The sequence below is a fragment of the Drosophila subpulchrella genome, unplaced genomic scaffold, assembly GCF_014743375.2.
Source record: "Drosophila subpulchrella strain 33 F10 #4 breed RU33 unplaced genomic scaffold, RU_Dsub_v1.1 Primary Assembly Seq15, whole genome shotgun sequence".
In the NCBI taxonomy this organism is placed as follows: Eukaryota; Metazoa; Arthropoda; class Insecta; order Diptera; family Drosophilidae; genus Drosophila; species Drosophila subpulchrella.
Window position 1 is genome coordinate 74216 of NW_023665489.1, and position 72089 is coordinate 146304.

The window sequence follows — 72089 nt, forward strand, 5'->3', positions numbered from 1 at the left end:
GCGCCTGGTCGTCTACCTCCAGCGTCACATTGACTGTGGCACCGTCTGCAGCTGACCAGGGCTTGGTCGCCAGGACTACCGCCTTTTGAAACTCCCTGAGGCTCATTTCCTCGAAGTTTTTCTCCCTGAGCTCCATCATGAACTCGTCCGGTCCCACGGAGGTGTCCACATCCTGGACCGTAACACGCGGCTTCGCAGCGGTGTTCCTCGACACCTTCAGGCCCACCTCGGCGAACTTTGCGGAGGCAACGACCTTCGACATCTCCGCCTGCGACGGCGTGCGAATAATCGCGCCGCCCCGCTTCAGCTCACGCACCTCATGCACTCGTACGCCCAGAGCGGGCGCTACCTCCTTGCGGATCTTCTCCGCGATCTGCCTGCCTGACAGGGCCGGGTCGTCGCACGCAATGACAGCCGACCATGTCTCCCGAATCTTCCGCGGTGCGGGTACGGGAGCAAGGGGGGCAACAGGGGCAGCAGGTGAGGCCACGTGATGCGCACCTCTAGCAGCAGTGGCTGCGTATGAGGCGGCCGAGGCGACCGGTGTCTGCCTCCTCAGTCGGTCCTCCAGCACTCCAATGCGGACCAGCAGGGCTCCGACGACCTCCTCGTAGCGGTTTGCCAATAGTTGCGTCTTGATGCTCACGGTAGGGCTTGCTACGTGGGACATCCTCATGATATCCGCACGGATGTCGCCCATCTCGGCAGCAACGGCTCCATTTCCCCTCCATTCCCTGTCCGCGAAGGATTTCTCTGGGCTGGCTGGCACGACGAAGGTCCCTCCATCAGCAGCGGCTGCGACTGCGGCAGCGTCGGCGTGGGCAGCGGCGGGGGCAGCGGCAAAGGCGTCGGCAGGGGCAGCGGCGGTAAGGTCAGCGGCGGTTGCATCCAGCGCCAACATTTTATACCTCGAGGCTTCCCTCAGCGGCGCTTTGTTGCGCTTGCCTCTGGGGCGCCCTCTGCCCGAGCTGCTTCCACGGCTGCTCGCACTTTCGCTCCCGGACTCCACACCCACTCCACACTCCATTTTGGGTGGCGCCATCTGCCGGTTATCGGCCCTACTTCTTAAGTTCTTCGGTAGCCGAGACTTACCCTTTGCTATCAGCTGGTCCAAAAAAGCTCGGTCAGCTGATCAGCTGACTTAAGCTCAGCGGAGACACGAACCGCACAGCTGTGGCCGACTAAATGTGCCTAAATTAGGCAAACGCCTCTCTCGAGAGAGCGCCTCTCTCGCGACGCACGTGTCTTAATAAAAAATTTCCAAAAATAAAAACACCACGCCCGATTTTCGCAATATTTCGTACGGAAAACACGCGCACTGTGTTCGCTAGCACGAAACACGAATTTTCGTACTATTTTGCACAATGTACCTGTGGTTTTTCTGCCTAAATGCACTATACTCGCGGAGCATACGGAAAAACACGTCAGTTCTCGCGAGCAATCAAACACCGACTGTGTGTAGATAGGGACAGTAGGAATCTCGTTAACCCATTCATGCGCGGCACTAATTAGACTTTTTTTTTTTTTTTTATACTTTTTTATTTACAACTGCCCGGGGGCAATAAATTAAATTTTTTGATAAAATTGAGTGTGAGTTAACAAAAGTTTGTGTGGTGAGGTGTACTTAGAGTGTACAAAATAGGTGGGGGTTTTTTTTTAATTTTATTAAATAAGCTTAAATATATAAAAGAATAAAAGTGGTAGAAGAAGAGAAGAGGTAGAAAAGCTCCGATCCCGCGGAGCTGCCGCAAAGCTATACTTCGCGGGACGGATGGCGGTCAGGTTGCCGCTCGTCCTTATGACTCGATGCGTCGACTCCGTTCTCGACGCCTAAGATCCTTCAGGATGCCAGCGGCCATGTTGGCTATCGCGTCCCACTTGCTTTGATCTTCCAGCATGCAGCTGATCACGTTGTCCGCTGTCAGGTTACAAACGGTTGTCGTTTCAGCTTCGGCTCGGTTCCTAGCGTATAGGGGGCAGATGAATAGCGTCAGGGCTTAGTCGCCAGGACCACCGCCTTCTGGAATTCTTTGAGGGTCATCTCCTCAAAATTCTTCTCCTTGAGCTCAATCATGAATTCGTCCGGTCCCACGGAGGTGTCCACATTCTGGACCGTCACTCGGGGCTTCGCGGCAGTATTCCTGGACACCTTGAGGCCCACCTCGGCGAACTTTGCGGAGACAACGACCTTCGTCATCTCCGCCTGCGAAGGCGTGCGAATGATCGCGCCGCCCCGCTTCAGCTCACGCACCTCGTGCACTCTTACGCCCAGAGCAGGCGCTACCTCCTTGCGGATCTTTTCAGCGATCTGCTTGCCTGACAAGGCCGGGTCGTCGCACGCGACGACTGCCGACCAGGTCTCCCGGATCTTCCGTGGTGCGGCTACGTTGGCAAGGGGGGAAACAGGGGCAGCAGGTGAGACGACGTGGTGTGCGCCTCTAGCAGCGGTGGCTGCATATGAGGCGGCCGAGGCGACCGGTGTCTGCCTCTTCAAACGGTCCTCCAGCACTCCAATGCGGACCAGCAGGGCTCCGATGACCTTCCCATACCGATTTGCCACGGACTGTACCTTGAGGCTCACGGTAGGGCTTGTGATGTGGGACATCCTCACGATCTCCGAGCGGATGTCGCCCATCTCGGCAGCGACGGCACCGTTCCCTGTCCACTCCCTGTCCGAGAAGGATTTTTCCGAGCTGGCTGGTGCGACGAAGGTCCTTCCATCAGCAGGGGCAGCGACGGGAGCTGCGGCAGGGTCAGCGGCGTGGGCAGCGGCGGAGGCAGCGGCAGGGGCAGCGGCAGGGGCAGCGGTAGTGGCAGCGGCAGGGGCAGCGACGGGAGCAGCGGCAGGGTCAGCGGCGGTTGCGTCGGCCCCTGCAATTTTCGCCAGAGGCCCAGGCTCCGCATGAGCTGCGTCCAGCGCCACAATCTTACACCTCGAGGCGTCCCTCAGCGGCGCTTTATTGCGCTTGCCTCTGGGGCGCCCTCTGCCCGAGCTGCTTCCACGACTGCTCGCACTTCCACTTCCAGACTCCACGCCCTTCATTTTTGGTGGCGCCATCTGCCGGTTATCGGCCCTACTAGGTAAGCTCTTCGCTAGTCGAGACTTAACCTTTTCTATCAGCTGGTTCCAAAAGCTCGGTCAGCTGATCAGATGATTTAAGCTCAGCGGAGACACGAACCGCGCAGCTGTGGCCGACAAAATGTGCCTAAACTAGGCAAACGCCTCTCTCGCGACGCACGAGCTTGAATGGAAAATTTCCAAAACGAAAACACGAATCTCGCCCGATTTTTGCAATGTTTTCACCAGAAAACACGCACACTCTGTTCTCTAGCACGAAACAAGAATTTTCGTACTATTTTGCACTCTGTATATGGGGTATTGCTGCCTAAATGCACTATACTCGGGGAGCGAGACTATACACAGGCTTGGGCGGCTTGTGGGCGTTAGAGTGGACGTGGCATATTCGCGTAACAAACTTGCGCTGCGTACAAGGCTACGGAATCTAAATCTGAGATCCCAATTCTCTATCCGTGATAGTTTCCGAGATATCCACGTTCATATTTACGATTTTTTGAAGTTTGTGGGCGGTTTGTGCGCTTTAAAGTGGGCGTGGCAAACTTTTTTTTTAATCAATCGATAGGTATTGATGAGAGCAATACATTTCAGTTAAAATTTTTATTCTAGCATCAAAACTGTAGGAGCCACAGTTCTGGGCGGTTTGTGGGCGTTAGAGTGGGCGTGGCACCCTACTGAAACAAACTTGCACTGCGTAAGAAGCTCAGGAATCTGAACGCCAAATCTCAATAGCCTAGCTTTCATAGTTTCCGAGATCTCAGCGTTCATCCGGACAGACAGACGGACAGACGGACAGACGGACATGGCTAGATCGACTCGGCTAGTGATCCTGATCAAGAATATATATACTTTATGGGGTCGGAAACGCTTCCTTCTGCCTGTTACATACTTTCCGACGAATCTAGTATACCCTTTTACTCTACGAGTAACGGGTATAACGACAGTTTGTTCAAATTTGATAAATGATATCTTAGGAAAATCTTTTAAATCATCATCGGCGACACTGTCTCTTTGTCTTCACCAATAATACACTTGCGCAATCGTATAAGGTTTTGTCTGGAACAGTTCAGCGGAATCTTCGATGCTTTGCTTAAACAGTGGCTAGTCATCCGTAACATCAGAGGTAGATCCTTCAGTTAATAATAACGATTTGGTGCGTGGCGTCCGTCAATTTTGTTGTTGGAATTAGTATCTTGATAACTAGACACCATCAACTTTGTTGTACTCTAAAGTCGATTTCTCTTCGAGACTATCAGTTTCTTGCTCTCTATTCAATTCATCTTTGAGAGTTTAAAATTGTCTAACCTGCCGAGCAGCTAGCGTTTTTATTTCTCTTTGATTGTTTTGAATTCCCAAATGCGCTTGTTTTATATCTGACTGGATTCCAATTTGTCCTTTTTGAATTTTCGATATATCTGCTCTCAATGTCGACAACAAAGCTGCAACTTCTGCCATAGGATTGTTTTTGCTGCCTGTGGATTTTTCTATCTCGTGTCCCTTGAATCAGGAGCTGGAAACATTATTATGTTCAGGTCGTCTGCTGACTCTTCGTCCGACATATTAGTACTTCCAAGATTATACTTGTTCATAAGCCATACCTAACGAGCTGGTCAAAGTCTGAACTCTTGTACAGGTGACACATTGGAGGTTAATTTTTGCTCTGGCGGCTAGCTGCTCCTCGACTCACACCCGTCCTTAGTCATATGCTGTACGGATACCAGACAACATTTTCTCAGAAAACAATTCGTGTATGGCTGAGTGACGCTCACTCCTTTGCAAAGTCGTTGCACAACACTGGATCCCTTGCTTGTCTATTCGCGAAAATTCACATATGTATGTACATACCCTGCAGTTCCACAATTGAGTATAAGGGCCCAATCATCACGAAGACGACTGCGACGTCGGCAGCTCAGCCAGCGACGCCGGCAGAGCTGAGCAAAGAGTCGGCAAGAAGAACGCTCAAAAAGTACTTTTGGGCTCTCCCTCTCTCGCCATGTCTCCGCTGGATAAATGCAGGTGAAGGCAAAGAGGCCCAGCAATTAAAATAGCTTGACTTTTGTGCACCCTTGGCTTTTAAATAATGTGACATTTTTTCGTAAATGTTAATACAACCATTTAAAATAATTGGTGTGGGTCTTAAAATACTTGTATTTCTTAAAAAAATGTATATGTTTATTAAGATTATTTACTAATATGTGAAGTGTCAAGAATATATTTTTATATAACGATTTGCATAGTCGGATATGTCTATAAATACCCTGCTTTTATGTGCAACGGAAGGTGCATAGACCAAACGGGACATGCCAAAAAAAACAGAACAACAACGGATTAGCGGAACCTTGATGATGTTGCTTATTGTTTTTGTGGAAGGCACGCGCCTTTTTTCGTCTTTATCTCTTGCGTTCACTTATGTGAAGGAGTTAGAATTACCCGCAATTAACGTAGTTAAATAAAATAAACCAGTGGTTTAAAAGTAATTCTTATACGATTACCAGGTAAGTCTGTCGCAGACCAATATTTTTTTAAGCAGTGAGAGTAAAAACAAGGTGTATATTAAAAACAAGGAAATACGCTATAGTCGAGTAACTCAACTATCAGATACCCGTTACTCAGCTAAAGGGACCAAAGGGAAATGGAGACATGCAAGCAGCAAAGCGAGATTGAAATGCGCCACCTACCGGCGGTAGACAGATTAAAGCGTTATGGGCGTTAGAGTGGGCGTGGCAAATTTTTTTTTTAGATGAATTGATAGGTATTGACGAGACAAATACATTTCAGTTAAAATTTTGTATCTAGCATGAAAATTTTGGGCGCCACAGGTTTGGGAGATTTGTGGGCGTGAAAGTGGGCGTGGCATAATCGCGTAACAATCTTGCGCTGCGTACAAGGCTCCGTAATATAAATCTGAGATCCCAATTCTTTATCTTTGATAGTTTCCGAGATATCCACGTTCATATTTACGATTTTTTGAAGTTTGTGGGCGGTTTGTGGGCGTTAGAGTGGGCGTTAGAGTGGGCGTGGCACTCAGCTGAAAAAAACTTGCGCTGCGCAGAAATCTCAGGAATCTGCATGCCTAATCCCAGTATTGTAGCTCTTAAAGTTTTCCAGATCTCAGCGTTCATACGGACAGATGGACAGACGGACATGACTAGATCGACACGGCTAGTAATCCTGATCAAGAATATATATACTTTATGGGGTCGAAAACACTTCCTTCTGCCTGTTACATTTTTTCCAACGAATAAAGTATACCCTTTTACTCTACGAGTAACGGGTATAATAAGGGAAATACAAGACTCCCAAAATAACTTGACTTGAAAAACAAGAAAGGAAGTTAGCTTCGGCAAGCCGAAGCTTATATACCCTTGCAGCTATAAATTTCAAATTTAAAAATACAAAAAATGATATTCCCAATAGTATATAATATAATAATAATATGTTAAAAAACACCGAAGCTATAATTTGTTTCATATTATTCTCCTACCAATTTTCCGATCGTTCCTATGGCAGCTTTATGATATAGTCGTCCGATTTTGATAAAATAAAATTCGAAACTCAGAACCAATAAAAAATGTTATTTCCAAGCGTTGGAAGTTATATGTTGAAAAACACCGAAGCTATAATTTGTTTTATATTATTTTTCCACCAATTTTCCGATCGTTCCTATGGCAGCTATATGATATAGTCGTCCGATCTCGATGAAATTTAATTCAAAATTCAAAACTAATTAAAAAATTGTATTTCCAAGCTCAGGAGGTTATATGCTAAAAAACACCAAAGATATAATTTTTTTTCCGATTATTCCTATGGGAGCTATAAGATATAGTTGTCCGATCCGGCTGGTTCCGACTTATATACTACCTGCAAAAGATATAAGACTTTTGGGAAAGTTTCAGCCCGATAGCTTTAAAACTGAAGGACTAGTTTACGTAGAAACGGACGGACAGACGGACATGGCTAGATCGACTCGTCTAGTCATGGTGATCAAGAATATATATAGTGACGTGTCTGCACTGCGATTTCTCAACGGCCAGCAGTTTAAATAATCACAATAATCACAATAATCACAAATAAACAGAATCGCCAATTTCGGCTTTGATTAAAAACGATACAGAAGCTCGAGATCCCGCAATGCAAACAAACAAAGAAAATTGATTAAGTCCGAATGTCAACAATGACGTAATTCCATAAACGTAAAAATCCAATAAGATCGCAAAATCTAATAAGACCGAATTATGTAAACATAAACAAAGAAGTGGCGATCGCATCATCCACTTGCGTTTGCGTCACCTAATGCACTAACAGTAAATTCTAAGACGCAAACCGAGGTTTCATTCTAACCAATTCTGTAACATACAATTAGTCTTTTTCCAACGTTCTAATAAAGAATAACCAACCAATATAAAAAATCTCCTGATTTTTTATTCGGGCGAAGAACGACTCATGTAAATATATACTTTATGGGGTCGGAAACGTCTCCTTCACTGCGTTGCAAACTTCTGACTGAAATTAATATACCCTCTGCAAGGGTATAACAACAAATGGTGCATATAAATAAGCAAATGAATGAACCTGTGAAAGAATTTAAAAATTTTATTGAGTGCAAAATTCCTAGGGACAATAAAATAAGAGATGTTTGTTTTTAAAACTTATGTTTGTTGTTAAAGTTCGTTAAAAATTAATATTAACATTAACACAACTTGTTAATTTGTATACTTAAACAAACATGGCTATTTAAATAAAGGTCTCAATTTTAAGTCCTTGGAAAAGTGATAGAGATTTCCCTACTGCAAAATATAATTTTTTTAAATAAACAATACATAATATATATATGTCGCTTGGTATATATTTATTTATAATTTAAAATTAAATAAATAAAAAATCAAGTGACCGGAAATATAAATTTCAGAATTTCTTCTGTTGTTTTTTTAAATATTTCTTGTTTTTTAAGGTAAATCCTAAGAAAAAGAAAGCATAAATAGTTCCATTTTAGGCATATTTTCCGAGGAACTTGTTCCAGAACCAAAAAAGCTGAAGGTCTACCCAAATTTCGCCGCGCCGTACTAAGTTAGTTTTTATTCGGGCCGATAGTAACTATTATTTGTTAATTAATTTAATTTGTTAATTCTTAAAAGACTTCTGGGACTTTTACTTTAAATGCCAAAAATAACATTTTCTTTAATTTTAATTAAGTCTTACAAATAACGATTACGGTCACTCGTTTTTATACCCTTGCAGAGGGTATAATGATTTCAGTCAGAAGTTTGCAACGCAGTGAAGGAGACGTTTCCGACCCCATAAAGTATATATATTCTTGATCAGCATCACTAGGCGAGTCGATCTGGCCATGTCCGTCCGTCATAGGAATAATCAGGAAAAAAATGTTTAAGAATTATATCTTTGGTGTTTTTTAACATATAACCTCCCAAGCTTGAAAATAACCTTTTTTAATTAGTTTTGAATTTCGAATTAAGTTTTATCAAAATCGGACGACTATATCATATAGCTGCCATTGGAACGATCGAAAAATTGGTGGGAAAATAATATGAAACAAATTATAGCTTCGGTGTTTTTTAAAATTTAACCTCCTACGCTTGGAAATAACATTTTTTAATTAGTTCTGAATTTCAAATTTAATTTTATTAAAATCGGACGACTATATCATATGGCTGCCATAGGAACGATCGGAAAATTGAAGGGAAAATAATGTGAAACAAATTATAGCTTCGGTGTTTTTTGACATATTATCTTATATTATTGGAAATATCATTTTTTGTCTTTTTAAATTTAATAATTATAACTGCAAGGGTTTACAAACTTCGGCTTGCCGAAGTTAACTTCCTTTCTTGTTTGTATTATTTTTTGTAATTGATTTTTTATGCTTAGTTTTACAGAAATTGTCTTCTATTTCAACTATCAAAGCTCATAGCTTGGCTAAAATAACACGGATTTCAAAATGCCACAGCTAATAATGTTGTGGAACCTCTAAGTCAACATTTAATATTTTTATACACTTGCAGAGGGTATTATGATTGCAACGCAGTGAAGCAGGCGTTTCCGACCCCATAAAGTATGTATATTCTTGATCAGCTTCACTAGACGAGTCGATCTAGGCATGTCCGTCTGGCCGTCTGTCTTAAAGCTATCGGGCTGAAACTTTTCCAAAAGTCTTATATCTTTTGCAGGTAGTATATAAGTCGGAACCAGCCTGATTGGACAACTATATCTTATAGCTCGCATAGGAATAATCGAAAAAAAAATTTTAAAATTATATCTTTGGTGTTTTTTAACATATATTATTGGAAATAACAGTGAAGGAGACGTTTCCGACCCCATAAAGTATATATATTCTTGATCAGCATCAGTAGACCAGTCGACCAGACTAGCCATGTCCGTCTGTCCGTCCGTTTCTACGCAAACTAGTCTCTCAGTTTTAAAGCTATCGGGCTGAAACTTTCCCAAAAGTCTTATTTCTTTTGCAAGTAGTATATAAGTTGGAACCAGCCGGATGAGCAGATTCCTGAGCTTCTTACGCAGCGCAAGTTTGTTTCAGCAGAGTGCCACGCCCACTCTAACACCCACAAGCCGCCCAAAACTGTGACTCCTACAGTTTTGATGCTAGAATACAAATTTTAACTGAAATGTATCGATTGACCCGAAAAAAAGTTTGCCACGCCCACTTTAACGCCCATAAACCGCCCACAAACTTCAAAAATTCGTAAATATGAACGTGGATATCTCGGATATCTCTCTATCAAAGATAGAGAATTGGGCTCTCAGATTTAGATTCCGTAGCCTTGTATGCAGCGCAAGTTTGTAACGCGAATGTGCCACGCCCACTCTAACGCCCACAAACCGCCCAAGCCTGTAGCACCCACAATTTTCATGCTAGATGAAAAATTTTAACTGAAGTCTCGTCAATACCTATCGATTGATTCAAAAAAGAATTTGCCACGCCCACTCTAACGCCCATAACACTTAGATCTGTCTACCGCCGGTAGGTGGCGCATTTCAATCTCGCTTTGCTGCGTGCAAATTAAATTCGTCGTTAGTAGATAATTTAAAAAAATTTATTTTTTTATTTTTAAAACTCGGGTGTTAAACCTTTATTCTTAAAACTCAATTAATACAAGACACTTTTTATAAACTGTGAACCGATTGCGGTCTCCGATAAAATAGGACTGGCTCTTAATTCTAAAAAATTCTACAATGAACCTCGGCCAGAAGCTTTCCTTTTCTTAAGCTTCCAGAACTTTCATTTTTGTTTAAAATAAAACCTTATGCTGAAACTGTCGCATCTCGTTGTGAAATGAAATTATGCTGACCGATGCAATTTGATTGAAAATCGGAACGCAATATGTTCTGAACTTAGAACGCAATACTGTGGGCTTCGAACGGAAAAGTTTGGGTTTCGAACGGAAGCTTGTGTTTACTTTACAATTGGTTTATTTATCTTAGCAGGACGGTCAAGCGCGGCCCTCGAAGTAGATGGCAAATGTAAAATCTTAAGCAAAGGCAAAGGCAATGTCGCTGAAGGCAAGGGTAACATAGCTGAGATTGAATTCCAAAATTTGTTTATAAATTCCACAAGTGGAAACGTTTCACGGGTTGGATAACTTGCATATCTCCATTTCCCTTTGGTCCCTTTAGCTGAGTAACGGGTATTTGATAGTCGAGGTACTCGACTTCCTTGTTATACCCGTTACTCGTAGAGTAAAAGGGTATACTAGATTCGTCGAAAAGTATGTAACAGGCAGAAGGAAGCGTTTCCGACCCCATAAAGTATATATATTCTTGATCAGGATCACTAGCCGAGTCGATCTAGCCATGTCCGTCTGTCCGTCTGTCTGTCCGGATGAACGCTGAGATCTCGGCTCCTACAGTTTTGATGCTAGAATGAAAATTTAAACTGAAATGTATTGTTCTCATCAATACCTATCGATTAACCCAAAACAATAAATTTCCTTTTTTGGAGGCTCCGAGGGCTCCACCAGAGCGATTGCGTCTAGTACTAGAAAAAAAATTAGTTTTAAAAATTGAACGAGACAAGAATAACAAGAAAGGAAGTTAACTTCGGCAAGCCGAAGTTTGTATACCCTTGCAGTTATAATTATTAAATTTAAAAATACAAAAAATGATATTCCCAATAGTATAAGAAAATATGTCAAAAAGCACCCAAGCTAGAATTTGTTTCATATTATTTTCCCACCAATTTTCCGATCGTTCCTATGGCAGCCATATGATATAGTCGTCCGATTTTTTTAAAATTAAATTCGAAACTTAGAACTAATTGAAAAATGTAATTTCCAAGCGTAGGAGGTTATATGATAAAAAACACCGAAGCTATTATTATTATTATTATTTATTGTTTTAGGCTTCCTAACGCTTCAAGTTCTAAAACTTATAAATTACAGCGCTAGTCACAACTGGTAAACATATTTAAATTTGGACAAAATTGGTTCTTAAATCTCATGACATACATTGTTACATTTATTGTTGAACATTTAGATAAATAGAAATGAAGTTAAATCGATATTAAAAAACTAAGGAAAAGGTTTTGGGGATAAGTCGCTATGTTAAAATAGGACAATATACCTTATAGTAGACTAGAACTGCTATTTTTTAGGTGTTTTCTTTATGTAGTTGGGAAGCTCGTTCCACGTTCTAATCGCATTTATAAAAACTTGTCTATTTGAAAGCAAAAACCTGTGTCGGATGCAGATAATATTCTTTGTTCTTATAGATCTGGAGAATTGTAATTTTTCAAATAAGTACGATGGCTCCCTGGTGTATATAACTCTGCCAGGCTTATATCAAATATCTTGTAAGCAAATTGAGTTACATGGTCAGATCTATGCAAATTAAATATAAAACGCGCAATACTATTGTATGCTATTTTCAGCTTATGTTGACTTGCTATATCACAATTTGCATAGATCTCTAGACCATAAAAGAGTGTGGGTATTATACAAGACTTGGCAATTAGAAGACGCACACTAACAGGTAAGGAGCATTTAACTAGTGACAAGGATCTTATTAGTCCGTATGTTCAAGGTTCTATTAAATGTGATACCCAAGTTATTGGCGGTTTTCACGTACTCAATTGGTGTTTTGTTAATCATCAAGGGGAACAGTTCAATATTGCATAATTTCTTCTTAAAAATGATTAAGCACTTTGATTTCAATGGATTGATGGCTAGACCGTTGTTTTTTGCCCATTCATTTACTCTTCCAAGCTCCATTCTACAAATATCTAAACAGTCACTAATTCTGTTTAAGGGACGACTAACATACATCTGAACATCATCAGCATATAAATGGACATTACATTTCGACAGCACAGAAGGAAGATCATTTATATAAAGTGTGAATAATAGTGGTCCAAGAACCGAACCCCGGGGTACACCACGCTTCAGATAGGCAAACGAAGAACAAATATTTGACGATGCAACATATTGACGACGATGTTTAAGATACGAACACAAATGTTTGACGGCAGTATTCGAGAAGAAATACAAATTTTTGAGTTTTGAGCACAGGATATGATGATTTACTGTGTCGAACGCTTTGCTGTAGTCCAGCAATAGTAAGAAGGTGACATACGAGTTGTCGGTCTGTCTTCGGTTATTTTTAAGATGGCTGAAGTGCAGCTACGATTTTTTCTAAATCCAGATTGATGGTCATTTAAGAGGCTATTGACAGATATAAAATTATTTATTTGTGATGCGACAATATTTTCAAACACCTTCGAGAGGTACGGAAGAATAGATATCGGCCGGTATTCTTTGTTTGATTTTGGTATTGGGATAATTTTTGCTGTTTTCCAGCATTCAGGGAACTTAGGCGTGGTAAGAGCCGTGTTAAATGTGTGCGTAAGGTAAGGGATAAGTTTAGGAAGTAGAATTTTTATAAATTTAGGATGAATATCGTCAGGTCCAATTGCGTTAGACTTAATTTTAAGAATATTATCTAAAACATCATATTGGTCAACACACATAAATCTAAACCTAGTATCACAGTCGTTTTCTGGTACTGAATTCAAGTACGTGTTGGTTGTGACCTCAGGAACTTGGCATTCTGCTAATTTAAGGTTGAGTTCATCTATGTCAACATCTAGTTCCTGTGATGTCTTTTGTATACCTATCCCTAGAGCTTTAATCTGTTTCCATGTTTGACTCGAAGAGGTTGAGTTTTTAAATTTTTGGCTAAAAAAGTTTGATTTTGCAGAGTCGATTAGTTTGGTAACCGTTTTTTTCAGAGACACAAACATGCTGTGGTGTTGCGGTGTTTTGTATCTTTTCCACTTCTGGTATGCTTCATTTCGTTTTTTAATGCCAATTTTATATTATTGGTAAACCATGGTTTTTCGGACGGTCGAATTGTTTTACTTTTAACTGGAACAAAACTATCGTAAAAGTGGCTAATATTATGTTGTAGAAGATTAAGTTGACGATCGACTGTTGGAAGAATGTAAATATTGTTCCATACACACAGGTCAAATGCTTCGTTCAACAGTATGTAATTAATATTATTAAAATCACGATAAAATATTGTATGGTCCGTGTAGTTTAGGTCAAAGTTATAGGTCAGGTATATAAGGTCATGTTTTGAAGAGGACGGAACGATAAGCTGATCATACAAACATATTTAATTAACATCACTCACAAAAAACAAATCTAATAATGCACTCATAGAAATTTTACTGTAAAATCGCCCTAAAACGGGGGTCAATGGCGACTGGGTAACAAAATAAGGGCAACAATTTCTAAAAATAGGCATGTATTGGTCTTACATTTAGGGCGATTTTTCTTAGATCTAGGGTTAATTTTCTTAAGTCTAGGGCGATTTTTCTGTTTTCAAAGGTAAATACCCTTAACATATGAAAAAATATTTTAAGCATCAACGGCGGTATTTCTTGAAATTATGGTGAAGCGCCCTAAAAACAAGAGCAAGTGCCCTAAATATTAAAACTAACTTTTATAAAAAAATTGTGTTTGGACATGTTTGCTGGTTCTCGGCAAACATTATCTGCGGTACTTTTTCCAGGATTTTTTTTAGGATTATTTGACTTAGTGTCCTTTTTTCACTATAATTTGAGAGGGTGAGAAAAGGGCAAGGTTATTATTTGGCCGCTCCACGCATGTTGGTAAACTGCTAATTAGAGTCATATGAACTGAAAAGTAGTCATTAAACAGAATCAGGGAAATAACATTAATATAAAACAACTTACTTATTGAGAAAAATTCTCGTGGTCGCAGCGAGAATCGAACTCACGACCGCTGGGTTCGCAGTCCAGAGCACTACCGCTGCACCGAAGACGCATCGCGCTAGGCGACGCGCAAAAAGGGTGCATATCTCAATTTATTCTAAGAGTAAATTCTCAATTTAATTATAAGAAATATTCTCACTAACGACAACAAATTATGTTTTATTTTACCCAATTAGACTAAATACATTAAAAAACTATTATTTTAATGTAATATACATTTTTTTATTTGTTATTTTGTCGTGTTCTAAATTTTTTTTGCCTCTGCACACAAAATTGCTTAAGAATTTAATTCTTAAAACTTGCACAAAAAAGAAAAATAAATGTTGACTCTTTGTAGGCTCGAACTCACGCCATTTAGATGAGTTTGAAAGTTTAGCGCATTAGACCGCTAGGCTAACGAATTTCAAATTTCAAGGGCGATTTTCTAGTTTCAAGGGCGATTTTGGATGATTTTTTGTTCAACGAAATAAGGCGATTTGCCCTAAATATGAGAAAATATTAAAAGCATATGCTCGGAAAAATTCGGCCTAAATAATAGAAATTTTAGAAAAATTAACCCTAAAACACATTTTCTATGGCGATTTTTCCTATATTTAGGGCGATTTTTCTAAATGTTAGGGCGATTTTTCTAGTATTTAGAAAAATAATTTTATGAGTGTGTGTTACGTGTTCTGCTGAAGTGGGTTGGAAATGAAAGATTCACTGGTTTCAGACCTAGCGATTCCATGTTGCTGGTAAGGTGAGATTCCCTCAGAATATCACTATTAAGATCGCCTGCAAGGATTACATCAGTGAAGTTTACTGTAATGTCTGTCAGAATATTGATTAAATCATCATAGTTTGTGTTGCAATGCGGACGATAAATGCAGCCAATCAACAGATTTTTCTCAATAATCGGGTTTTGTATTTCAAGAAAAATATATTCTATTGCACTGTTTATTGTGTGTTGGCAAATAATTTTGGCTTTTAATTTTTTGTTTACATATATAGCAACTCCTCCCCCATGACTAACACGATCAGAACGGTACCCATTATATCCATCACACGATATTAGCACATCACATAGACTCTGGACAAACCATGTTTCAGACACGCATATAACATCAATTTCCGAATTTACAAACATCTACCTAAACTCTTCAATTTTCTTTGGCAGGCTTTGGGCATATATATGACAGATCTTGAGACCAGGTCTCTGCTTTGCCAGGATGCACAGAAGGGCACGACTATTTGCTGTTGAATTATTTAGGCTTTCTTCCATTGTGAATAGTTTTAAATTTCAAAATAAAAAAACAAGGACTGCACACCAGACAAAAAATTAGGCAGACTACTAAATTAACAATGCGACTGATCCTAAACATATGAATAACAAGAGATAAAGATATTAAACTAATTTAAAATCCTAGTATAGAGATAACAAATATTTTAATTACGAAATGAATTATTCTCTAAAGCGGCATCTCTGCTTGAGTTGATTTCGCCCTCATCACTACTCAGATCAGAAAGCTCATTGGAGCTTTGCACGTAGTAAGCCTCTCCTCCGTCTATAGGCTTAACAAATACGTCTCCACGGCGAGTAAAGACGGCCGCTACGCGCTTTTGTTTTTGAGGCGCATGGCATGCTTAAAAATTTCGTAATTTGTTTTTGTTAATTGTTCGTTTAAGTATATAAATGCCGGCGATTCAAAACCGATCAGCTGTAAGCTCAGCTGCGATTTGGTTGTTTGTCGGTGCACTCCAATCGCCCGCAGCACCACAGCGTTTTCGCGCCCGTGATCCATTTTTATTATTATTATTGGGTCAACAATTCGGTCGGACTCGAAAAATAGACCTAACTCGCGGAGGAGGGGTCAGGTGTAGTGAGAAACAAAGTCGATTGAAAAGGGTGTTCAAATTTTCGCCCTCGACGTGCGGTACACCATTCCAGCGCAGGTTGCATGCAACATCCGCGACCTCCTGTGCATTGCACTTTGCTGCCAGTTGAGCATCCAGTTCACACACTTGTTGTTTCAGTGTATTCACCTCTTTTGCCTCGGTTTCCAGCTCTCGCACTCGTTTCGTAAGGTTGTGTATTTCGGTGTTCATTGCATCGAGTTTAGCCTGTAGAGTGTTGAGAAAGCGGGCCTCGCTCTCTGGATACTCTCTACCCAGTGACTCCCTTTTCTCCGCAAATTTATCGTCGATCAGCTGCAACAGCTCCATGTTGATTTCCTTCCGTTGACTCGTGAATTTTGCATCAATTTGTTGCAGCAATTGTGTGTCCGAAGTGCGAGCTACCTTGATTTCGGTACTCGACTTTTCACTACTTAGTCGCTTTGATGCAATCATACTGTTGTTGTTTTGATCAATTTTGAGTTTGATTGATTTGTGTAATTGTATAAGTTATTGATTTGAGTGTGTTTTCGGTAGTTTTCAGTCTTTGTGCACTGCAGTATATGTGTGTGAATGTTTCCTTTTTTTTATCATTACACTTTCGACCAAAAGAAATGTGTTTTAAGTGTTTTTATACAAAAGTATGGAGAATACACGCACGATTTGAACGCTAAATGATCATAGACCACAGGCGGCTTATAGTCCGATAGAAATTGTTTATGTTTCTAGATTTTATAGACTTTTTGAGCGACTGTTTCGTGAGCTCTGTAAAAACGCAACTTTCCTTTTGCTACTTAGTTTTACTCTTTGTAAATTTGTTTCATATTATTTTCCCACCAATTTTCCGTTTGTTCCTATGGCAGCTATATGATATAGTCGTCCGATTTTGATAAAATTAAATTTGAAATTCAGAACTAATTAAAAAATGTTATTTCCAAGCGTAGGAGGTTATATTTTAAAAAACACCGAAGCTATAATTTGTTTCATATTATTTTCCCACCAATTTTACGATCGTTCCTATGGCAGCTATATGATATAGTCGTCCGATTTTGATAAAATTTAATTCGAAATTCAAAACTAATTAAAAAAGGTTATTTTCAAGCTTGGGAGGTTATATGTTAAAAAACACCAAAGATATAATTTTTAAACATTTTTTTCCTGATTATTCCTATGACAGACGGACATGGCCAGATCGACTCGCCTAGTGATGCTGATCAAGAATATATATACTTTATGGGGTCGGAAACGTCTCCTTCACTGCGTTGCAAACTTCTGACTGAAATCATTATACCCTCCCATAGGAATAATCGGAAAAAAAACAGGAAGGAAATTAGCTTCGGCAAGCCGAAGCTTATATACCCTTGCAGCTATAATTATTAAATTTAAAAACACAAAAAATGATATTCCCAATAGTATAAGATAATATGTCAAAAAACACCGAAGCTATAATTTGTTTCATATTATTTTCCTACAAATTTTCCGATCGTTCCTATGGCAGCTATATGATATAGTCGTCCGATTTTGATAAAATTTTATTCAAAATTCAAAACTAATTAAAAAATGTTATTTCCAAGCGTGGGATGTTGTATGTTAAAAATCACCGAAGCTATTATTTGTTTCATATTACTTTCCTACCAATTTTCCGATCGTTCCTATGGCAGCTATATGATATAGTCGTCCGATTTTGATAAAATTTAATTCGAAATTCAGAATGAATTAAAAAATGTAATTTCCAAGCTTAGGAGGTTATAAGCTAAAAAACACCAAATATATAGCTTTTAAAAATTTTTTTTTGATTATTCCTATGGGAGCTATAAGATATAGTTGTCCGATCCGGCTGGTTCTGACTTATATACTACCTGCAAAAGATATAAGACTTTTGGGAAAGTTTCAGCCCGATAGCTTTAAAACTGAGAGACTAGTTTGCGTAGAAACGGACGGACAGACGGACAGACGGACAGTCGGACAGACGGACAGACGGACATGGCTAGATCGACTCGTCTAGTCATGCTGATCAAGAATATATATACTTTATGGGGTTGGAAACGTCTCCTTCACTGCGTTGCAAACTTCTGACTGAAATCAATATACCCTCTGCAAGGGTATAAAAATCGTACAACGGCGCGCACTTGAACCGGGGACCTTTCGCACCATAGACAGACACCTTACCCATTGGTCTATCGCACAACGTTTCCCGCGGAGGCTTAGTTCAAATCTTATGATAACCTATACTTTAAACTCGAACAATCAAAAAAAGCTTTTATCGGTATCGAAGTATCCACGGTAGTTGTCAAAATGACACTATTTAGGGTCAAATATTATTTTTCATACAATGTAGTATACTTTTAATATTGGGTTGGCAAGAAAGTCATGTCGTTTTTTTTCAATATTTTCAAAGATGATTTATTTATATCAGGACTTATAATTAATCAATTATGTATTGGCCGTTTTGTTCGACCACTAATGACCATCTCTCGGGCAGCTGCATAATTCCGCGCTCGAAGAACTTTTGGTCTTTTCCAGCAAAGAATCGAGACAAGTGGTTTTCGACAGCCTCATCTGAATCAAAGTTTTTACCATTCAAAGAGTTTTGAAGAGAGCGAAACAAATGGTAATCTGAAGGTGCTAAGTCCGGACTATAAGGTGGATGTGGTAGCACTTCCCAATTCAGCTCCGTTAATTTTTGCCGAGTGACCAAAGATGTGTGGGGTCTAGCGTTGTCATGGTGAAAGACTATACCCTTGCGATTAGCTAGTGCCGGCTCCTTTTCTTTAATTTTTTCCGCCAAATTGGATAGCTGGCGACAGTACACATCTGAATTGATGGTTTCATTCCGTCCCAGCAGCTCAAAGTGCACTACACCCTTCCAATTCCACCAAACAGACAGCATAACTTTCCTCTGATGGATATCGGCCTTTGATGTGGCTTGGGCTGGCTCATCTTTCTTGCTCCATGATCTTTTTCGTTGGACATTATTGTAAACAACCCACTTTTCGTCGCCAGTAATGATCCGCTTCAAAAAAGGATCGTTTTTAATCCGTTGCAGCAGAGAATAGCAGATGTTGATACGCTTAGTTAGGTGAATTTCCTTTAAGTTATGCGGAACCCAAACATCGAGCTTGCTTACGTAGCCAAGTTTCTTCAAATGGTTTTCAACCGTTGTATGCGACACACTGAGCTTCTCTGACATCTCCCGCGTTGAATAGCGCCGGTTTTCATCCAGCAAAGCCTGAATTTGTTCGTCAAAAACGGCCGATGGTCGACCAGAACGTGGGGCGTCTTTAACTCCAAAATCTCCAAGCCTGAATTTGGCAAACCAGCGCTGACATTGGCGATCACTCATGGCATCTTTACCATACACTTCGCACAATTTTTCGCGAGCTTCGACCGCTTTTTTTCCTTTTCGGAAGTAAAAAAGCAAAATATGCCGAAAATGCTCACTTTGGTCCTCCATGTTTAATTTGCTATAGCTTCCACAAATGTTATCGAATAATTACCAAATTTTCGTCGATAGTACCTAAGACAATAAGCTTTAAAACGATACTAAAAAGTGTGACCCTGGTGCTCGATTAGTCGTAAATAAATTAGATTAAAAACGATTACTAAAAAAAACGACATGACTTTCTTGCCCACCCAATACTTATCTGGGATCAAATTGATCCAAATAATTTGGTACTAAGTGTAGTGTCATTTTCACCCACACTTATCAAATTGACACTTGAAGATTTTTTTTTGGGTGTATCACGTATTTTAACCCATTTAGAAATAGCGGACGTGGAATAAGTTGATATAAAAAATGTTCTCCTTATCGTTGTGTGCGCCTGACACCATTTTATCTCGATAAGTTAATGTTTAGTGCTATTGCGATTTTATAATCCGTTACTCGTAGCGTAAGGATATAGGAGATTCGTTAAAAACTATATAACAGGTAAGAGGAAGCGATTCCGACCCTATAGTATATATTCTTGATGTCTGTCTGTCCTGCCTGTCTGTATAAACGGCGAGATCTTGGAAACTATAAGAGCTAGAATGTTAGGATTAAGCATACAGATTTTAGAGCTTCTTCCGCAGCTCAAGGCTTTTTACCATGGTGCTGATATGAGAGTATTGTTGGTGGTACCCAAAAAGGGTCAAAACGAAGATTGCAGTCCTAAACATAGACTGGTAACTGGAAATATGTTTCGAAATTTGCATTCGAATCGTATTTTGCTCTTTTTATACCCGTTACTCGTAGAGTACAAGGGTATGATAGATTCGTCGGAAAGTATGTAACAGGCAGAACGAAGAGTTTCCGACCCCATAAAGTATATAAATTCTTGATCAGGATCACTAGCCGAGCCGACTTAGCCATGTCCGTCTGTCCGTCTGTCTGTCCGTCCGGATGAACGCTGAGATCTCGGAATCTTTAAGAGCTAGGCTACTGAGATTTGGCATGCAGATTCCTGAGCTTCTTACGCAGCGCAAGTTTGTTTCAGCAGAGTGCCACGCCCACTCTATCGCCGACAAACCGCCCAAAACTGTGGCTCCTACAGTTTTGATGCTAGACTAAAAATTTTAACTGAAATGAATTTTTCTCATCAATACCTATTGATTGACCCAAAAAAGTCAAGAAGCTCAGGAATCTGCACGCCAAATCTCAATATCCTAGCTCTTCATCCGGACGGACGGACAGACGGACAGACGGACAGACGGACATGGCTAGATCGACTCGGCTAGTGATCCTGATTAAGAATATATATACTTTATGGGGTCGGAAACGCTTCCTTCTGCCTGTTACATACTTTCCGACGAATCTAGTATACCCTTTTACTCACAAGTTCCTCAGCCGAGATTTTATTTATTTATTTATTTATCTATTTACTTATCGCCAATGGATGAATCCTTATCTGGCTACATACGATTACCTTAAATCTATTATTGAAAATTACTTAAAAAATATTCCTTAAGGGTTTGCCTTAGTATATCTTTATTGGCCCCCCAGCTGAATCTAATGCTGGAAGGCAAAGAATTAAATAATCTAAGAGCCCTTAGTAGTGGCTCTTTGCGAGCATAATTAGTCCTGACAGCACGGTCCAGGAATGGAACCATGGTACGGAGATTCCTGGCAGGAACATTAAAATTGATGCATCCCAACAGGCAAGGACAATCAATATTTCCTATTAGCAGATCATTCAGAAAGAGAAGGCCAGCAGTTGCACGGCGATCCTTCAAGGAACAAGTGTGAAGCAGGGAACACTGACTATCATAGGGCGGTGCCGGTTCAGTAAAATGCAAGGATTGCAATGCAAACTTCAAAAACTTTTTCTGCAACCTCTCAATCCTATTGATCTGGACACTTCCCGAGGGATTCCAAACAAAGGAAGCATATTCAACCCTAGAACGGACAAAAGCAGAGTATACAGACAATCTGGAATACGGATCTTTGAATAATAAAGTGTTTCTCTTCACAAAGCCAAACATTGCATAAGCCTTTGGTAATATAAAATTCAGGTGGTCATTAAACGGAAATTTGTCATCAAATAATACCCCCAGATCAACTATTTCATTCAAAACAGAGAGAGGGTAGTTATTTATGTGATAAGTGGATGGAATAGTTTCAGAACGTTTCGCATAACGAACGATGTGGCATTTGTTAAGGTTTAAAGGCAAACTATTCTTGGAACACCAACTGCCGATACTATCTATGTCAGATTGAAGCAATATCGAATCATTTATGTTACTGACAGTCCTATAAATCTTTAGGTCATCCGCATATAAAAGGAAGCTAGAAAAATGGATACATGCACAAATGTCATTTATAAAAGTAATGAAAAGTAAAGGGCCAAGGGAGCTACCCTGAGGAAGGCCAGATGTCGCTTTATAAGAATGGGATAATGCACCACCTACTTCAACATGATAGCGTCGGTTATCCAAATACGATGCTATCCAGTTAAGAAAAGAGGAGTGAAAGCCAAGTTTGGAAAGTTTAGCCTTTAGGGCCTGGTGACAAACCTTGTCAAAAGCTTTGGCAAAATCTGTGTAATCTGTGTGTCGATCTGCAAATGATCCTCAAATGCATTTATACAGTGATTGGTAAAGACAGCCAAGTTGGTCGTCGTAGATCGACCGGGCATGAAGCCATGTTGATAAGGTTCGATGTAAGACTTTATTAAGAAAGATAATTTTTTGAAAATTAATCTTTCGAACAATTTAGCTATGTTGCTGATCTTAGCAATTGGCCTATAGTTAGAAATGTCAAATTTACTTCCTCCCTTATGGACCGGCGTTACTCTAGAAATTTTCCATCTAACTGGGAATCTTCCTTGAGACACGGAAGAAGAGAACAGAATTTGCAGGGGTAGGTAAAGACTGGCAATACAATTCTTAAGGAAGAATGAAGAAATTCCATCAAAGTCTAGTCTTGGGGAATCATCAAAATAACTAATTGATTTAGAAATGTCATCATACGATATGTCCAGGCTCCCAATTTTGCAAATTTCTGCAATTGAATTTAAAGTTTCCAGGTCATACCAATCATCGGAAGGTTCCATGTTCGAGGAAAAAAAGGCAGCAAACAAATTTGCGATATCGGCCTCAGTGGAAGCAACATGATTTTTTTGAGTTGACAAAGCGCCAAAACGCCTTAGGGTTGGCCTTCAAGCTATGCTCAACTTCACAAATGTATTGGCTATATAGAAATTTATTAAGAAACTCAAACTTCCGTTTGTGTTGCCTATATCTTTCACCATCGGCCAGGTTATGTGTTTTATAAAATTTTTTGTAGTATTTGTTTCTAAGGTTTTTGATTATTTTTCAGTCCCTTAGTATACCAAGGAAGCCTGTAGGAACCCCGTATCTTGGAACGGACTATACTGTCAAGAGTACTTCTAATCGTTGAAAGAAAGGTTTTATAATTAGTTTCTATGCAAGGGTTCGATAGCAAGGCACCCCAATTTAAGGATAGTAGGCAATCCCTTAGGGAACTCAAACTAGAGGGATCAAATATATATCTAGGATTAGAATCATTGAATGGCAGAAAGGTGTAAAATTCGATGTTTAAGCACAAGGGTTTGTGTTGTACAACACAATTTGAAATCGTAAATTCAGCCAGAGTTACGTTAGAGTGAACAATAGAATTAATGAAGATTAAATCAAGCAGCTTATGCAAATCATTGAAAACATTATTAATTTGGGTGAGGCCCATACTAAAACAGTCATCAATGACAATTATTTCATGTGAATGATGAACATTTCCGGGCACCATAGCAGATGCTTGTGGGTCCCACGTTCAGAAAACAGAGCTGAGGTTGAAGTCTCCAGCCACACATATGCCATCAGAGTCCTCCAAGCTGGCATGTATGTTAGAGATGTTGTCTAAGTGAGCCTGGTAAAGCCCAGAATCACTGCCAGGTGGAACATAGGAAGCCACAATCGATATCTTCCCGGATGAGCCAGACACCGCCACCGCCAATTGGTCCAGAAGGGAGTCATCATTAAGGAGTCGAATTACAGTGCAACAGAATTTACGGCTAACAGCCACGATGACACCACCTCCTCTCTCGCACTGCATTCTGCCGAAGTCTCTATCTTTACGAAAACTTGGAATAATTTAGGATCGAAGAATTCATTCGAACTAAAGTTAAAATTTAGCCAAGTCTCAACCAGTGTGATAATGTCATAGTCACTGTTGGAAGTATTCATAAAGACAGACTGCGTTTTAGTTCTCATGCCGGATATATTTTGAAAGTATATTTTCAGGCCATTATTTCCTGAATGATGGCTATTTGAGTTTACTGTAGGCAAGCCCCTAGCAGGTTGCCAGTCAGCGCATATTGTTGAAGAGGAATTCTCAACATCCAAATTAGATGTCGGCCTCGCATGATCATAAGTACTATTAAGTACCTTGCGCAACGTATCCGTACGTATATTTATAGGCAGGTTGAGATCGTCGTTCCATGGAATAATAGTGCAGTCAAATTGAGAATATGTAAATGATTTTCTTACGGACGCATGCCTATTCTGTGACGGCCATCCAATGAGCGTAGAAGAAATTGCATCAATGGAGAGAGGCGATGAAGAGCACAGTGAAGAGTGTATCCGACTACTCATAAAAGAGAGCGCTATCCCAAAAGGCGCGCTGAGCTCAATAGTATCAGAATCCGAAGATAGCAGCATCCGATGTTGGTTTAACTCCAGCGGCAAATATGTAGAGAACATATTTTCAATGAGCGGGTTCCAACCTAATGAAGAGTAAGAATCCAGTCAATGTTCTAGGTACTTCGTTAGAGAGGCGCAAGATGATAAGAGCGCAACTCCGAGGAGCGCGCTTAGAGCGGGAATCTTGATGAAATATGATGAGAGCAGCTCTCCAGAGAGCGTTTGACAAAAGTCGCGCGAAATAGACAACGACAAATCCAGCTGTTGCCGATGTTGTTTTGAATGTGATGAGTGCACATCTCCGAAGAGCGCGCTTAGAGCGGGAATCTTAATGGAATCTGGTGACAACGCCTCTCCAGTGAGCGTTTGATGAACGTTAGACAGAACAAAAAAGGAAAAATCCAGCTGATGATGTTTTTGATTTGGGAGTGACGGGCGCCCAACACTTAAGAGTGCACTGGGAGCGGCGTATGAGAGAGTAATGGTAGCAGCTAGCGATATCGAAATCAGCGGACGTTGACATTGCGAATAAGTAGCATGAAGATGAGGAAGAGGATCATAAAAATTTGCCGTAGTCAAATCGACACCAGAGGCGCCGATTATTGGGGGTTTTTTGAGTCCGATGTATGATGATTATGCAAATCCAGAACGTTTCCATCAACAATAGGCCTATCCCTGTGGATGAATCGACTGACCTTGATTGGATTGGGCCAGAACGCATCACTAAACACAGTCTGAAAGTGCTGCTCAGGTATTCCTAATTTGAAATTGACGAATTCCAGTATAGCAACATCTACACCATTTTTCACTAAGGGCTTGCAAATTATCGTGGCGGTATACACACCTAGCTTATTTGCAACATATTCACACACAGAATCAGATTTTACGTGCGCTCTGAATCTACCAATATGAAGGAATTTATTGCTCGGCACAACTTCGAGTAGTTCACAACTAGGAGCTTGACCAACTATTCGCCTCTTGTTCCTGTTATTCCTTGCATGGTTCCTGGCGGCAGTAGAAACTGGTGCAGGGGGTATCAAGTCTGCATGTTTGGCTTGACGACCAATTGAAGAAGCTGGAGCCAATGGTTTCACCACTTTTTTACGCTGACTGATATTGCTATTGTCAGTGGTAGAATTGGGAAAAGCCTTCAGAGACTTTGAGTTTAAATCCATGTATAGACTCTTCAGGTCATGAAGTTCTTCCATTACTTCATCGATTTTGGAGTGTGAATCATTACTCACAACACAGCGATCACACTGCCAGAGTAGATTCGGCATATTTGTTAATAATCTAATAGCATCCTCCGGGAGATCAACACATGCAGTGTGAAAAGTACAACGACAAAGCGATGAGCAACGAACCGCTTCAAAACCGCGAAGCTGCGCTGCTGTAACCTCAGCATTGCATTCGGAGCACGAATAAGAATTCATAGCGAAAAGAAAACACGTCTGACAACAACGAATGCTAATCAGAGACTAATTTTCCGATCGTTCCTATGACAGTTATATAATATAAGCCTCCGATTTTTATAAAATTAAATTCGAAATTAAGAGTTAATTAAAAAATGTTATTTCCAAGCGTAGGAGGTTATATGTTAAAAAACACCGAAGCTATAATTTGTTTCCTATTATTTTCCCACCAATTTTCCGATCGTTCTTATGGCAGCTATATGATATAGTCGTTCGATCTTGATAAAATTTAATTCGAAATTCAAAACTTATTAAAAAATGTTATTTCCAAGCATTGGAGTATATATGTAAGAAAACATCAAAGCAATAATTTGTTTTAGTTATTTTTTTTTTTTTTCGATTATTCCTATGGGAGCTATAAGATATAGTTGTCCGATCCGGCTGGTTCCGACTTATATACTACCTGCAAAAGAAATAAAACTTTTGGGAAAGTTTCAGCCCGATAGCTTAAAAACTGAGAGACAAGTATGCGTAGGAACGGACGGACAGACGGACATGGCTAGATCGACTCGTCTAGTCATGCCGATGAAGACTATATATACTTTATGTGGTCGGAAACGTCTCCTTCACTGCGTTGCAAGCTTCTGACTGAAGTCAATATACCCTCTGCAAGGGTATAATGTTGTGACAATATCTTGTCACGCAAATAATTTTACATTCCGCTAAGTAAATACACTATCTAAAACGTTATTTTTCGTGCCGTTTCAGCATACTGTTTAGCTTATAAAAGGCATTTATTGAGTCGAATGAAATAACAACTCAATAGTCGAGTGTCTCGACTATCAGATTCCCGTTACTCAGCTAAAAGGACTGGGAAAGAGATGGAGAAAAAGCGACCGTTCTTTAACGAGCTCCACCTAGCGGAGATTCCGTTATATGCTTTTCAGTGACTTGTCAAATTTCCGGCATGTAGGTTAATATTGATAATCAAAACGAAATCCCTTTACACCTTGACAACTTTATAAATATTTTTAGTTTTTAAAAAACCTATATGTGCAAGTGGGCGCCAGTCAGGTTGTAGCGTTATGGCATTTGATGTCGCTAGAGTGAGCGTGGCACTTGGCTGTAACAAACTTACGCTGCGCAGGAATCACAAGCCGAGTCGATCTAGCCATGCCCGTCCGTATGAATGCTGTGATCGCGCAAACTAAAAAAGCTAAAACTTTTAGCAAAACTAATGATAGTGGAAAAATATTTCATTACAATTGAAAAGTGTAATGCTAATGAGTATTTTCCATTGGAAAATATAATTCTATTGAAAAATTGTATAATTAAATACATAATTAATTAAATTTAGCTTGGGGGTCAATTAAATCTGAGGATATGACCAATTTAATCCAATCAAATTTAAATAAAATTGCTACCGCACATAAGGCACGGCACCTTGGCCATCTTAAGAATTCGCGGTTTTTCGTTATCCACCACTAAAGTGCCCCATAAAGAATTGGATCGCATCTAAAATTACATGTCGATTTTTGGGCTTCCTGCGCAGCGATAGTTTGTTTCAGCAGGGTGCCACGTCCACCCTAACGCCCACAATCGCACATAACGCTAAAACCCGTCTAGCGCCCACATTTGTTAATATTTTGTTAAAATTTAAATGACATTTTTTGTTATTATCAATATCCATATACCCATGCCAAAAATTTTTCTAATCGGACTCATTAAAAAGTTATAACCAAATAATAATTAATAATTTGCAAACTCAATAGTGTACGATATATTTATAATGAAAATCGGCTGCTTATGAAATTTCACTAGTGCCACCTAGGTTTCACGTTATGTTGCGCGTTAGTGATATCTCGTAAACAGCCGATAGGAATAGACGATAGGTGGCGCTTTTTTGTTAGCTGAGTAACGTGTAGTCGAGGTTTTCTCTTGTTTTTCACTAGCATTACTTTGTCAAAAGTATTTAATTATTTAGCATTACATTTTCAAAATAATTTAAAAAGTAATGATAATGCTTAAACACACAACACCGCTAGCTACCTATCTACAAATTGTTCAACTCGGGCCATAAAATTATGACCAAATATCTTAATCGCCGCTAGGTGGCGCATATTCTCCATTTCCCTTGCGCTCCCTTAAGCTGAGTAACGGATATCTGATAGGATAGGTACTCGACAATAGCGTTCTTCCTTCTTTTTAAATGGGACGATTGAATTATATATTTTCCATGAGAGCGGTTTGGAAAGTTAAAAGAAAAATCAATGGAAAATATACATACAAATATGTTTTGCTTTGTTAACAGAAGTTTGCAGCGCAGAGAAGAAGGCATTTTCAATTCCATATAATACTTTAGTCACGTCCTTCCGCGTTTCTGTCCATGTCTTATAATATAGTTTTTAATAGACAATAGCCTCACATAATTAAGATTTCACAATTAAGATTTCACAAATACTAATAATATTTGATTTAAATCGGACGACCTAACCATATAGCTGACATGTGAACGATGGAAAAGTTAATGGGAAAATAACAGAAAACAAATTATTTCTTTGATGTATTTGGACCTATTCTTCTCTGCTCTGCTAATTAACTTATTTAATAATTTGTAACAGTAATTGTTTTCTGTACCTATATTAAAATTATCTGAATATTAAAGAAACTCTTTTATGTGAAGAGCAACTTCTAGCTGGTATAACAGTATGCGCAAACTGAAAAAAAATTCCTGCGGTCTTATATTTTATGGATTGACTTTTGTGCGCGGACCAGTAACTCATATTTAAATGTCTTCCTATCATTTTTATTCTCCGTAGGTGACACACTTAAGATACCTGATTCGGTGATGGGGATTACGTTCCTGGCGGCTGGAACCAGTGTTCCTGAAGCGGTGTCCAGTGTGATCGTGGCGAAACGCGGTAAGTGTTTAAAAATCGATATCAGAGAATGTGTGGAATTCAAGAATCTGCCACAGGTCACGGATCGATGGGGATCTGCAACTCGATTGGGTCGAACACCTTCGACATCCTGCTGTGCCTGGGGTGCCATGGCTGATCAAGGCTGTCTTCTTCCCGATCCAGCCGGGCCAGAACTACGTGGCAATAAATTCGGCCGGATTGGAGTACTCGGCGATCACTTTGCTGTCGACGCTGTTCTTGCTTTACCTTACCTTCTCTACGAACAAGTTCAAGCTGGATAAGAAGGTGGGGACCGCCTGCCTAGTGATGTATCTGGTCTTTATGGTTTTCGCCTCCCTCATTGAACTCAATGTGTTCTTTCGCGTCAACCTGCCCACCTGCGGTCGATCATGAGATGGATTGGCGTTCGATAACTGCGCGATATACGAAGGCCGACTTGTGAAGTATGATGTGTGGATGAACGATTTACCATTTTGGATGAATGGATGGTGTGGAGAAAGACCAGGCATTTAGTGCTGGTTTAGTTTTCCGTTTCAGCGTCCGGCAGCTGGCTGGAAAACCCTGAGTGCAGTCGTTTAATTAATTAAAATGTATTTTCTGTTCTATTCTATCTACCATGATAGTTGAGTTACGGTATACGTTATGCTGTTATTGTAATAATACTTTTTTATACCCTTGCAGAGGGTATATTGATTTCAGTCAGAAGTTTGCAACGCAGTGAAGGAGACGTTTCCGACCCCATAAAGTATATATATTCTTGATCAGCATGACTAGACGAGTCGATCTAGCCATGTCCGTCTGTCCGTCTGTCCGTCTGTCCGTCCGTTTCTACGCAAACTAGTCTCTCAGTTTTAAAGCTATCGGGCTGAAACTTTCCCAAAAGTCTTATATCTTTTGCAGGTAGTATATAAGTCGGAACCAGCCGGATCGGACAACTATAACTTATAGCTCCCATAGGAATAATCGGACAAATAAATGAAAAAAAATTATATCTTTGGTGTTTTTAAGCATATAACCTCCTAAGCTTGGAAATAACAATTTTTAAATAATTTTGAATTTTGAATTAAATTTTATCGAAATCGGACGACTATATCATATAGCTGCCATAGGAACGATCGGAAAATTTGTGGAAAAATAATATGAAAAAAATTATAGCTTCGGTGTTTTTCAACATATAACCTCTAACGCTTGGAAATAACATTTTTTATTTAGTTCTGAATTTCGAATTTAATTTTATCAAAATCGGACGACTATATCATATAGCTGCCATAGGAACGATCGGAAAATTGGTAGGAAAATAATATGAAACAAATTATAGCTTAGGTGTTTTTTGATATATTATCTATACTATTGGGAATATCATTTTTTGTGTTTTTAAATTTAATAATTATAGCTGCAAGGGTATACAAGCTTCGGATTGCCGAAGTTAACTTCCTTTCTTGTTTTTGATTTGATTTTTTTGAAAATAAAAATACACACATCAGGTAAGCGTTTCTGTCTTAATAGAAGTTTTACTTTTTAATAGTAAGCCAAGCAACCACAACTGATATTGTATATTTAATAATAAAATAATATTTAATATAGTTACATAAACTTTCGTATTGGTCAATTTGACCAAATAAATTTTGTTGCTTGTAATAACATCTAGTTTTTACCATTGACCGACACAAAGACTCAAAAATTGTAAGCTAGTGTGACCAAAAGTAAATGTTACGTACTAAGTTGCTAATTTTTGACGGAAATCAAACTGTATAACATTTGTAAACGGACGAGCTTACCTGCTCTGCTGAGAGCGACAACATAATACAGATATCAATCTCGATTAACACTTTTTAAGCGATTAACACTTTCTTCTACGCAGAAGATCAAAACTTTGCTTACCAAAACAGCACACAAGACACACACAGGAACAAGTTGCCGAAAGCAAATGGAAAACAAGAAAGGAAGTTAGCTTCGGCAAGCCGAAGCTTATATACCCTTGCAGCTATAATTATTAAATTTAAAAACACAAAAAATGATATTCCCAATAGTCGTCCGATTTTGATAAAATTTAATTCGAAATTCAGAACTAATTAAAAAATGTTATTTCCAAGCGTTGGAGGTTATATGTTGAAAAACACCGAAGCTATAATTTTTTTCATATTATTTTTCCACAAATTTTCCGATCGTTCCTATGGCAGCTATATGATATAGTCGTCCGATTTCGATAAAATCTAATTCAAAATTCAAAATTATTTAAAAATTGTTATTTCCAAGCTTAGGAGTTTATATGCTAAAAAACACCAAAGATATAATTTTTTTTCATTTTTTTGTCCGATTATTCCTATGGGAGCTATAAGATATAGTTGTCCGATCCGGCTGGTTCCGACTTATTTACTACCTGCAAAAGATATAAGACTTTTGGGAAAGTTTCAGCCCGATAGCTTTAAAACTGAGAGACTAGTTTGCGTAGAAACGGACGGACAGACGGACAGACGGACAGACAGAGGGTATATTGATTTCAGTCAGAAGTTTGCAACGCAGTGAAGGAGACGTTTCCGACCCCATAAAGTATATATATTCTTGATCAGCATGACTAGACGAGTCGATCTAGCCATGTCCGTCTGTCCGTCTGTCCGTCTGTCCGTCTGTCCGTCCGTTTCTACGCAAACTAGTCTCTCAGTTTCAAAGCTATCGGGCTGAAACTTTCCCAAAAGTCTTATATCTTTTGCAGGTAGTATATAAGTCGGAACCAGCCGGATCGGACAACTATATCTTATAGCTCCCATAGGAATAATCGGACAAAAAAATGAAAAAAAATTATATCTTTGGTGTTTTTTAGCATACAAACTCCTTAGCTTGGAAATAACAATTTTTAAATAATTTTGAATTTTGAATTAAATTTTATCGAAATCGGACGACTATATCATATAGCTGCCATAGGAACGATCGGAAAATTTGTGGAAAAATAATTTGAAAAAAATTATAGCTTCGGTGTTTTTCAACATATAACCTCCAACGCTTGGAAATAACATTTTTTAATTAGTTCTGAGTTTCGAATTAAATTTTATCAAAATCGGACGACTATGACATATAGCTGCCATAGGAACGATCGCAAAATTGGTGGGAAAATAATATGAAACAAATTATAGCTTCGGTGTTTTTTAACATATAACCTCCTACGCTTGGAAATAACATTTTTTAATTAGTTCTGAATTTCGAATTTAATTTTATCAAAATCGGACGACTATATCATATAGCTGCCATAGGAACGATCGGAAAATTGGTAGGAAAATAATATGAAACAAATTATAGCTTCGGTGTTTTTTGACATATTATCTTATACTATTGGGAATATCATTTTTTGTGTTTTTAAATTTAATAATTATAGCTGCAAGGGTATATAAGCTTCGGCTTGCCGAAGCTAACTTCCTTTCTTGTTTTCCATTTGCTTTCGGCAACTTGTTCCTGTGTGTGTCTTGTGTGCTGTTTTGGTAAGCAAAGTTTTGATCTTCTGCGTAGAAGAAAGTGTTAATCGCTTAAAAAGTGTTAATCGAGATTGATATCTGTATTATGTTGTCGCTCTCAGCAGAGCAGGTAAGCTCGTCCGTTTACAAATGTTATACAGTTTGATTTCCGTCAAAAATTAGCAACTTAGTACGTAACATTTACTTTTGGTCACACTAGCTTACAATTTTTGAGTCTTTGTGTCGGTCAATGGTAAAAACTAGATGTTATTACAAGCAACAAAATTTATTTGGTCAAATTGACCAATACGAAAGTTTATGTAACTATATTAAATATTATTTTATTATTAAATATACAATATCAGTTGTGGTTGCTTGGCTTACTATTAAAAAGTAAAACTTCTATTAAGACAGAAACGCTTACCTGATGTGTGTATTTTTATTTTCAAAAAAATCAAATCAAAAACAAGAAAGGAAGTTAACTTCGGCAATCCGAAGCTTGTATACCCTTGCAGCTATAATTATTAAATTTAAAAACACAAAAAATGATATTCCCAATAGTATAGATAATATATCAAAAAACACCTAAGCTATAATTTGTTTCATATTATTTTCCTACCAATTTTCCGATCGTTCCTATGGCAGCTATATGATATAGTCGTCCGATTTTGATAAAATTAAATTCGAAATTCAGAACTAATTAAAAAATGATATTTCCAAGCGAAGGAGCTTATATGCTAAAAAAACACCAAAGATATAATTTTTTCAATTTTTTTTTTTCGATTATTCCTATGGGAGCTATAAGATATAGTTGTCCGATCCGGCTGGTTCCGACTTATATACTACTTTCAAAAGATATAAGACTTTTGGGAAAGTTTCAGCCCGATAGCTTTAAAACTGAGAGACTAGTTTGCGTAGAAACGGATGGACAGACGGATCGACTCGTCTAGTCATGCTGATCAAGAATATATATACTTTATGGGGTCGGAAACGTCTCCTTCACTGCGTTGCAAACTTCTGACTGAAATCAATATACCCTCTGCAAGGGTATAACAAGAAAGTAAGCTAACTGCGGCAAGCTAAATTTTCTATACCCTTGCAGGTCGTTTCCGTCGGAGCATTGTATGTACAGAACTTTTCGATTTTTACAAGTAATAACATTTGATTTCCAATTTTAAATTTAACGAAAAACCGTATTTGCCAATCAAATATCGATAGTTAAGTAAGAATTAAGGTTTCGTCAATGGAGGGAGTCTGGTGCTTGCTTATGAAAAAAAGTCGCCGCCACGAGAATCTACAGGGTGTAATGAAAAAAAATTTTTTGCAATTGGAGTCGATAATGGGAGGGACTGTATCGATAGGTTAGGATAATAGGGCGATAGTTGCAGCAGCGGGATGAATCTGGCCGGTTCGCTCAGAGATTACCTTAAATGGAAAAAAGTGCCCAATACCCCAATTTTGGGAGAGGCTATGTAGTATGGCGGGGGAGGAACAATGATGATCGGCAGATATTGGGATAGTCGCAGCCATATTGTCCAAGCAGACAGATGCAGTGGGAGTTTCCAAAATAAGTGCTTGTGCCTAAAAACTTAATAAAGGTGAGTGATAGAAAATGTATGTTAGTGGTAGTAGCTTATGCATTTATTTTTAAATAATTATCCGTAGGGCAACCGGGGTTCCCCGGGATATTTATTTGGGAGTTCCACGGTCGTATGCACAGATTCGCCGTACCTGAGAGCCACGATTTGGTGATGTAACCTGTGTCCGTTCGACCCGCTTAGAAGTACATGGACCAGGTAACGTCTCCTTGCTTGGTTGCCGCCGACGCCATCCAACATTTCCCGGTGAGTCCGTTCCGGACTATTATGTCCACCTCATCTTGGGAACATCTGGTCGTCGTAACGCGCGGCGTTGAGAGGTTCCGCCATTTTTATTCGGGCGGCCGAACTTTCTTCTGGTCTTGCCGCAACTCACCGTAGTGCGCCAGTTTTCCTTTTCGGCCCTTCATCGCCACTGGCCTTAGACGTAAGGCGCAAACGGTCGTGGTCGAAAAGCGGTGAAGCGGCCCAGAGGGTGGCCAAGCCTGGATTAACGGCCAGGAAAGTTCTTCTGTGTGTTTGGTGGGATTGTCAGGGAATCATCCACTATGAGCTGCCCTATGGCCAAACGCTCAATTCGGCCTGTACTGCCAACAACTGGACTGCTTGAAGCCAGCACTCATGCAGAAGAGGCCATCTTTGATCAACTGAGGCCGAATTGTCTGTCATCAGGACAACGCCAGGCCACACACATCTTTGGTGACACGCCAGAAGCTACGGGAGCTCGGATGGGAGGTTATTTTGCATCCACCGTATCGTCCGGATCTCGCATCAAGTGATTACCACCTGTTTCTGTCCATGGCGAACGCGCTTGGTAGTCTGAAGTTGGCCACAAGAGAGTCCTGTGAAAATTTGCTCTCCGAAATTTTTGCCAATAAGGAAGCGAACTTCTATAAGAGGGGCATTATTAAATAAGCATCTCGGTGGGAACGCGTTATCGAACAAAACGGCGCATATTTGACTTGAATCGCATTATTGTAACCTATTTTAAGAACAATTGAAAATTCAATAAAAAATACCGCTGGACTTTTTTGACAACCTAATATTAAAATAAATTGAATGTTCAACGAATGTTTTTATTTATGTAAACAAGAAAGGAAGTTAGCTTCTGCAAGCCGAAGCTTATATACCCTTGCAGCTATAATTATTAAATTTAAAAACACAAAAAATGATATTCCCAATAGTATAAGATAATATGTCAACAAACACCGAAGCTATAATTTGTTTCATAAAAAATGTTATTTCCAAGCGTAGGAGGTTATATGTTAAAAGACACCGAAGCTATAATTTGTTTCATATTATTTTCCTACCAATTTTGCGATCGTTCCTATGGCAGCTATATGACATAGTCGTCCGATTTTGATAAAATTTAATTCGAAATTCAGAACTAATTAAAAAATGTTATTTCCAAGCGTTGGAGGTTATATGTTGAAAAACACCGAAGCTATAATTTTTTTCATATTATTTTTCCACAAATTTTCCGATCGTTCCTATGGCAGCTATATGATATAGTCGTCCGATTTCGATAAAATCTAATTCAAAATTCAAAATTATTTAAAAATTGTTATTTCCAAGCTTAGGAGTTTATATGCTAAAAAACACCAAAGATATAATTTTTTTTCATTTTTTTGTCCGATTATTCCTTTGGGAGCTATAAGATATAGTTGTCCGATCCGGCTGGTTCCGACTTATATACTACCTGCAAAAGATATAAGACTTTTGGGAAAGTTTCAGCCCGATAGCTTTAAAACTGAGAGACTAGTTTGCGTAGAAACGGACGGACAGACGGACAGACGGACAGACGGACATGGCTAGATCGACTCGTCTAGTCATGCTGATCAAGAATATATATACTTTATGGGGTCGGAAACGTCTCCTTCACTGCGTTGCAAACTTCTGACTGAAATCAATATACCCTCTGCAAGGGTATAATTATATCTTTGGTGTTTTTTAGCATATAACCTCCTGAGCTTGGAAATAACATTTTTTAATTAGTTTTGAATTTTGAATTAAATTTCATCGAGATCGGACGACTATATCATATAGCTGCCATAGGAACGATCGGAAAATTGGTGGAAAAATAATATAAAACAAATTATAGCTTCGGTGTTTTTTAACATATTATTATTTTATTATATACTATTGGGAATATCATTTTTTGTATTTTTAAATTTAAAATTTATAGCTGCAAGGGTATATAAGCTTCGGCTTGCCGAAGCTAACTTCCTTTCTTGTTTTTCAAGTCAAGTTATTTTGGGAGTCTTGTATTTCCCTTATTATACCCGTTACTCGTAGAGTAAAAGGGTATACTTTATTCGTTGGAAAAAATGTAACAGGCAGAAGGAAGTGTTTTCGACCCCATAAAGTATATATATTCTTGATCAGGATTACTAGCCGTGTCGATCTAGTCATGTCCGTCTGTCCATCTGTCCGTATGAACGCTGAGATCTGGAAAACTTTAAGAGCTACAATACTGGGATTAGGCATGCAGATTCCTGAGATTTCTGCGCAGCGCAAGTTTTTTTCAGCAGAGTGCCACGCCCACTCTAACGCCCACTCTAACGCCCACTCTAACGCCCACAAACCGCCCACAAACTTCAAAAAATCGTAAATATGAACGTGGATATCTCGGAAACTATCAAAGATAAAGAATTGGGATCTCAGATTTATATTACGGAGCCTTGTACGCAGCGCAAGATTGTTACGCGATTATGCCACGCCCACTTAATCTCCCAAACCTGTGGCGCCCAAAATTTTCATGCTAGATACAAAATTTTAACTGAAATGTATTTGTCTCGTCAATACCTATCAATTCATCTAAAAAAAAATTTGCCACGCCCACTCTAACGCCCATAACGCATTAATCTGTCTACCGCCGGTAGGTGGCGCATTTCAATCTCGCTTTGCTGCTTGCATGTCTCCATTTCCCTTTGGTCCCTTTAGCTGAGTAACGGGTATCTGATAGTTGAGGTACTCGACTATAGCGTATTTCCTTGTTTTTAATATACACCTTGTTTTTACTCTCACTGCTTAAAAAAATATTGGTCTGCGACAGACTTACCTGGTAATCGTATAAGAATTACTTTTAAACCACTGGCTTATTTTATTTAACTACGTTAATTGCGGGTAATTCTAACTCCTTCACATAAGTGAACGCAAGAGATAAAGACGAAAAAAGGCGCGTGCCTTCCACAAAAACAATAAGCAACATCATCAAGGTTCCGCTAATCCGTTGTTGTTCTGTTTTTTTGGCATGTCCCGTTTGGTCTATGCACCTTCCGTTGCACATAAAAGCAGGGTATTTATAGACATATCCGACTATGCAAATCGTTATATAAAAATATATTCTTGACACTTCACATATTAGTAAATAATCTTAATAAACATATACATTTTTTTAAGAAATACAAGTATTTTAAGACCCACACCAATTATTTTAAATGGTTGTATTAACATTTACGAAAAAATGTCACATTATTTAAAAGCCAAGGGTGCACAAAAGTCAAGCTATTTTAATTGCTGGGCCTCTTTGCCTTCACATGCATTTATCCAGCGGAGACATGGCGAGAGAGGGAGAGCCCAAAAGTACTTTTTGAGCGTTCTTCTTGCCGACTCTTTGCTCAGCTCTGCCGGCGTCGCTGGCTGAGCTGCCGACGTCGCAGTCGTCTTCGTGATGATTGGGCCCTTATACTCAATTGTGGAACTGCAGGGTATGTACATACATATGTGAATTTTCGCGAATAGACAAGCAAGGGATCCAGTGTTGTGCAACGACTTTGCAAAGGAGTGAGCGTCACTCAGCCATACACGAATTGTTTTCTGAGAAAATGTTGTCTGGTATCTTACAGCATATGACTAAGGACGGGTGTGAGTCGAGGAGCAGCTAGCCGCCAGGGCAAAAATTAACCTCCAATGTGTCACCTGTACAAGAGTTCAGACTTTGACCAGCTCGTTAGGTATGGCTTATGAACAAGTATAATCTTGGAAGTACTAATATGTCGGACGAAGAGTCAGCAGACGACCTGAACATAATAATGTTTCCAGCTCCTGATTCAAGGGACACGAGATAGAAAAATCCACAGGCAGCAAAAACAATCCTATGGCAGAAGTTGCAGCTTTGTTGTCGACATTGAGAGCAGATATATCGAAAATTCAAAAAGGACAAATTGGAATCCAGTCAGATATAAAACAAGCGCATTTGGGAATTCAAAACAATCAAAGAGAAATAAAAACGCTAGCTGCTCGGCAGGTTAGACAATTTTAAACTCTCAAAGATGAATTGAATAGAGAGCAAGAAACTGATAGTCTCGAAGAGAAATCGACTTTAGAGTACAACAAAGTTGATGGTGTCTAGTTATCAAGATACTAATTCCAACAACAAAATTGACGGACGCCACGCACCAAATCGTTATTATTAACTGAAGGATCTGCCTCTGATGTTACGGACGACTAGCCACTGTTTAAGCAAAGCATCGAAGATTCCGCTGAACTGTTCCAGACAAAACCTTATACGATTGCGCAAGTGTATTATTGGTGAAGACAAAGAGACAGTGTCGCCGATGATGATTTAAAAGATTTTCCTAAGATATCATTTATCAAATTTGAACAAACTGTCGTTATACCCGTTACTCGTAGAGTAAAAGGGTATACTATATTCGTCGGAAAGTATTTAACAGGCAGAAGGAAGCGTTTCCGACCCCTTAAAGTATATATATTCTTGATCAGGATCACTAGCCGAGTCGATCTAGCGATGTCCGTCTGTCCGTCTGTCTGTCCGGATGAACGCTGAGATCTCGGAAACTATGAAAGCTAGGCTATTGAGATTTGGCGTTCAGATTCCTGAGCTTCTTACGCAGTGCAAGTTTGTTTCAGTAGGGTGCCACGCCCACTCTAACGCCCACAAACCGCCCAGAACTGTGGCTCCTACAGTTTTGATGCTAGAATAAAAATTTTAACTGAAATGTATTGCTCTCATCAATACCTATCGATTGATTAAAAAAAAAGTTTGCCACGCCCACTTTAAAGCGCACAAACCGCCCACAAACTTCAAAAAATCGTATATATGAACGTGGATACCTCGGAAACTATCACGAATAGAGAATTGGGATCTCAGATTTAGATTCCGTAGCCTTGTGCGCAGCGCAAGTTTGTTACGCAAATATGCCACGCCCACTCTAACGCCCACAAACCGCCCAAGCCTCTGGCGCCCACAATTTTCATGCTAGATACAAAATTTTAACTGAACTGTATTGGTCTCGTCAATACCTATCGATTGACCCAAAAAAAACATTATAACGCCCATAACGCTTAAATCTGTCTACCGCCGATAGGTGGCGCATTTCAATCTCGCTTTGCTGCTTGCATATCTCCATTTCCCTTTGCTCCCTTTAGCTAAGTAACGGGTATCTGATAGTCGAGGTACTCGACTAAAGCGTTCTTCCTTGTTTTATTTATGCAGGTACCCCTGCATATTATTATAAAAGAAGCTAAAATAGAACAACTTAATAAAAAACGACAACATTTTGAGGTAAATACCAAATTTAGAAAGGCTCCCATAATTCACGGGAAATTACACAATCCTTATAAAAAGACAGGAAATATAGGACAAATAGATAATGATCATTTTGAGGAAACTAATAGAGGTCGAAAAATAAAACTTTACAAAACAAACTTCCAGAGACAAAAGAAAGTTAATAAAAGTAAATACTTGCAGGAGGACCCAGATCAAGACCCAGCGCTTTGACTTTCATCTTTCTGACATCAACGTTAATAATAATGATGCCAATGGGTAACAACCAATTTATAGAAATTAACCCTATAAAATCATACAATGGCTATTTGTTATTTATGACCGACACAATCAACATCCCAGATAGTTTTTGAGACAATGGTATCTCACAATTAATATTACAAAAACGGAAGAAACTTACAAAAATTTGCTATCACAAGCGTTTGGCTTTAAGGAAAAAATACAGATTAAATATTTAACGGAAAAACTACAAAGAGAAATGAATGGGTTAAAAATTGTTAGGAGAAACAAAAGAGGATTAGCTAATTTTGCAGGAACAGCTTACAAATATCTTTTGGAACATTAGATAATAATGATAAAGAAGAATTAGAAGAAAAAATCAATGTAAGAGCTCAAAACAGTGTACAGGTAAACGAACTAAATAATATAATCGATACAGTTAACAAAGGCATCATTATAATAATAAACAAGCATCTCGAATACAACGTAAACGAAAAAATTCTTGAATTATTTGTTTTTAATTTAGAACATTTCGCAGAATACATTGAAGACCTGGAAATGGGAATGCAGTTAGCAATATTAGGAACATTCAATCCAAAGTTATTAAAACACGACTACTTGACAAACATTAATTATGAGATACTTCTGAACATAAAAACCTCAACTTGGCTTAGGTCAGATTCAAACGAAATTTTAATTATATCCCACATACCCAGAGAAATAAAGAAACTTCCCGTATACGAAATATTACCTTATCCAGATGAAAATAATAAAATATTACAAGATAACACCCAAAACAAATATTATGTACACAGAAATAGTTTGTATAATAAAGAAACAAAAAAACCTGTTACCAACACATGTCTTTTGGGTCTCGTTAATCAAACAGATAATAGTTGCAGGTACACAAAAACGCTATTAACTACCCAAATTAATTATGTCGAACCAAATATCATAGTTACATGGAATTTGTCAAAAACTATACTAAATCAAAATTGTATTAAAAATGAAATTGTAATTGAAGGAAACAATATGATCAAAATACACAATTGCTCAATTGCAATTAACGATTTATCCATAAGCAATTATAATTTTGACTACACACAAAGCATATACACAAGAAATAATGTCACCAAATTAGACCCAATATCATACATACCTAAAGAATACTTATAAAATACAATAACACAAAAGGTGACGACCCAACAATAGAAACACAAGAGTTACAAGAAATACCAAAACTGTACCCCAAAATCCCATAAATAACCACATGATTTTGTCTAAGTGATGGGGGAGTGACGTATCTGCACTGCGATTTCTCATCGGCCACCAGTTCAAAAAACGAAACCGTTTACAAATAAACAGAATCGCCAATTTCGGCTTCGATTAAAAACGATACAGAAGCTTGAGATCCCGCAATGCAAACAAACAAAGAAAATTGATTAAGTCCGATCGTCAACAATGACGTAATTCCATAAACGTAAAAATCCAATAAGATCGCAAAATCTAATAAGACCGAATTATGTAAACAAAAACAAAGAAGTGGCGATCGCATCATCCACTTGCGATTGCGTCACCTAATGCACTAACAGTAAATTCTAAGACGCAAACCGAGGTTTCATTCTAACCAATTCTGTAACATACAATTAGTCTTTTTCCAACGTTCTAATAAAGAATAACCAACAAATATAAAAAATCTCCTGATTTTTTATTCGGGCGAAGAACGACTCATGTAAATATATACTTTATATGGTCAGAAACGCTTTCTTCTACCTGTTACATGCTTTCCAATGAATCTAGTTAACCATTTTACTCTACGATTATTGGGTAAAAGCATAGTTTTATCTAGAATATACAATTTTTTGAGTGCAGCTTTCGCTAGAGGCAAGTGTGACCTACGGGATAAACTTATAAGTCACCCGTTCGGATGATTCTACGCTATCCCATCGGTCTTGCCATGTCTGCAGTATGCACTGCTCCATCCGCATCATGTTCGTATTCCTCGAACGGATATCTACGCATTAGCTTGTATTTGGCTGCCATGCAAATGGCACCGGTCATACGTTGTCGAAGAGACGCGATGTGATGACCGTGATGCAAGATACCGGCAGCTGCTAACACTCCGTAGGTTTGTTCCAGCAAGTTTAACTGCAGGGAAGCGACGAAGTGCACCTGTAGGGCCACGCTTCAAGGGTTCGCGCTCCTCAAGCCGCATTATTACCGGTTATTATTGGACATTAGTTGCGCTCCTTTTCGCTATAACGCGGACCGGGAATCTCTCTCGATCAGCAAAACATCTATCAGCAGGTCCCATATAAATGGGCTATTGGGACTTCGACTGTTTTGTAGCTGGTTCGGATCTCTGCGCTTCTGTCGGAGAAAAAGCTCTGTCACAAACACCTCTCGCCATCCAATCTACATTTTTGAAGGCTCCCTTGAAGTCCGCAAATATTCCGAGCACGTATTTCACCGGGCTTGCGTCAACATTGGTCTTAACGTGTATCCAGGCATCCTCCACACAACATCCGTGAAATCCGAACTGCCATCTGCAGTTTCCGGAAGAACTTCCCTCACACGATCTACCATCATGGCCTCGAGCACCTTGCCAAAAACCGACCGGATGCAACTGGAATACAGCGCCGCTAGATCCTGTGTTATGGCGCGCCACACAGCCTTGCAAATCGTTATATTGATGACGTCCATGCCAGGAGAGCGTTTGCTCTTCAACTTGGCGACACAGCCTCAACTTCGGAGGCGTTCACGGGTGGTGGGATTTCTTCTTTCTTTTGTGACCTCGGCACATCTTGTAGACGCGCCGCACGGATCGTCCGCCCTCCTTCCCTCTCAGGATGAGCTTCTTGTAATTGGCTTAGGCACAACTCAGTTCCACGACCGTTATCGACAGGTGTTCTCCTACCCAACGCAAGGTCGCACACATCGTGCACCATCCTTCGAAGGGTGGATACGTGATGGTCCAGCGGCAATTCATGAGGTACGGCTGAAGACCGGCAGTCCGTCTGACCTTAAGCCAAAATCCCTTTTATGCACACGCATACGCCGTACTTGGTGGTGAGGGGCTCCACTTGCATACAGATGACATTCTTGTGGCTCACAAAGATTTCCGCTTTCCCTTTCAGATCAGACAATCTCCTAACTCCATCTGGCAACACATTCCTTCACCAGTGTCAAGAGACTTTTGGTCTCAGCCCGGGGACAACATATGGTGTCCCGACAGGTAGCCCTTACCCGACAGTTCTCCGGGCTCTGGCAACCACGTGCACTGTGACCGGTCTGTCCGTACTGTCGGCAGACGTTCTCCTTGTAGCGGCAGTTCTTAATTTTGTGGTCGAAGCCAAGAGACCAGACAACATGACAAGCGCAGGCGCGCACCAACACCCAGCAATTGTAGCCAAACAAGCCTTTGTAGGCTTTTCTGCCGAATCGCGAAGTTGTTTTTAAACAACTCGCTCATGAATTCTGACGGAGTCGTCGTGGTATCGACGTTGCTGACGACTACTTTTGCCCTCTGCTTAGGGATCCGTTAGATTTCCAGACCAACATCTACAAACTTGTTTTCGCCATCTCGCCGATGGGGTGCAGATGATGGCAACGCCACGCGCCAATCCCCTCACCTCGTGCAGGCGAATTCCAGGCGAGGGAGCAATCTCCTTGCCCACCTTCGGGTCCGAGCTGTGCACGACTGCCGACAAGGTCGGCTTCCGAGGTAATGGGCCCGGCACGACAGAAGGTACCGGAAAGCTTGGGTATACCGTTGCATACGCAGAAGCTGATATAAGAGATGGAGATATGCGAGCAGCAAATCGAGATTGGAATGCGCCACCTAACCGCGATCTCGATATATGGTTTTATAAGTAGAAAGATTTAAGCGTAATGGGCGATAGAGTGGGCATGGCCAACTTTTTTTTGGGTCAAGCGATAGGTTTTGACGAGACTAATACATTTAAGTTAAAATTTGGTTTCTAGCATGAAAATTGTGAGCGCCACAGGGTTGGGCGGTTTGTGGGCGTGGCAAACTTTTTATGAATCAATCGATAGGTATTGACGAGACTAACACATTTCAGCTAAAATATTTTTGCTAGCGGCTTGCGGGCGTTAGAGTGGGCGTGGCACATTCGCGTAACAAACTTGCGCTGCGCTCTATGCCTACGAAATCTAAATCTGAAATCCCAATTATCTATTTTTGAAGTTTTCGAGATATCCGCGTTCATATTTACGATTTTTTGAAGTTTGTAGGCGGCTTGCAATCACTTAAGGCAATTTACCATTAAAATAAGGAAGTCACCATAATTTCAAGAAATATCGCCGTTTATTTTTAGCGCCGAGGTAGACTAAGCATGGCTGCATGCGTCACCATGTGTTGTTATTTGTAGCGGTGCGGAAACTGGATCGAAAAGAACAACACATTTTGCTTAAGTTCTGATCCCAATTTTTCTGGTTCGGATGTATGTATGCTTTTATTGCGAACAGTACCGAGCGCTCAACGCGTTCGGACGCATTGGTTTATTCCATTCTTGAACATTAAATTTTTAAATGCGTGGGACTTAAATTGCACTTCCTTAACGGTCACAACCGTTTCATGTATTCCATAGCATTGAAAAATATCCTTTTCTACAAACGGAACTTTAACTCATTTTAAGAAAAAACTTGAATTGATCACAGTATTCTTACTTTGAGGAAATGTGCTCTTCAATTTCCAACTTGAGAAATTTTTTTCTCATATTGAGTAACCGAAGTAGAGTGGCACGCGCCACATTTGTTTGTCTGTCATTTGCCGAGCGATTTAGCAAAGTCCAAACGTGCACAATGAATGCAGACCTCAGAAACCTTTTAAATGTATTGGACATTCCTTCGGCACTTCCGTACATCGTAGGTAAGTTTTTTAATTATATAAAGCGACAATAAACAAACACTGAAAAAATGTGGCCAAAGCATCTATGTACAATGTACATTGTACAACAGTAAGCACATGTCTAGTGTTCGTACCCAAGGGTGTTCAACATGACCACCACCCAACAAATCAAGCCGTAGCCAAGTTGGGAACAGTACCAGGCGCTCAGTAGCACCCACTGCAGATGAGAATTGTTGATCAGCATATTATGTCTCACTAACTCACCGTCTCACCGACTCAACGGAACACTGACCCGCCAATGCAATCAGCAAATTTTGCAGTGTCATAACACTAAACTTCCGTGTTCCAAGTAGTATATAAACAGGTATCAAATGAAGAATAAATCAGTTAGTAACGCAACTCATATCTCTGCGGTTCTACTTCCTACTTCTGGGAATAGGGCTCCTAATACACTATCTCAACTAGCAGCTTTCCTTTAATCCTTTGGTCCACAATTACCCTAGACTCACTGATCTGCATAGATTCTGTTTGCTCTAAATATGCAAACAAAGCTGCAACGCAGCTTATAAATACGTTATTCCTCAAGGGAGGCCATCAAAGATATACAGAAAATAGGGTTACGATGGCAAATTAGTGCCCGAATCCTGACAGGGACTTGGGTCGAGGGAGTGGCGTCCGAGGCACCATTTGCCGGCATAAGCTATGTCGTATTTGGGTCGTGCGTAGGCAAGCATCTCTCCCCTCCAACATTTCGAGAATAAATATTTGAAGTGCCTGTAAAATAATATTACTCCGTAAAGCTCGTCAGTCGTCAGCTCACACTGCCCCACAAGCTTAGATGTCGCTTGATCGCTATACGATCGGGCTGCGGTTCGGCCATATTCTTTCCCCTTCACACATTCGTGTGCCAAATGGATCGTCGCGGGCAGTGCAATACGATTCCCTATTGACAAGGTTGTCCGTCAAAAGTTTTGTCATTGTTCTTGACCTACGCGACGGCACACCCCTCTTGTTAAAGTTCTAGAACACCAAGGTTTTGAATTTTTTTCACATTATAAATTTATTGAGTAATATATCGGCGTGCGCCGTGGATGAGTAAAATAGTATTGGCTAATGCATATGAAATTAATTTAATTGTGAACTATTTTTACAGGCGGAGAATATCGAATTTAATTTAAGGTGCACACATCAGCAGACCGCTGACTATTCACGACTACAAACGTCGCTCAGAGGGCTCTTGCAATTGCACATACAACTGAAAGGCTGATACTCGCCGCTGAAAAATTGATAGAAGTCTAGAAAATTATAGGAAAATTCATGAATATTTATATATGTATGTTTATAAGAAAGGAACCGTGTTCCGACAAACTTACCCCTTTTTAAATCCTGTGCGATGAGATATAGACGCTGCGGATTATGGGCTTTGGAAAATATTATATTGGATATATATATATATAAATATACGTGCACCAAAATACGGCTGTTCTTGGGTATACCAATTCACTTAAACACAAAATATATAGATATATTATGCCAGAGGCATGCGACTTCTTCAACAGCTGGGGGAGGGACTCGTCTTCTCGAATTGTTCATCATTATTCGCATTTTGTCTATCGATTCCGTTGGTTTAAATGATTTTTAATGCATTTTTTAAAGCTTCCATTGTGTTTGTGCCTAACCGAAGTGGACACTCGCAAGCCGATCGCGTCGCTGCAATGGTAACGATGTTTACTAGGATGCCGGACCACGGGCGATGCTGAGCTGCGCTGGGGTTGAGCTAACATGGTTGGCTGCTAGTGGAGATAGTGTATTACGATCCCTATTCCCAGAGGTAGGAAGGAGAACCGCGTAGTTATGAGGTGCGTTGATAACTGATTTGTTCTTCATTTGATACATGTTTATATACTTCTTGGAACACGGAAGCTTAGTGTAATGATTAGTGAAGTAAGCTGTATTCTAAAGTAGGTCAGGGAATTTTGATTATGGTAGCAGTTGCGTAGTTGGCTCGGCTGACACTGCTAAATGTGCTGACTGCATTGGTGGGTCAGTGTACCGTTGAGACGGTAAGACGGTGAGGAAGTGAGACATATAATATGCTGATCAGCAATTCTCATCTGCAGTGGGTGCTACTGAGCGCCTGGTACTGCTTCCAACTTGGCTTCTGCTTGATTTGTTGGGTGCTGGTCATTTGGAGCACCCTTGGGTACGAACACAATGTTTTGTTTTATTTTCACTTGTTATCCAATTGTATTACTTGAGGCTATTGGTCTTTGGTTATGCACTTAGCATATAGCACTTTTGCATTGATTGCTCGATTAAAACATTTATATTGCATCACTACTTTCTCCGAAGTACGCTATTGGTCACTACGCCTCTGAACGGATTGCTCCTACAGCTGAACAGTTTTCAGGAGCATGGGGATCACGGGTACTGCGACCACAAACATCACATCCTTATTGTTGATCCTCTCCACGTTCTTTGAGGACAATGGCGGCGCTGGTCCGACACATAAGATTCTTTCGAGCTGCAATTTGTGTCCTCCTCAAGAACTGTTAAATATGGTGGCTGGTCCTGGTGGCAGAAGACTCCGCGGACGAGTGCCCCTGGAAAATTCGCCTTTCCTCGGAGCTGCCGGCTTCCGTCAGCAAGACACCCGAATGGATTCTACCCTTTTCTCTAATTGTCTAAGGTCTTTTATACCAGACTAGAGCATTAACTTGGCTGCCGGTATGGATTGGATTAACTAGGTGTTCCCTCCTAGTATTACTGTTTCTTGATATATGCTATCTTGGAAGTCAACGGCCGGCTTTTGCACTTTGCCAGCTACCGGGGTATTGTTACCAGTAGGTCGATCGTGGCCGATCTTCTGCCTTTATCAGTCTGAGTCTGGTTAGTCAAATGCACGCCTCCCCCCGACTGAAGATTCGTCGTGGTTTCCCTATGTGAATCTATCTATATGGAGGGCGTACGTAAGAATAGCCCTGATCGAAACAAATATTCATGAAGCTTGGCAAATTTTATTCAACTTATACGATAATACGCGTGTTTTGTTTTAAGATTATATGCAGGTATTAGAGCAGCAGCCCATGGTGCAGAGCGGCGACCCTGTCACGCTTAAGGTATTTTTACGAACTTGTTCCTGCAATAAGTCATTGGAAAAAGTTGGCAATATTCTCTCCCATCAAAGTAATGTCTTAGCCTACATGGTGACTAAGAAATTACCTGCGGAACTGTGGTTAGACTGGAAGAAAATCCCTGGCTACTTTGCAGGAATTGGAAGAGCTCTCTGCGCATCTCGATGTGCAACACAGAACAGCACCCATTAGCAAGAAGTCAATATTGGCTAGTAAGGAACGAAAGGGAGCATCTGGTTTATCAAAGATGCACCGGAGATGCCATTTTGTACAAGACTGCAGAGTTTTTGAGAGCATGCATCTGACAGCACGGATGGAAGCTGTTTATTTCATTAAAGTCAGCAAATATCTGCCAGGTGGGTAAGATGTTTGTTACATTTAAATTTAAAGAGCATTCAGTGAATATCAAAAAATATAGTTTATTATATTACGATCATAAAAAGCGAAATGGATCATGTAACTCTAAATTGGTCTTACAAATCTTTAGCGCAATTGGTCGAAAGTGACGAGTTGACCTTACAGGGATGGAGAACTGTATTTGCCCAAGAAGGTAGCTTGAACTTACAAGTTAAGTTAGCATATTGAGGTGACCTAACACACGAGCAGTATTCAAGGGTTGGACGAACAAAGAAATTCTATAAGTGTTTCGTGGACATAAAGTTACATTTAGAGTGGTTTAAAAACAGAAAATTCTGAATGCACCAAGAATTCAAATTGTTTAAATCGGCTTGAAAAAGTACATGGGGACTGGGATTAGTTAACGGCAAACAAAGTTTACGTCGTCAGCATACATCACAACATAAGAGGAGAGAACTACTTGGGGCAAGTCATTTATGAAAATTCCAAACAGATGAGGTCCTAGGTGGCTTCCTGGCGGAACACCAGAGGTCACGTGGACTAAGTTGGAGAGTATGTTTTTTTTAAAGCTACTCTCTGAGTCTATTTCCATAAGTATGTTGAGATCCACTTAGTCAACGTGATAGGGAAACCTAACAGTATAAGTATTTTCAATAATAACTGATGGTTCACGTAATTGAAAACCTTACTGAAGGCCGTAAAAATGACATTAGTTTGATTATTATTTTTCAAAGCGCTGAAATAAATTAAAGAAGATTCGTAGACTTCGACCTTCGCTGCATTGGTGCTGTAGCTGAGCGGTAATTAGCTGTTCAAAAAACTTGGGAACCGCGCTCAGTTTTTCAATACCGCAGGAGTTTTTAATATCCGATTTGCTCCCGTTTTTAGGAAGTGGAATTATAAAGGGTTCCTTCCAAACTTCAGAGAAATTTGAAAATATGTTCGCAATATCGGAGTCACAAGAGGCGGATGTAGTATCAGGGTGAAAACAAGATGGAAATTGATGCATAGGACTGTTTGGGGTTATCTTGGAATTTCGTTCTACAACGGTTTAGGTAACTATTGTAGCATTCGGAATTATGGATTCAGAAAATGGATCGAGCAATTAGATACCTCCAGTGGTTAGCTTGCAGCCCGGTTCTCTTAAATTTCTTAAACAGTCTGGACATGGAGTTTTTCAGGAAAGAGAGTTTACGAGAGAAGCAAGGGGGCTTACAAGACGTGTTTGCAGAGGGAAATGAGGGGACAAACATATCGAAAGCTGAATGGAGTATACCATAAAACGGTTCAACAATATGTAAGGAATCATCGTTTCAATCCATGAAAGACCAATCGAGTTCGGATAAATGCGTATTCATTTCTGCAAGCTTAGCTCTACGAAACAACGAAAGGATGTTAGTTCGATTTCGGGAAATGGCAGTACTGGAACAGATGCTTCTAAAGTAACCTCAAGTGTAGGTTGGTACGTGTATTCAGGATTAGAGGGCTAGTTCGAGTTACGAACTCCGAGGCAAAAATAAGGTCTAAAACTTTACCAGAGCAGTTCAAGACTGAGATCAGTTGTTCTAAGGAAAGATTAATAAGACCGTGAACAAACTCATGGTTGGCCGATGTTGGAACGAGAACATTTGAATCAGTTGAGGGCATCCAAGAAATGGCAGGAAGCTTAAAGACGGCCATAACAATAAGATGATCGTGATTGCCAAGGGTTGAATGAATACTATGTATTTGAGACAAATGCTGAAGGTAGAGACTAGTATCAGACCAAGGGGTTACATACGAGAATGATATAAAAACGAAACAATCGTGAATCTGGATCCGAACAGCAACAAACTTTAATGTGCTATCCGCACCAATCATCGGAATACGTTGAGAGACAAAATCGACCTTGACGGCAATAAGAACACCGCCGCCAAGGCGAACTGAACGGTGACATCTATGGATAACATATTTTTCCCGCAAATATTTAACAGTCATACACAGAGGAATTAAGCCACTTTTTAGTAAAATCAATTTCATTGGCATCACAGGAGACACTGCGGACGTGCAGTTTACTAAGTTTGCCCAATAAACTGCGAATATTTTGGTAGTGTAGGGAAATATTATTATTTAGTTTTTTGGAATGTTGGTTGAAGGAATCTGAGGCCCGTGAACCCGAGGATTAAGCTTGTTTACGTACTTGTGAATGATGCCATGTTCAACCCATATACAAACATTGAGAGCCTTATCAAAATGTACCTCAGGAAGTCCAATTTTAACCGAGGATATTTCACGTCTCTGCTTAAACTTGAAATTCTGGACGGTTAGTTCGTTTCGAGAAATATTCAGTTTGCTGCTCAGCTGGTTTTTGACATCGTCTTCAGAAGCTCCAATAATTCTCTTTTTTTTGTGCAATGCCCGATAAGGGCATAAGGTTCCCTTTGAGCGGCTCCAGATAAGGTTGACTGCGATGGTTCTGTGTTGGCATTTGAGGGAGGCAAAATAGTGCCGGAGCCATTGGCAGCAGCACGCGACGTAGATGCCTGGTCAATGTTGACCCCTTGCAGACCAAGGGGTACGACGGGATCAGATGGTCCAGAAAAGGCAGCGACAGGTGAAGGTCCGGAGGAAACGACTGCACTGCGGCCGTCTGCTGCATCCAAAGAGGGCATACTGGTACTTAAACAATCAGATCCTAGTGCTGGATCATAGCTGGTGCCGACAGCAGCATCACAAGACGTAGAATTGGCAGCCACGGCTAGTGGTTCCGAGGTAGCGTCAGCACTGAGGTTGTCTGGATCTAACACCAGGATTCGGCCCTTAAGATTAGATTCAGCCTTTTGAAACCGAGCAGATAGTCCTTAAACCCGGCCGGTAAGGACTGGTATTCCAGAACGGCCAGCACTGTGCCCAAGGTTGGCACATTTAGGGTAAGCAAGTCGTCACACAGCCACCAACAAATTGTGGGCTGTCGAGAGGTGATTAAGTCATTTAAAGAGCAAGGTTTGATGCAGCAGACATAGGCAGACATAGTATGTTGTTATATGGTTGTCTAATATATACGCGTATACAAACAATATAGATGTAGAAGGCGCATCTTGCAGTTCGGTCAGCGTTAAGCTCTTCGTGCATATAAATGTTCACGACGAAACGATAATAGAGCAAATGCACCAACAACAACACAGTGTAGAAGTTTGCGGTAAACTCAAGAATAGAGAAGAGCGACAAAGCGAAAACACAATCACGTTTGCTAATAATATTGTTATTATGCTAATTACGTATAGAGTTACTGTCTTTAACTATTTTACTTTTCGTTATGATAAAGATCACAGAAACTAGATAAGATGTCCACAATCGGCCTTACTCGATGTAGGTTACACTGGTAAAATTTATTTATTGATCTGCGGAACAGTTCCGAGCGATCTGATCAGATTGATGGTTGACGTGTGACGTTTGTGCTTCAATTGCTTGGTACGCGCAGATCGGCATCATACGCTTTTACACCTGGAGCGGTTTCGTCCAATTAAGGAGGCAAGTGATCAGGTTCAACAAGATACTTCCAATGCCAGAGCGGGATTTTGAGTACAAGTGTGCCTACACTGGTCGGCATAAATATTTTGACAAAACAAAAGTTAAATATACTCATAATTTGAACTTACTTCTTGTAAACTTTTGGCATCAATGGAAAGGTAATTTAAATGCCGTTTTAATGATACAAAACATTTCTTAACCCAATCAGTATTTATTGATTCAATTCGTGTGCTCGATGGCGGATGGACTCATTTGGGTCTTCCTCAATACTACGCTCTACACTAGCAATAGCTTCTTCTGTGCGCACCGTACGGTGTCTCTGGGAATGCAAGTTATCAATAAGAGTAAACGTGGTGCGAAAACGTTCCATGGTTAATCGAATTTACTGATCTGATGGACGATTTTGTCGACGATAAAATGGACGTCGTGCGCGATACGTATTCCGCACAGAACCATTATTTTCGAAATAAAATTGCACTATTTGCAAGCGTTGTTCAGGCGTGAGTCTATTCATGATCAATGGCCAAACCAAACTGAGAATAAATCACTTGACAGCTGTTAAATCGGTCGCCATCTTGAACAGTAATGCCATCTTAAAGTTCTATACCTCTAAAAAAACACCCTTTATTTGTATCTATTTATCTGACTTGGTTTTCCACAAATGCTTGCTCTGGCACTGCGGAAACAAATTTAAATTAAATAGGTTTTTTAATTTTTGGCATCTTTTCAGTTTAAAATATCTCATATTAATAAATATTAATAATATTATTGTTATTGTTATTGTTGGAAAATGTTTTGAAATTTGCATACGAGCCATATTTTTCTCTTTTTCATACTACTTTTTTCTGACATATTCAAAAAGTTAAAAAAAAATAGAAGCAGCACGATTTTTAAAAAATTCTTTTTGCAGTTACTATTAGTTTTGTTTGGAAAAACTTTAAGCATCAAAAAATTGTAGTTTCCAAGAAGTGGAAAAAAGTTTAAGAATTAGATTTTCACAAAAAATCGGCTCATTCAATAAGTACTGAATGGGTTAAGAAAAGTCTTTTATCATTCATACGGAATTTAAATTACCTTTCCATAGATGCCAAAATGTACATGAAGTAAGTTCAAATTATGAGTATTATAACTTTTGTTTTGTGTAAATACTTTTGACCACCCCTGTAGATTCCACCACCCATAGTTCCAAATTAGTTAACCTGCCTTAGCCTTTTTTTTGGAGCTCGGTAATAATGCTTATATTAACTCCTCAATTCTGGATAAAAGACTATATTGAATACTTTATAAAAAGAAGAAGAAAAAAAACCAAAACTAACTAACAACCTGCGAATCAGATGCCTATGATCGATTTTCTTCTTTTTAATTAATTCGGGCCTGCCGGATAGGTCCCAAGTGTTAGGTTTTAACGATAATATACAAAATTTCACTTGTAAAAACGATATCGGTTGCCACCGCAACCGTATCGATCGTGGAGACGTAAAAACCACTTCACTTATCGATACACGTCAGCAGCAATGTATCATACATCACGAAAAGGTAGCGTACTATTTTGTCGCTCCTTTTTACATCATGATTAGTAATCATGCGCGTTCAATTAATTTGTATAAAAATACTAATATTAATATTAATTAGTTAATAATTAATATTATATTATATAAAAATACTAATATTAATATTAATGAATTAATAATTAATATTATTATTAATATTATAATTTTTATATAAGTTAATTGAACGCACATGGTTACTAATCATACCGATATATCGATATTTTTATATATTCAGGGTATTCCCTAAACTGTTGAATTGCTAAATTGTTGAGTTTTGATCAGCTGTAATCAGCTGTTCTATACAAAGTCAACTGTCAGAAATTTCAACAATTCAGCAGCCTCGGGGCTGTTGAAAATTTTGTTTGATTGCTGAAAACCAGAGTTGTCGCTGTTCTCGACTAAAAGTAAGAGTGTAACTCTGGTCACTTGTAAACATGGAGGAATTGCAAACGTATAAAATATGCATATAAAGGATATCTAATAGGATGCTGACTAATAGCAGTTCTAATAGTTTAGTTTTTTGGATTTTCTTCGCATTTTTCTTAATTTTAAACATAATCTTTGGTAAACACAAACTGGCAATTTGACAATCTGACAAGCAGCTTATGTAACAGCTGTCATCTTAAAATTGAAAATTCAACAGGGAACTTTTAGGGTCGTGCCCTTAATTGCTGAAATTTTCTGTTGAATTTTTAACAATTCAGCAATTCAACAGTTTAGGGAATACCCAGATTATCAACAAGCTTAGTTACACTGGTCGGCATATGTATTTTGACAAAACAAAAGTTAAATATACTCATAACTTGAATTTACTTCTTGTAAACTATAGGCATCAATGGAAAGGTAATTTAAATGCCGTTTGAATAATACAATACATTTCATAACCCATTCAGTATTTATTGAAAAGGACGAATTTGTGTAAATCAACTTTTAAATTTTTTTTTTAAACTTTTTTCCTCGACTTGAAAACTTAAATTTTTTGATGCAAAAAGTTTCTTCAAACAAAAATAATAGTAACTGCAAAAAGAATTTTTCAAAAATCATTTTTCTTATATTTTTTATGATTTTTTGAAAATGCTTAAAAACATGCATTTTAGCCATATTTTTCTCTTTTTCATACAAATTTTTTCCGACATTGACACCTTCAAAAAATCATAAAAAATATAAGAAAAATGATTTTTGAAAAATTCTTTTTGCAGTTAATATTATTTTTGTTTGAAGAAACTTTTTGCATCAAAAAATTTAAGTTTTCAAGTCGAGGAAAAAAGTTTAAAAAAAAAATTTAAAAGTTGATTTACACAAATTCGTCCTTTTCAATAAATACTGAATGGGTTATGAAATGTATTGTATTATTCAAACGGCATTTAAATTACCTTTCCATTGATGCCTATAGTTTACAAGAATTAAGTTCAAATTATGAGTATATTTAACTTTTGTTTTGTCAAAATACTTATGCCGACCACTGTATATGTCATAAAATTCAAAATGTAAAACATCTAAATTTCATTAAATTGAAATATAAGTACGTGGAGAATTTTAACTCAGTAGATTTTGTGTTCCTGTCTTATAGGCCCAAAACAAATTTTAAATCAAGCGATGCTTTACTAAATCATTAAAAAAAAACGATCTTTCCTCCTTTGTTTGTTGGGGATATAGACATGATTTATTTTTATATTAAAATTTGAAATTGTGAAAAGGTTCTGATTCATAATAAGCACAATGTTCTCCGGCTGGGACTCAATCAACTTCAAGCACTACAACCATGGTAAGCAAAAGATTGGATTGCTTAAAATTTTTGAAAATTTGTATAATTTATTGAACATAAAATTGACGACCTCACCTTCAATAACAAAAGGATCTGGTATATAATTTTGTGTTAAAAAATAATTAAGTAACAACACAGCCAAAAATGTCCATAAACAATTCCTAGTTTTTCATGATAATTCGATCCTCGTGAGTAACAGTTCCACACAAACTTGTGTTCCATCACTTACAGGTTACGCGGTATAGCTAAGAATAAAAAAAAACGATGTTTAACGACTTATCTTAAATATTTTTGATGAATCAGACTCTTAATACAAGACGATATTACTAGGAAAACAAGAAACAATGCTATAGTCGAGTACCTCGACTATCAGACACCCGTTACTCAGCTAAAGGGACCAAAGGGAAATGGAGATATGCAAGCAGCAAAGCGAGATTGAATTGCGCCACCTACCAGCGATCTCAATATATTGTTATGTGGGCGGTAGACAGATTTAAGTGTTATGGGCGTTAGAGTGGGGGTGGCAAATTTTTGTTGGGTCAATCGATAGGTATTGACGAGACTAATACATTTCAGTTAAAATTTTTTTCTAGCATGAAAATTGTGGGCGCCACAGGCTTAGGCGGTTTGTGGGCGTTAGAGTGGGCGTGGCATATTCGCGTAACAAACTTGCGCTGTGTACAAGGCTACGGAATTTAAATCGGAGATCCCAATTCTCTATCTTTGATAATTTCCGAAAAATCCGCGCTCATATTTACGATTTTTTGAAGTTTGTGAGCGGCTTGTGAGCGTTGGCAAACTTTTTTTTTTGATAAATTGGATTGATCAGAACAATACATTTCAGTTAAAATTTTTATTTTAGCATCAAAGCTGTAGGAGCCACAGTTTTAAGCGGCTTGTGGGCGGTAGAGTATGCATGGCACCCTGCTGAAACAATCTTGCGCTGCGCAAGAAGCTCAGGAATCTGCATGCCAAATCGCAAAAACCTAGCTCTTATAGTTTCCGATATCTCAGCGTTCATACGGACAGACGGACATGGCTAGATCGATTTGGCTAGTGATCCTGATCAAGAATATATGTATATACTTTATTGGGTCGGAAACGCTTCCTTCTGCCTGTTACAAACTAACGAATCTAGTATACCCTTTTAATCTACGAGTAACGGGTATAACAGTCCCCATCTTCGGAATTTGACGTTAAATTTGACAACATATAGAAACAGATAGTAAAACTAAAACAAAACGTTTTTGTGCCATACAAATCCATTAAAATATTCTCATGAAAACGCTTTAGACCGAAATTAAGGCATAGAGCAGACAATAGATTCCAATAAAAATAAAAATTACTTCCATTTTAGATTTGTTTTCATCAGAGAAATTGTGAAAAATTAAGGAATTTTAACTTTGTCGTCAAAGACATGTGCAAAGACGTGGGCAATGGTTCAAGATGGGGAGTAATTTTTTTGAAATACCGTTATGTTCTGAGAGTGAGCTTCAGTGAATTCAGTAATTCAATTTATGAGCAAACATCGTTTTTGTGTATTCTTAGCTATATCGCGGAACCTGTAGGTGATGGCACAACAATTTGTCTGAGACTTTTACTCATGGAAAAGTAGGACTCGTTTCTGGAAATTTCACAAAGTTCAATGTTGTCTTCCTGTAAAATTAAATAAAACAAATTTTCTTACTCGGCATGCTTCAGTAAGGATTTTGGGTTTTTTTATGCGGTAATTTCCAATAGTAGCGTGTTTAATGTACGATTGGTCAACGACATGTACACCCAAAAAAAATCGTCATCAATATGCCATTATTTAGGTGTCAATGTGATACTATTGAGTGTCAAAAAATCTTTGCTACGAAGAACATCAAATTGACCCTAATATAGGATCCCTTTGTCACTGGAAAAATGTTTTCTACAAAAAAGCTTTTTTGTCACAAAAAAGCATTTTGCCGCTTAATAAAAAATATAAGCGTGGCTCAGAGTGCTAGCGCATTGTTTTTGATGCACGGGCCTGAGGGTAAGTGGTTCGAGTCCCGCTCATGACAAACTTTATTTTCTTTTTTATTTGAAATCAGGAAACGTTTTAAATATAACTTTTTTTTTACAATTGTAAGAGAAATATTAGATATTATTCTTAACAAGAAAGGAAGTTAGCTTCGGCAAGTCGAAGCTTATATACCCTTGCAGCTATAATTATTAAATTTAAAAACACAAAAAATGATATTCCCAATAGTATAAGATAATATGTCAAAAAACACCGAAGCTATAATTTGTTTCATATTACTTTCCTACCAATTTTCCGATCGTTCCTATGGCAGCTATATGATATAGTCGTCCGATTTTGATAAAATTTAATTCGAAAAAATGTAATTTCCAAGCTTAGGAGGTTATAAGCTAAAAAACACCAAATATATAGTTAAAAAAAATTTTTTTTTGATTATTCCTATCCGGATGGTTCCGACTTATATACTACCTGCAAAAGATATAAGACTTTTGGGAAAGTTTCAGCCCGATAGCTTTAAAACTGAGAGACTAGTTTGCGTAGAAACGGACGGACAGACGGACAGACGGACAGTCGGACAGACGGACAGACGGACATGGCTAGATCGACTCGTCTAGTCACGCTGATCAAGAATATATATACTTTATGGGGTTGGAAACGTCTCCTTCACTGCGTTGCAAACTTCTGACTGAAATCAATATACCCTCTGCAAGGGTATAAAAATCGTACAACGGCGCGCACTTGAACCGGGGACCTTTCGCACCATAGACAGACACCTTACCCATTGGTCTATCGCACAACGTTTCCCGCGGATGCTTAGTTCAAATCTTATGATAACCTATACTTTAAACTCGAACAATCAAAAAAAGCTTTTATCGGTATCGAAGTATCCACGGTAGTTGTCAAAATGACACTATTTATGGTCAAATATTATTTTTCATACAATGTAGTATACTTTTAATACTTATTTGGGATCAAATTGATCCAAATAATTTGGTACTAAGTGTAGTGTCATTTTCACCCACACTTATCAAATTGACACTTGAAGATTTTTTTTGGGTGTATCACGTATCTTAACCCATTTAGAAATAGCGGACGCGGAATAAATTGATATAAAAAATGTTCTCCTTATCGTTGTGTGCGCCTGACACCATTTTATCTCGATAAATTAATGTTTAGTGCTATTGCGATTTTATAATCCGTTACTCGTAGCGTAAGGATATAGGAGATTCGTTAAAAACTATGTAACAGGTAAGAGGAAGCGATTCCGACCCTATAGTATATATTCTTGATGTCTGTCTGTCCTGCCTGTCTGTATAAACGGCGAGATTTTGGAAACTATAAGAGCTAGAATGTTGGGATTAAGCATACAGATTTTAGAGCTTCTTCCGCAGCTCAAGGCTTTTTACCATGGTGCTGATATGAGAGTATTGTTGGTGGTACCCAAAAAGGGTCAAAACGAAGATTGCAGTCCTAAACATAGACTGGTAACTGGAAATATGTTTAGAAATTTGCATTCGAATCGTATTTTGCTCTTTTTATACCCGTTACTCGTAGAGTACAAGGGTATGCTAGATTCGTCGGAAAGTATGTAACAGGCAGAACGAAGAGTTTCCGACCCCATAAAGTATATAAATTCTTGATCAGGATCACTAGCCGAGCCGACTTAGCCATGTCCGTCTGTCCGTCTGTCTGTCCGTCCGGATGAACGCTGAGATCTCGGAATCTTTAAGAGCTAGGCTACTGAGACTTGGCATGCAGATTCCTGAGCTTCTTACGCAGCGCAAGTTTGTTTCAGCAGAGTGCCACGCCCACTCTATCGCCGACAAACCGCCCAAAACTGTGGCTCCTACAGTTTTGATGCTAGACTAAAAATTTTAACTGAAATGAATTTTTCTCATCAATACCTATCGATTGACCCAAAAAAAGTCAAGAAGCTCAGGAATCTGCATGCCAAATCTCAATATCCTAGCTCTTCATCCGGACGGACGGACAGACTGATCAAGAATATATATACTTCATGGGGTCGGAAACGCTTCCTTCTGCCTGTTACATACTTTCCTACGAATCTAGTATACCCTTTTACTCACAAGTTCCTCAGCCGAGATTTTATTTATTTATTTATTTATCTATTTACTTATCGCCAATGGATGAATCCTTATCTGGCTACATACGATTACCTTAAATCTATTATTGAAAATTACTTTAAAAATATTCCTTAAGGGTTTGCCTTAGTATATCTTTATTGGCCCCCCAGCTGAATCTAATGCTGGAAGGCAAAGAATTAAATAATCTAAGAGCCCTTAGTAGTGGCTCATTGCGAGCATAATTAGTCCTGACAGCACGGTCCAGGAATGGAACCATGGTACGGAGATTCCTGGCAGAAACATTAAAATTGATGAATCCCAACAGGCAAGGACAATCAATATTTCCTATTAGCAGATCATTCAGAAAGAGAAGGCCAGCAGTTGCACGGCGATCCTTCAAGGAACAAGTGTGAAGCAGGGAACACTGACTATCATAGGGCGGTGCCGGTTCAGTAAAATGCAAGGATTGCAATGCAAACTTCAAAAACTTTTTCTGCAACCTCTCAATCCTATTGATCTGGACACTTCCCGAGGGATTCCAAACAAAGGAAGCATATTCAACCCTAGAACGGACAAAAGCAGAGTATACAGACAATCTGGAATACGGATCTTTGAATAATAAAGTGTTTCTCTTCACAAAGCCAAACATTGCATAAGCCTTTGGTAATATAAAATTCAGGTGGTCATTAAACGGAAATTTGTCATCAAATAATACCCCCAGATCAACTATTTCATTCAAAACAGAGAGAGGGTAGTTATTTATGTGATAAGTGGATGGAATAGTTTCAGAACGTTTCGCATAACGAACGATGTGGCATTTGTTAAGGTTTAAAGGCAAAATATTCTTGGAACACCAACTGCCGATACTATCTATGTCAGATTGAAGCAATATCGAATCATTTATGTTACTGACAGTCCTATAAATCTTTAGGTCATCCGCATATAAAAGGAAGCTAGAAAAATGGATACATGCACAAATGTCATTTATAAAAATAATGAAAAGTAAAGGGCCAAGGGAGCTACCCTGAGGAAGGCCAGATGTCGCTTTATAAGGATGGGATAATGCAACACCTACTTCAACATGATAGCGTCGGTTATCCAAATACGATGCTATCCAGTTAAGAAAAGAGGAGTGAAAGCCAAGTTTGGAAAGTTTAGCCTTTAGGGCCTGGTGACAAACCTTGTCAAAAGCTTTGGCAAAATCTGTGTAATCTGTGTGTCGATCTGCAAATGATCCTCAAATGCATTTATACAGTGATTGGTAAAGACAGCCAAGTTGGTCGTCGTAGATCGACCGGGCATGAAGCCATGTTGATAAGGTTCGATGTAAGACTTTATTAAGAAAGATAATTTTTTGAAAATTATTCTTTCGAACAATTTAGCTATGTTGCTGATCTTAGCAATTGGCCTATAGTTAGAAATGTCAAATTTACTTCCTCCCTTATGGACCGGCGTTACTCTAGAAATTTTCCATCTAACTGGGAATCTTCCTTGAGACACGGAAGAAGAGAACAGAATTTGCAGGGGTAGGTAAAGACTGGCAATACAATTCTTAAGGAAGAATGAAGAAATTCCATCAAAGTCTAGTCTTGGGGAATCATCAAAATAACTAATTGATTCAGAAATGTCATCATACGATATGTCCAGGCTCCCAATTTTGCAAATTTCTGCAATTGAATTTAAAGTTTCCAGGTCATACCAATCATCGGAAGGTTCAATGTTCGAGGAAAAAAAGGCAGCAAACAAATTTGCGATATCGGCCTCAGTGGAAGCAACATGATTTTTTTGAGTTGACAAAGCGCCAAAACGCCTTAGGGTTGGCCTTCAAGCTATGCTCAACTTCACAAATGTATTGGCTATATAGAAATTTATTAAGAAACTCAAACTTCCGTTTGTGTTGCCTATATCTTTCACCATCGGCCAGGTTATGTGTTCTATAAAATTTTTTGTAGTATTTGTTTCTAAGGTTTTTGATTATTTTTCAGTCCCTTAGTATACCAAGGAAGCCTGTAGGAACTCCGTATCTTGGAACGGACTATACTGTCAAGAGTACTTCTAATCGTTGAAAGAAAGGTTTTATAATTAGTTTCTATGCAAGGGTTCGATAGCAAGGCACCCCAATTTAAGGATAGTAGGCAATCCCTTAGGGAACTCAAACTAGAGGGATCAAATATATATCTAGGATTAGAATCATTGAATGGCAGAAAGGTGTAAAATTCGATGTTTAAGCACAAGGGTTTGTGATGTACAACACAATTTGAAATCGTAAATTCAGCCAGAGTTACGTTAGAGTGAACAATAGAATTAATGAAGATTAAATCAAGCAGCTTATGCAAATCATTGAAAACATTATTAATTTGGGTGAGGCCCATACTAAAACAGTCATCAATGACAATTATTTCATGTGAATGATGAACATTTCCGGGCACCATAGCAGATGCTTGTGGGTCCCACGTTCAGAAAACAGAGCTGAGGTTGAAGTCTCCAGCCACACATATGCCATCAGAGTCCTCCAAGCTGGCATGTATGTTAGAGATGTTGTCTAAGTGAGCCTGGTAAAGCCCAGAATCACTGCCAGGTGGAACATAGGAAGCCACAATCGATATCTTCCCGGATGAGCCAGACACCGCCACCGCCAATTGGTCCAGAAGGGAGTCATCATTAAGGAGTCGAATTACAGTGCAACAGAATTTACGGCTAACAGCCACGATGACACCACCTCCTCTCTCGAACTGCATTCTGCCGAAGTCTCTATCTTTACCAAAACTTGGAATAATTTAGGATCGAAGAATTCATTCGAACTAAAGTTAAAATTTAGCCAAGTCTCAACCAGTGTGATAATGTCATAGTCACTGTTGGAAGTATTCATAAAGACAGACTGCGTTTTAGTTCTCATGCCGGATATATTTTGAAAGTATATTTTCAGGCCATTATTTCCTGAATGATGGCTATTTGAGTTTACTGTAGGCAAGCCCCTAGCAGGTTGCCAGTCAGCGCATATTGTTGAAGAGGAATTCTCAACATCCAAATTAGATGTCGGCCTCGCATGATCATAAGTACTATTAAGTACCTTGCGCAACGTATCCGTACGTATATTTATAGGGAGGTTGAGATCGTCGTTCCATGGAATAATAGTGCAGTCAAATTGAGAATATGTAAATGATTTTCTTACGGACGCATGCCTATTCTGTGACGGCCATCCAATGAGCGTAGAAGAAATTGCATCAATGGAGAGAGGCGATGAAGAGCACAGTGAAGAGTGTATCCGACTACTCATAAAAGAGAGCGCTATCCCAAAAGGCGCGCTGAGCTCAATAGTATCAGAATCCGAAGATAGCAGCATCCGATGTTGGTTTAACTCCAGCGGCAAATATGTAGAGAACATATTTTCAATGAGCGGGTTCCAACCTAATGAAGAGTAAGAATCCAGTCAATGTTCTAGGTACTTCGTTAGAGAGGCGCAAGATGATGAGAGCGCAACTCCGAGGAGCGAGCTTAGAGCGGGAATCTTGATGAAATATGATGAGAGCAGCTCTCCAGAGAGCGTTTGACAAAAGTCGCGCGAAATAGACAACGACAAATCCAGCTGTTGCCGATGTTGTTTTGAATGTGATGAGTGCACATCTCCGAAGAGCGCGCTTAGAGCGGGAATCTTAATGGAATCTGGGGACAACGCCTCTCCAGTGAGCGTTTGATGAACGTTAGACAGAACAAAAAAGGAAAAATCCAGCTGATGATGTTTTTGATTTGGGAGTGACGGGCGCCCAACACTTAAGAGTGCACTGGGAGCGGCGTATGAGAGAGTAATGGTAGCAGCTAGCGATATCGAAACCAGCGGACGTTGACATTGCGAATAAGTAGCATGAAGATGAGGAAGAGGATCATAAAAATTTGCCGTAGTCAAATCGACACCAGAGGCGCCGATTATTGGGGGTTTTTTGAGTCCGATGTATGATGATTGTGCAAATCCAGAACGTTTCCATCAACAATAGGCCTATCCCTGTGGATGAATCGACTGACCTTGATTGGATTGGGCCAGAACGCATCACTAAACACAGTCTGAAAGTGCTGCTCAGGTATTCCTAATTTGAAATTGACGAATTCCAGTGTAGCAACATCTACACCATTTTTGACTAAGGGCTTGCAAATAATCGTGGCGGTATACACACCTAGCTTATTTGCAACATATTCACACACAGAATCAGATTTTACGTGCGCTTTGAATCTACCAATATGATGGAATTTATTGCTCGGCACAACTTCGAGTAGTTCACAACTAGGAGCTTGACCAACTATTCGCCTCTTGTTCCTGTTATTCTTTGCATGTGCAGGGGGTATCAGGTCTGCATGTTTGGCTTGACGACCAATTGAAGAAGCTGGAGCCAATGGTTTCACCACTTTTTTACGCTGACTGACATTGCTATTGTCAGTGGTAGAATTGGGAAAAGCCTTCAGAGACTTTGAGTTTAAATCCATGTACAGACTCTTCAGGTCATAAAGTTCTTCCATTACTTCATCGATTTTGGAGTGTGAATCATTACTCACAACACAGCGATCACACTGCCAAAGTAGATTCGGCATATTTGTCAATAATCTAATAGCATCCTCCGGGAGATCAACACATGCAGTGTGAAAAGTACAACGACAAAGCGATGAGCAACGAACCGCTTCAAAACCGCGAAGCTGCGCTGCTGTAACCTCAGCATTGCATTCGGTGCACGAATAAGAATTCATAGCGAAAAGAAAACACGTCTGACAACAACGAATGCTAATCAGAGACTAATTTTCCGATCGTTCCTATGACAGTTATATAATATAAGCCTCCGATTTTGATAAAATTAAATTCGAAATTAAGAGTTAATTAAAAAATGTTATTTCCAAGCGTAGGAGGTTATATGTTAAAAAACACCGAAGCTATAATTTGTTTCCTATTATTTTCCCACCAATTTTCCGATCGTTCTTATGGCAGCTATATGATATAGTCGTTCGATCTTGATAAAATTTAATTCGAAATTCAAAACTTATTAAAAAATGTTATGTCCAAGCATTGGAGGATATATGTAAGAAAACATCAAAGCAATAATTTGTTTTAGTTATTTTTATTTTTTTTTTTTCGATTATTCCTATGGGAGCTATAAGATATAGTTGTCCGATCCGGCTGGTTCCGACTTATATACTACCTGCAAAAGAAATAAAACTTTTGGGAAAGTTTCAGCCCGATAGCTTAAAAACTGAGAGACAAGATTGCGTAGAAACGGACGGATAGACGGACATGGCTAGATCGACTCGTCTAGTCATGCCGATGAAGACTATATATACTTTATGTGGTCGGAAACGTCTCCTTCACTGCGTTGCAAGCTTCTGACTGAAGTCAATATACCCTCTGCAAGGGTATAATGTTGTGACAATATCTTGTCACGCAAATAATTTTACATTCGGCTAAGTAAATACACTATCTAAAACGTTATTTTTCGTGCCGTTTCAGCATACTGTTTAGCTTATAAAAGGCATTTATTGAGTCGAATGAAATAACAACTCTATAGTCGAGTGTCTCGACTATCAGATTCCCGTTACTCAGCTAAAAGGACTGGGAAAGAGATGGAGATATGCGAGAACCAAAGCGACCGTTCTTTAACGAGCTCCACCTAGCGGAGATTCCGTTATATGCTTTTCAGTGACTTGTCAAATTTCCGGCATGTAGGTTAATATTGATAATCAAAACGAAATCCCTTTACACCTTGACAACTTTATAAATATTTTTAGTTTTTAAAAAACCTATATGTGCAAGTGGGCGCCAGTCAGGTTGTAGCGTTATGGCATTTGATGTCGCTAGAGTGAGCGTGGCACTTGTCTGTAACAAACTTACGCTGCGCAGGAATCACAAGCCGAGTCGATCTAGCCATGCCCGTCCGTATGAATGCTGTGATCGCGCAAACTAAAAAAGCTAAAACTTTTAGCAAAACTAATGATAGTGGAAAAATATTTCATTACAATTGAAAAGTGTAATGCTAATGAGTATTTTCCATTGCAAAATATAATTCTATTGAAAAATTGTATAATTAAATACATAATTAATTAAATTTAGCTTGGGGGTCAATTAAATCTGAAGATATGACCAATTTAATCCAATCCAATTTAAATAAAATTGCTACCGCACATAAGGCACGGCACCTTGGCCCTCTTAAGAATTCGCGGTTTTTCGTTATCCACCACTAAAGTGCCCCATAAAGAATTGGATCGCATCTAAAATTACATGTCGATTTTTGGGCTTCCTGCGCAGCGATAGTTTGTTTCAGCAGGGTGCCACGTCCACCCTAACGCCCACAATCGCACATAACGCTAAAACCCGTCTAGCGCCCACATTTGTTAATATTTTGTTAAAATTTAAATGAGATTTTTTGTTATTATCAATACCCATATACCCATGCCAAAAATTTTTCAAATCGGACTCATTAAAAAGTTATAACCAAATAATAATTAATAATTTGCAAACTCAATAGTGTACGATATATTTATAATGAAAATCGGCTGCTTATGAAATTTCACTAGTGCCACCTAGGTTTCACGTTATGTTGCGCTTTAGTGATATCTCGTAAACAGCCGATAGGAATAGACGATAGGTGGCGCTTTTTTGTTAGCTGAGTAACGTGTAGTAGAGGTTTTCTCTTGTTTTTCACTAGCATTACTTTGTCAAAAGTATTTAATTATTTAGCATTACATTTTCAAAATAATTTAAAAAGTAATGATAATGCTTAAACACACAACACCGCTAGCTACCTATCTACAAATTGTTCAACTCGGGCCATAAAATTATGACCAAATATCTTAATCGCCGCTAGGTGGCGCATATTCTCCATTTCCCTTGCGCTCCCTTAAGCTGAGTAACGGATATCTGATAGGATAGGTACTCGACAATAGCGTTCTTCCTTCTTTTTAAATGGGACGATTGAATTATATATTTTCCATGAGAGCGGTTTGGAAAGTTAAAAGAAAAATCAATGGAAAATATACATACAAATATGTTTTGCTTTGTTGGCAGAAGTTTGCAGCGCAGAGAAGAAGGCATTTTCAATTCCATATAATACTTTAGTCACGTCCTTCCGCGTTTCTGTCCATGTCTTATAATATAGTTTTTAATAGACAATAGTCTCACATAATTAAGATTTCACAATTAAGATTTCACAAATACTAATAATATTTGATTTAAATCGGACGACCTAACCATATAGCTGACATGTGAACGATGGAAAAGTTAATGGGAAAATAACAGAAAACAAATTATTTCTTTGATGTATTTGGACCTATTCTTCTCTGCTCTGCGGTACAGCTTTCTTCAAATATTTAGGAATAATTAACTTATTTAATATTTTGTAACAGTAATTGTTTTCTGTACCTATATTAAAATTATCTGAATATTAAAGAAACTCTTTTATGTGAAGAGCAACTTCTAGCTGGTATAACAGTATGCGCAAACTGAAAAAAAATTCCTGCGGTCTTATATTTTATGGATTGACTTTTGTGCGCGGACCAGTAACTCATATTTAAATGTCTTCCTATCATTTTTATTCTCCGTAGGTGACACACTTAAGATACCTGATTCGGTGATGGGGATTACGTTCCTGGCGGCTGGAACCAGTGTTCCTGAAGCGGTGTCCAGTGTGATCGTGGCGAAACGCGGTAAGTGTTTAAAAATCGATATCAGAGAATGTGTGGAATTCAAGAATCTGCCACAGGTCACGGATCGATGGGGATCTGCAACTCGATTGGGTCGAACACCTTCGACATCCTGCTGTGCCTGGGGGTGCCATGGCTGATCAAGGCTGTCTTCTTCCCGATCCAGCCGGGCCAGAACTACGTGGCAATAAATTCGGCCGGATTGGAGTACTCGGCGATCACTTTGCTGTCGACGCTGTTCTTGCTTTACCTTACCTTCTCTACGAACAAGTTCAAGCTGGATAAGAAGGTGGGGACCGCCTGCCTAGTGATGTATCTGGTCTTTATGGTTTTCGCCTCCCTCATTGAACTCAATGTGTTCTTTCGCGTCAACCTGCCCACCTGCGGTCGAACATGAGATGGATTGGCGTTCGATAACTGCGCGATATACGAAGGCCGACTTGTGAAGTATGATGTGTGGATGAACGATTTACCATTTTGGATGAATGGATGGTGTGGAGAAAGACCAGGCATTTAGTGCTGGTTTAGTTTTCCGTTTCAGCGTCCGGCAGCTGGCTGGAAAACCCTGAGTGCAGTCGTTTAATTAATTAAAATGTATTTTCTGTTCTATTCTATCTACCATGATAGTTGAGTTACGGTATACGTTATGCTGTTATTGTAATAATACTTTTTTTTTATTATTATTATTATTAAAGTAGACTCATTTACGACCTTCGGTTAAAAACCAAACGAAAAATTCAAAATAGATGAGAAGAAATGAAAAGAATAACACAGTAAACGAAGGGAAAAACAAAAACCAAAACCAAACTAAAAAATTTAATAATGTATTTATATGATTAATATATATGAGATTTAACAAAGAGTCGTATGAATGATGGCAAATATTATTGATGGAATCACTTTGGTTTGTGGTAGGATGGTATCCAATAAGAATACCTACTTCATTTATTTTTACTTTTGTAGTTAGGTAGGTTAAAGTGGTGAGACCTCTAATTTGGGAAGCTTAGAAGACCCGCAATTGCAACTTCTCCTACTGCCCCAAGAGACGTGGTTGAGCGCTGGGCAGTAGCACCGTAGATGTTCCGGTGTTTCCTGTTCTGTAGAATCCCTGCAGTTTCTGGAGCAGTTGTTGTAAGGCAGTCCCACCTTACTGGCTTGCGTGCCTATGGGCCATTGGCCCGTTGTTACTGCTGTTATCCTACTAATTTTCCATTTGCTTTCGGCAACTTGTTCCTGTGTGTGTCTTGTGTGCTGTTTTGGTAAGCAAAGTTTTGATCTTCTGCGTAGAAGAAAGTGTTAATCGCTTAAAAAGTGTTAATCGAGATTGATATCTGTATTATGTTGTCGCTCTCAGCAGAGCAGGTAAGCTCGTCCGTTTACAAATGTTATACAGTTTGATTTCCGTCAAAAATTAGCAACTTAGTACGTAACATTTACTTTTGGTCACACTAGCTTACAATTTTTGAGTCTTTGTGTCGGTCAATGGTAAAAACTAGATGTTATTACAAGCAACAAAATTTATTTGGTCAAATTGACCAATACGAAAGTTTATGTAACTATATTAAATATTATTTTATTATTAAATATACAATATCAGTTGAGGTTGCTTGGCTTACTATTAAAAAGTAAAACTTCTATTAAGACAGAAACGCTTACCTGATGTGTGTATTTTTATTTTCAAAAAAATCAAATCAAAAACAAGAAAGGAAGTTAACTTCGGCAATCCGAAGCTTGTATACCCTTGCAGCTATAATTATTAAATTTAAAAACACAAAAAATGATATTCCCAATAGTATGAGATAATATGTCAAAAAACACCTAAGCTATAATTTTTTTCATATTATTTTCCTACCAATTTTCCGATCGTTCCTATGGCAGCTATATGATATAGTCGTCCGATTTTGATAAAATTAAATTCGAAATTCAGAACTAATTAAAAAATGATATTTCCAAGCGAAGAAGGTTATATGCTAAAAAAACACCAAAGATATATTTTTTTCAATTTTTTTTTTCCGATTATTCCTATGGGAGCTATAAGATATAGTTGTCCGATCCGGCTGGTTCCGACTTATATACTACTTTCAAAAGATATAAGACTTTTGGGAAAGTTTCAGCCCGATAGCTTTAAAACTGAGAGACTAGTTTGCGTAGAAACGGATGGACAGACGGATCGACTCGTCTAGTCATGCTGATCAAGAATATATATACTTTATGGGGTCGGAAACGTCTCCTTCACTGCGTTGCAAACTTCTGACTGAAATCAATATACCCTCTGCAAGGGTATAACAAGAAAGTAAGCTAACTGCGGCAAGCTAAATTTTCTATACCCTTGCAGGTCGTTTCCGTCGGAGCATTGTATGTACAGAACTTTTCGATTTTTACAAGTAATAACATTTGATTTCCAATTTTAAATTTAACGAAAAACCGTATTTGCCAATCAAATATCGATAATTAAGTAAGAATTAAGGTTTCGTCAATGGAGGGAGTCTGGTGCTTGCTTATGAAAAAAAGTCGCCGCCACGAGTATCTACAGGGTGTAATGAAAAAAAATTTTTTGCAATTGGAGTCGATAATGGGAGGTTAGGACAATAGGGCGATAGTTGCAGCAGCCGGTTCGCTCAGAGATTACCTTAAATGGCAAAAAAGTGCCCAATACCCCAATTTTGGGAGAGGCTATGTAGTATGGCAGGGGAGGAACAATGATGATCGGCAGATATTGGGATAGTCGCAGCCATATTGTAAGCAGACAGATGCAGTGGGAGTTTCCAAAATAAGTGCTTGTGCCTAAAAACTTAATAAAGTTGAGTGATAGAAAATGTATGTTAGTGGTAGTAGCTTATGCATTTATTTTTAAATAATTATCCGTAGGGCAACCGGGGTTCCCCGGGATATTTATTTGGGAGTTCCACGGTCGCATGCACAGATTCGCCGTACCTGAGAGCCGCGATTTGGTGATGTAACCTGTGTCCGTTCGACCCGCTTAGAAGTACATGGACCAGGTAACGTCTCCTTGCTTGGTTGCCGCCGACGCCATCCAACATTTCCCGGTGAGTCCGTTCCGGACTATTATGTCCACCTCATCTTGGGAACATCTGGTCGTCGTAACGCGCGGCGTTGAGAGGTTCCGCCATTTTTATTCGGGCGGCCGAACTTTCTTCTGGTCTTGCCGCAACTCACCGTAGTGCGCCAGTTTTCCTTTTCGGCCCTTCATCGCCACTGGCCTTAGACGTAAGGCGCAAACGGTCGTGGTCGAAAAGCGGTGAAGCGGCCCAGAGGGTGGCCAAGCCTGGATTAACGGCCAGGAAAGTTCTTCTGTGTGTTTGGTGGGATTGTCAGGGAATCATCCACTATGAGCTGCCCTATGGCCAAACGCTCAATTCGGCCTGTACTGCCAACAACTGGACTGCTTGAAGCCAGCACTCATGCAGAAGAGGCCATCTTTGATCAACTGAGGCCGAATTGTCTGTCATCAGGACAACGCCAGGCCACACACATCTTTGGTGACACGCCAGAAGCTACGGGAGCTCGGATGGGAGGTTATTTTGCATCCACCGTATCGTCCGGATCTCGCATCAAGTGATTACCACCTGTTTCTGTCCATGGCGAACGCGCTTGGTAGTCTGAAGTTGGCCACAAGAGAGTCCTGTGAAAATTTGCTCTCCGAAATTTTTGCCAATAAGGAAGCGAACTTCTATAAGAGGGGCATTATTAAGTAAGCATCTCGGTGGGAACGCGTTATCGAACAAAACGGCGCATATTTGACTTGAATCGCATTATTGTAACCTATTTTAAGAACAATTGAAAATTTAATAAAAAATACCGCTGGACTTTTTTGACAACCTAATATTAAAATAAATTGAATGTTCAACGAATGTTTTTATTTATGTAAACTAGTAGTTTAAAGCTTCCATCTCGTCCCACGGAGGCTTCTCCATCTTTCCCGCACCATCTGTGGTCCAGCTCCGAGTCCCATTAGGCATATTGGCCCTTGAGGAAGAGGGAGATGAAACTCGCCCAGCATCCTGGTAATGGCTCTTCCAGCTGACCCTTAGCGGGCCCTCTTTTTTCCTCCTCCCTATAGAACCCAGCGCGTCCTCCATCTCCGCATTAGCTGCCAAGTAGCTGGTGGTGGAGACAGATACTGCTATTAGTAGACGACACCCCAGGCAAAATGTCCATGTAGGGGGCGAAGTCCCACTCGGCATGTTCCTTCCCACTCGGATTCTCTAGTAGATCTCCTCCAGCACTTCAACTATTCTGCGGATTTAGTCAGTTGTGGTATTGCTTTCTGTCTGTGAAGTCCCACAATAATAGGCAACAGCTTGGATTAGGCGTCCTATTTCATCTGCACTGACCTCCCCAGTCGGTGTTTGATTGCTCGCGAGAACAGACGTGTTTTTCCGTACGCTCCGCGAGTAAAGTGCATTTAGGCAGTAATACCTGAGATACAAAGTGCAAAATAGTACGAAAATTCGTGTTTCGTGCTATAGTGTTCGTGTGCGTGTTTTCCGGTGAAAATATTGCGAAAATCGGGCGTAATTCGTGTTTTCGTTTTGGAAATTTTCCATTCAAGCACGTGCGTCGCGAGAGAGGCGCTCTCTCGAGAGAGGCGTTTGCCTAATTTAGGCACATTTAGTCGGCCACAACTGTGCGGTTCGTGTCTCCGCTGAGCTTAAGTCAGCTGATCAGCTGATCGAGCTTTTTTTTTTTTGGACCAGCTGATAGCAAAGGGTAAGTCTCGGCTACCGAAGAACTTAAGAAGTAGGGCCGATAACCGGCAGATGGCGCCACCCAAAATGGAGGGTGTGGAGTCCGGGAGCGAAAGTGCGAGCAGCCGTGCAAGCAGCTCGGGCAGAGGGCGCCCCAGAGGCAAGCGCAACAAAGCGCCGCTGAGGGAAGCCTCGAGGTGTAAAATGTTGGCGCTGGATGCAACCGCCGCTGACCTTACCGCCGCTGCCCCTGCCGCTGCCCCCGCCGCTGCCGCTGCCGCAGTCGCAGCCGCTGCCGCAGTCGCAGCCGCTGCCGCAGTCGCAGCCGCTGCCGCTGCCGCAGCCGCTGACCCCGCCGCTGCCCACGCCGACGCTGCCGCAGTCGCAGCCGCTGCTGATGGAGGGACCTTCGTCGTGCCAGCCAGCCCAGAGAAATCCTTCTCGGACAGGGAATGGAGGGGAAATGGAGCCGTTGCTGCCGAGATGGGCGACATCCGTGCGGATATCATGAGGATGTCCCACGTAGCAAGCCCTACCGTGAGCATCAAGACGCAACTATTGGCAAACCGCTACGAGAAGGTCGTCGGAGCCCTGCTGGTCCGCATTGGAGTGCTGGAGGACCGACTGAGGAGGCAGACACCGGTCGCCTCGGCCGCCTCATACGCAGCCACTGCTGCTAGAGGTGCGCATCACGTGGCCTCACCTGCTGCCCCTGTTGCCCCCCTTGCCCCCGTACCCGCACCGCGGAAGATTCGGGAGACATGGTCGGCTGTCGTTGCGTGCGACGACCCGGCCCTGTCAGGCAGGCAGATCGCGGAGAAGATCCGCAAGGAGGTAGCGCCCGCTCTGGGCGTACGAGTGCATGAGGTGCGTGAGCTGAAGCGGGGCGGCGCGATTATTCGCACGCCGTCGCAGGCGGAGATGTCGAAGGTCGTTGCCTCCGCAAAGTTCG

At 39.6% G+C, this 72089-nt stretch overlaps 1 protein-coding gene and 1 long non-coding RNA gene across 3 annotated transcripts; both read left to right on the forward strand.

Annotated features, from left to right (window-relative positions):
• Nucleotides 1–15954: 15954 nt before the first annotated feature.
• LOC119558939 lies at nt 15955–29322 on the forward strand. 2 transcript variants are annotated; one of them, XR_005220531.1, is made up of 3 exons: nt 15955–15979; nt 28585–28686; nt 28743–29322. It is a non-coding gene; the product is annotated as an uncharacterized LOC119558939 (long non-coding RNA). The 2 variants fall into 2 exon arrangements; XR_005220530.1 differs by lacking the exon at nt 15955–15979 and adding an exon at nt 24675–24711.
• Nucleotides 29323–54537: 25215 nt separating this feature from the next.
• LOC119558909 (probable sodium/potassium/calcium exchanger CG1090) lies at nt 54538–67284 on the forward strand. The gene is made up of 3 exons (XM_037872102.1): nt 54538–54665; nt 66330–66431; nt 66488–67284. Exons 1-3 carry the CDS (start codon nt 54620–54622, stop codon nt 66823–66825), a joined length of 486 nt encoding a protein of 161 aa, XP_037728030.1. The 5' UTR covers nt 54538–54619; the 3' UTR covers nt 66826–67284.
• The last annotated feature ends 4805 nt before the right edge of the window (nt 67285–72089 follow it).

What these genes read in the sequence shown, in the direction of transcription:
- LOC119558909 (XM_037872102.1), top strand. Translation starts at nt 54,620, where the DNA reads ATGTTCTCCGGCTGGGACTCAATCAACTTCAAGCACTACAACCATG. An exon ending in CTTCAAGCACTACAACCATG is followed by an intron (nt 54,666 to 66,329) that starts GTAAGCAAAAGA and finishes TATTCTCCGTAG; the next exon opens with GTGACACACTTAAGATACCT. An exon ending in TGTGATCGTGGCGAAACGCG is followed by an intron (nt 66,432 to 66,487) that starts GTAAGTGTTTAA and finishes AATCTGCCACAG; the next exon opens with GTCACGGATCGATGGGGATC.